Source organism: Nelumbo lutea, chromosome 2 (assembly GCF_056320005.1).
Source record: "Nelumbo lutea isolate HS-2025 chromosome 2, American lotus-T2T, whole genome shotgun sequence".
NCBI classification, from domain to species: Eukaryota; Viridiplantae; Streptophyta; class Magnoliopsida; order Proteales; family Nelumbonaceae; genus Nelumbo; species Nelumbo lutea.
Window position 1 is genome coordinate 41151899 of NC_142685.1, and position 70759 is coordinate 41222657.

A 70759-nucleotide genomic window follows, 5' to 3' on the forward strand; every position below is an offset into this window, starting at 1 on the left:
TGTTTATAATTATCATCATCATCATCCATGTTTTATCCAAATTATATGGGTTTGGCTATGTGAATACCACTAATATATTCTATTTAAAGCCATATCCATTATTAAATTATTAGTGCTTAAATCATTTCTTACTACTTGTACCCATATATTTTTTGATCTACTCCTAGTTTTTTTAGTCCTTTCCACTTGTAATAAATAATTTTTTATGATTTGAATCAAGACCCATTTCATGTCATGAGGGTTTGACAAAAGTTTTAAACTTTTAACATCAATGTCCAACCTAATGCAACCCTCCTTTATCTAAGGTTTGGACTAGTAGTTTAAGGCAAATTCAAGCAAAGTTAATCATCTAAAACTCACCATGACTCGTTAGAATTTCTTTATAACTCACCATGACTTTTCAAAATGTCCAAGAGCCCCATGTCAATAACTTAACCTTAAGGCTTCGTTCGTTTTTTGATAAGTTATTTACTCTGGTAAATGCATTTACTTAGGTAAGTATTTCCCAGGAAAGGCTTACTCGGGTAAGTGCATTTACCCATGTTCTTTTATTTCCCATGTAAATAAGGCAATTATCATTTTGGCCATAAAAATCTAATATTAAAACAGACATTTTTGTCTCATTCAAGTGTTAGCAACTTTTCTCACAAGTGGAAAAGTTATTTAACCACCTAAGAGATGGTATCAGTTATCCGGGTAAGTGATACTCAGGAAAATAAATTTTCCCTGGTCCCTCCCATATATTTGAAAAAAGAACATGGGTTTATTTGTCAATAGGAATCGAAATCCCATTGACCAACTTTCCCCCTCTCAAAATCCCAAAAAAGAAAGTCCCCTAAGAGATTAACAGATGCTGTTAGATACTCATTTTACCCCTCCATTTATGTTTATAACCCTGCACTATTTCAGAAATGTCGCCATTGCCGAACGGGAATCCAGAGGTGGCCATGCCATGCATGGTCCTGATTTCCAGTTTCTCTCTTCCAAATTTGATTACTCCATCCAAAGCTCTCATCGCTGCTGCGACTTCTTTGTCGTTGTCATCATCTGTCCTCCTCCTCCTCATCCTCTCAGCAGCTTCCTCAAGTTCTCTTTCGCCTATGACAACACTTTTCAACTCTCTATTTCAGCAAAATCCAATTTCAATATATCACTAATAGCAGCAAAGGAAGAAACAATCAAGATGGTAACGACAGCAAAACCATCTTATTGACTATGTCTGAAATCATGGAATCCTCAAAGACCCAGAACCTTAGCCTATAGCTCCAAACGTTGGGAGTTGGACTCTTCTTCAGAATTACAACCATCAAATATTAAAAACCAAGAGAGAGCTTGGTAGGGTAGAAGGACTCATAAGACTCCTGTTGGGAGGGGAAATTCTTCATTTGGACTCCACTAGATTGTGCAAAGATGCATTGAACATGGAGAGATCAATATTCGGAATTGGTTTGTTTATTGGAGCTGTAGCAGTCCCCAGTCTGGTATGGCTATGATTGCGATTGCAGAACAGCAGAACTTCTTGCCATCAACGACACGGATCTTCACCATTCCAAGGTTCTTAGATGTGGACAACACCTCAATTCCTTGTCTCTAGCTTATCTTAGATTAATTATTTATTTGTTTTCTTCCAACTCTCAGCTTATTAGATTCTAGAAAAGAATTAGGTTGAGGTTCAAGGTTTTAGACTAAGTATCTGATTGATTCCTCCATGGGAGACCTCACCCACATGATTGGGGGACTTGAAAGGATGCAGATGTCGAAGAGCTTTTTAATAAAGTGGGGTATTCTGATTTAAAGCTTGCAATTGAATTAGATGCTACACCTTGGATTCATACAATTCATTGGCTTTATTGAATGTTGATAGTCATAGTTTTATGTTGTGACTACCTTCTCTTTCTTACCAACGATGAGGAGGCAAGTTGTTCATTCTCCCTCTTTTCTGCCATGTATACTCTAAAGACTAATTAAAGAGTTTGGGGTTCAGTTTGCCATGTCTTCTGACCAAATTTCTTTTCTTTGTAAGAATTGTTAATGAACTGATTTATTTCCATCCAGATTCCACACTTTGACGGAATTAATTCCTAGCTAATTTCATGCTTTGATGTCATTTCTGCAATGAAGCACAACTCAACAAAATGTGGAGTTTTAGCGTAATTGATTAATCCCTAGCCTAGTTAGGGAGCTTTCTTCAAACACCTTCAAGCAGCACATTGAAAGAACTCTTGGCGAGCAACTCGTCGCTCAATGAGTGGGAAATGTTATACACAAGGCCCCCGAGCCCCCAGCAGTTATGGGCACTTTAGTCATAAAAATATGTTCAATAAGACTGTCTGGCCATGGCCATTCAGGGGCAGTTTGATCATGAAAATTATATTAATGTTGATATGGATAACTTCTAGGTCCTGTTTGTTCATTTTTTGTAAATTATTATTTTTGAATAAATGATCATAGAAAGAAAAGTTGCCTTATCTATGTTTTTCTATTTTTCATGTAAAAAAAATAATGACCATTTTAACCATAAAAATCTATTACTAAAAAAGACATTTTTTATCTCGTTCAAATACTGATAACTTTCCTTAGAGATAGGTATCATAATTCCATTAACCAACTTTCCCCCTCTGAAAATACAAAAACGGAATGCCCCCTAAAAGTGATATAACAAAATGTAAGTTTTGGAGAACGAAAACTCATTAACATGGAGTTCACTTGACCTTTTGAAAACCCATGGTGAGTTTAAAAGGAAAATGCTAAAAAGAGATAAGGAGTTTTAGATAATTCCCTTTTCTTATTTATAATATATTTTAATTAATATTTAATTTTATAAATTTATACTAATTTTTAATTATAGATTTACTAAAATTTAATCAAATGGATCTATCCAAACATATAACAATCGAATTCGGATCTATATTGTGCACATCCCATATCCGTCACAGATTGATTAGGATTATAGGATATACTATATCCGAAGTCGATCCGATCCGTTTATTTCCCACACGTGCGACACTAGAGGATTACATAGCTGAATTAGTTCCGCTATTGGAGTGTCAGACACAGCTCCGTTCTTACAGCGTCCAGCTCTTCGATTGCTCTGCGCGATCATGGCACCTCTACCAGACGAGGCCGTCAAACTTGAGGCTATGCGAAAAGAAGACTCGTCTTGGCACCCTAGCGTGGTCTCTTTGAGGTCTGTAATGTTCCTTTTAACTTTAGCTTATCGTTCTTTCCTGAATTCTTTTCCGAGAAGGTAGGGTCCTTTCTCCGAAAATAGTCAGAATACCTTAGTGCATTTTACGTCCAATTTCTGAAATGGTCAATGATAAAATAGGGTCCCTTCTCTGAAAATACCTTGCTGCATTTATGTTCCTTTTACTGAGACTGAATTGTTTATTCGGGGTTCCCTTCTCTTCCGTGTTAAATCTAAAACTAGATATATTTCCCCATGAATATTTTCTAAATTCTAATTCAATTCCTTGCATACCCATACCCTTCCACATCGTTCAGATCAGTTCGATATATATTTTTTTTTAATTTATTTATTTTTCTTTGTCCGATATTGGGTTTGAAAGGAAATGTTCCTGCGTTGCCGTCTGACTTTATTCTTGTCAACTCCAACTGAAGCGGTTGATCGACGCAAGATGCCTCTATGCATTTTTTTTTTTTTTATGATTTGAATATAAAGCGCCTTCTTGATTCAGTAATCTTTAGTTCCTGACCTAACACAGTTCAGATACGTCTACTGGAGTTGGTCTTATTGTAAGCTTTGGAAGTCAAGATCCGGAAGACATCATATTCACTGAGGAAGAAGCTCTGAGACGTATTCGTTTCCGTTCCATTCCTCTTCGAGGTGATGATTGTACTCATATTAAAGAAGGAGAACCTGTTCTTGCTGCTCATAGGACAAGATTCAGGAGTCTCTTCTTTGATGCCAAGGTTGAAAAGGTACGCTTATGGTTGGTTGGAACTTGGAGGGTTTTTATAGTGTTTCACAATATGGTTAAAGTTGGATACCAGGGGATTTCGTTGTGTATCAAAAAGCTAGAAAATTAAAGTGTCCTGAATGCTGGATATTTCCGTGCATGTTAAATATTTATGGAGACAGTTGAAGTTGAGGCCACTCCTGGTCTCCATTGGTAGGGTCGTAGGGATGCAACAATGCCTGGGCTGAACCTGAATTGATTGCTTGGTGTGTAACTTACATTTTAAGACCTCCAATGGTGCTTCGATTGGGATATCTCATCTGCATTAGTGTTACTGCTGATCTTGTTGCTTCTATTTTTTTATTACTTTGTTACTCGTACGGTTATTCTCATTATTTTTGCAAAAAGGTATTACGTACCTTGTTAGAACTTTCATGGCGACTCTATATGGAAAAAAAGGTCATGTTACTTGTATGGGAGCTCCCTACATGACCAACCCTATTTCTGCCACATAGAGGATGATATAACCAATCTGAACTGTCTACCATGCAGTATTCCCTCTCGATTGACTACCAGTGCAACCTTGTAGTCCACATTGCCATGTATCCCACCTTATATTAGTACTTTCTGCAAGTAATTTTGGCTGTTGAAACTTCCAAGATTTTAATACTAAAGTTGCCCCAAAAGCAGGCTTCATTCTGACCATGTGACAAGGGTTCTGGGGCTAAAATTTGGCCAACTAATAGTGGTTGAGGAACATATGGGGCTACCTCTAGCTCATTATTTCTAAGATCCTAGTGTTCCATCAAGCAGATCATATCTTTAGCTCAACGACTACAAGCACAGCAAGTGGAATTTCAGTTGTCTATGCTTGGTGTTATTGTTTTTGAACTTCTTGAGTGCATTTTTCTTATACTTTGCTATATAATTTTTTGTAACCTCTGATTGTAATTTTCAAATGGGTAAATAATAATCAGCTGTTTGACTGAGAGGCATATTCACAAGAAATGCATTTGGGAAGCTACTGCAATTCCTTCAGGAAGGAAAAAGGAGGTAGTTCAGACATTGACTTGGAGACAATCATCATGATGCAGGAGATAAAGAGTCGAATATTTTTGGACAGTAGGGGTATTTTTGTTATTTTATAATTTGTCTGTGGGTGCAGTGATATGGCCCATTATAGTTTGTTTATGTTTAAAGTTTCAGAGTCATTGAATAAGTAGGGTTAGAGTTATCGAGTCTTCTTTGAATTGAAATAGGACGATGGCAGTTCAGTTTGAGTCCTACTATGCTTCATATGAGTCTAACAGTTTGCTCCTAGGCTGTATGTATACGTTTTACACAAAAATCAATGAAGTTTATTGAGCCTTATGCTAAATATGGTGAGTGATTCTCACACCCTAGAGTGATTCTAGACACCCCGTGAGTAGGGCTGTCAATGGACTCTAAGCGTCCAATTTCTGATTTGACTCCAAAACCGATTATCCCAGATTTGGATGTTAGAACTTGCATCCAATTAATAATCAGATCAGAAGCGGATTTAACCCCATCCGATCCGATTAAAATCTGCGTTCAATAAAAGATATTATTTTATGTTTATATGTTGTATAATTACGTATATTTAAATATTATGTATAATTATATAAAGTTTATAATTAATATGTTTAATATTTTAGATTTATTATACATATATAAGTTAAAAATAATTGTTTTTTTTTATGTTTTAATTCTTTGGTCATTTTAAACACAATAAGATGGTTGCAGTTAAATTTGAATCCGACCCGAAACCCAACATGATAATCGGATGCAGATGATGCAGCTAGATCCAATCTGAATCTGATCAGTTTACAACCCTATCCATGAGTGATTCCAGGTGTTCTCTCTCTTCTTTTTTTTTTTTTTCTATTTTCTTTCTTATTCCTTCAAGAAGACATTATAACCATCAACAACCATAAATTTCTGATCATGAAAGTTCATTTAACATCCTCAAAGTGTTGGAATTGAACTGGTCCTACATTACATACTTACATCATCATCATCATCATCTAAGCCTTACCCCAACTATATGGGCTCGGCACATGATCCTTTTTTGCCATTCTGTTCTGTTAGTGCCATCGTAAGTGCTTAATTCATTTATTACTACTTCAGCTCATGTCCTTTTTAGCCTGCTCCTAGCCCTTCTAGCCCCGTTAACTTCCAACTGATTGCTTCTTCTTGTGGGTTCTACAGATGGTCTTCTATGCATGCGACAAAAATATCTTAGTCTTACTTTCTCTCATTTGCTCACTTATTAGATCCACTCCTATGTTCCTTTGAATGGCTTCATTTTTTACCTATCCTTTCTAGTTTTTCCACTCATCCGTCTCAACATACACATTTCTGCCATACTAATTTTTTGGACATGTTGTTTCTTGACTTCCCAACACTTCGCTCCATATGGCATTGCTGGCCTTACAATTATTATTATTTTTTTTCCTTTGAAAAAAAGGTAGAGCATATAGATTTTCTTTCTAACCTAAGTGGTGTTCTACTATCACACAAGACTCTGGATACATCCTCCATTTTTCCCATCTTGCTCTAATTCTGTGGGAAACATCCCCCTCAATCTCCTTGTTATGAGTTATCAAACCAAGTTAACAGAAAAAGGTCGACTTGAGTTATCTCTTGGCCTCCAACACTAAGTGTACTTTGATTTGCACACCACCAGGGAGATGGCATGAATAGTTTCTTTTGGAAAACAATTTGAAACTGACTTCGATGAAATATGGATATGAAATTTCTCATGATTGAAATGATCATGGGAGAGAGCAGGAAATAAATATAAAAGAACAAAGATGCAAGGAAGAACTATAAAGTGAAAGAGGAGGGGATAATTAGCTCAGAAAGTTCTGATCTATTTCTAAAGGAACAGTATTAGAGAAAATAAAAGAGAAGGCAACCTTATTTGTTACGTAAAAAGGGGGAAGGTTGAATATAAATATAACAAGAGAAGAAAAGTGAGGTTCCAATTGTCTTTCAGCAAAAGGTATAAAACTAATTAAAGAGATGATTAGCAGTTTGTGCTAGTGCACCATCTAGCAACTCAACTTACACTTTCTTTGGACTACTTGAACCTTTTGCTTTGCATCCCCTTTGCTTCTGATAGTGGCAACTGCACTTCCAACTCCTTGTGTTCATTATGACCATGCTTAACCAGATTTTATTTACTAATCTGCAGGCATGTAGGGTAAGGCACTCAAAGAAGGTATACTGTAGATGCACTTTTGAGATCAAATGGCTACCTCCTCAGTTTAAAGGAGAAATAGCAACTGTCCCATCTAGTGCAATCATGAGACTGGATAGAAACAGCATTGACACCTATCCAGCAGTTGCTGCATTCTTGAACTCAGTAAAAGCCAAAAATGGTTCAGGTGCATCTACATTTCTGTCCCTTTTTGAAGACATGAATTGTGATATGAACCTTGATGGATTGCTGGAAAAGCAAATGGAGGAGATTAATCATTTAGTTGGTATATCTAGAAAGGGATGTCCGGAAGAGATTCTGTTGGGACATGAAAGAGGTATGCACTATATCTACTACTTAATCGATTTAAATATTGAGTTTCTTCTATTTGCAAGGTACCATAGATATATTTATCATGCCACTTTTTTGAATACAGATTATCCTAGAGGATCAATACAGTGCAAATCTGTTACTGAATCACATCTCAACTTTCAGGATGTTCAAATTCCCCATGACCTAAAAAATTTGAGAAGGTCCACTAGAAGCCAGAGCAAACTAAAGATAGAGATTGAGGGCAGTAATTCATCCCTTGTTCAGTCCATTCCAGTGGATGCTTTTGGGAACAGGTCCCATCTCAGTCCTCTAGCTGCTCGTGCAGCCCTGGCTTCACTAGTATACCAATTGCCCCAAAAGCCATTGTCTGTCAGCTGCATGGAGAAGGAAGACTTCACTAATGTTTCTGAAAAAACTCCTGAGAAGCATGTTAATATGGTGTCTATGAATGTGAATAATGTGGTCATTAATCCTGATGTCTGTATCATAGAAAATGTATCCATGGCGGGTGGGTTTTCAGATGTAAAAGCTCGTGCAGATCGAGTTATTCCAAAACCTGCAAAGAATGTAAGATTACCCAATTCTGGTAGAAGGAATGGTTTGAACAAACCTCAGATGGAGGAATCTCCCGGAATGCTGACAAAGCAAGTGAAGCATCGATATGTGCTGGATGACCTAGAAGAGAGTCTTACTTGTAAAGTAAGTGCACGGAAGCTTAATTTCCATGTCAATATGACTAGGTTGACTCGTTCAGGCATCCATGAAGTTATGGGAGATTCAAATAAAGTTGAGGTGAAGTCCTCTGCAGATGATATGAAGTCAAGTAGCCCAGCAACTACAAAAAGGTTGACTCGTTCAACAATTGAGAAAGAAAAAGGGAATTTAACCATGAAAGTCAAACAAGACTTGCAAAATGGGAAACCTACTCAATATGAACAGTCAGACTCCACTGAGATTCCTGTTAAGCGGAAGATCGGTGAAACCACAAAGAAGAAATCATGCTCTTCCCCCATTGATACTGAAATGGACTTATCCCTGGTCCAAGATAGTAAAAAGCAAAGGCGCTGCAGTGCTATTGTGACTACTAAAAGAGATGAAGGTGATTGTGAACAAACCCAACTACTTGTTTGTGTATATACTTATCAGGGAACATTTGTGATGCGTTACAAACACCAAACATTAGAATTCAAATATGATACTGATTTAGACATTGCCTGTGTCATAAACACCATTACATATTGTGGCGATTTTAACAATGAACCATCCTAAATGTTTTACTTTTTTTTATTTTTTTTTTGAAGATGTATAAGTATATATTAAGACAAAAACAATAGAAGAGCCCCATATACATCAAGAACCTGTATACACTGGGAATGTACAACCTTATACCTCTTGATTATACAAAGAGAGTTTTTTGTAGGTCTGGTTCATTAAATGGTTACAACGATCCACTTGTAGTCATTTATGTGAAGATACCACTGGATCATTCATCCCCCACCTCTTTGTATGGTTCATTTTCATGCATATAATGTTGTAATTTTTAATAGTTTGTGGGTCTCAATTTTTTGAAAGACTCAATATGTAGGTTGATATGGCAGGTAAACTTTCAACTGATACTGGAGGTCAACAAGATGAGAAGAAGAAACCCACATATTCTAAAAAGAAGCCTGACTTGCGGTTCTCCCACCGTCTTAGGTTCCTCCCTCGCACACGTTCACAAGTGAAGAATAGAGCAGATTAAGGATGAACAATGTAGTGAGTATTATTAGATCCTTTTTATAGATGTGTTTACTGTGCATAGCTCAAGTAAGAAGCCGGAGAATTGGATTAAATGAACTCTACAAACTTATGCTTTGGATACAAGTTTGCCTTTAGCTCACAATTTGAATCAGCTTCCTGGAGCTGTGCTATCATACAGACTTATAAACTGCATCTCTGTAAACAAATAGAATATGTAGCTCTGTAAATAGAAAAAGTAATATGAGTTTTGATGGCTCTGGAATTGGCCCTCACAGTTGTTTCTTCTTTCCCAGTGTCACACGGAATATCAGTTTTTAGTAGAGAACATTATCTAATACATTGCTAAAGTATAACAGTTGGGAACTTAAGGTCAACATAATAAATTGAATTTTAATAATTTTATCTTTGTAAAAGATTTGTACCACACTACTTACCTTTAATGCCTTTTATTTTTGGACTTGAGGGTGAAGGTTGCATCATTAAACATAGGTTTAGCGATTGGAGGAGTATAGGTAAGCTTTAGGGAATGGCTATTCCTGGGTAACTTTGTATTTTCTCTTCCTTTGTAGATCGGGATGTTCAACCACATGAACTTTGGTCCTTTTCCTGTGCACAGGTTAGTGCACCTTCACTTACAATTATTAATCAAGGATGAATCCTTTTGACCCTGATACTGATCATAAAAAGGTCATTAATCTGTTGAATCTGACTGTTGACAGAGGTAATTATCAGGAACAACCATTTTTTTTGTTATGTACTGATCCTCCAAGCATGTAAGAATGGCAAGTTTTTGGGAGGCCTTGTATTGCGCTAAGCATCCTGTGTCTCCAGACTCAAAAAATTTTCCATAAAATCGTGTAAGCATTGTTAGGCACATGATTCTTCCTTACTATATCAATAATCGTTATTCTTTGCTTGATTTCCTGCAACATCACATGTAACTTGCAAATCACTGCTTCAGAATTGCTGCCTGACCATCGTACTTGCAAACCTCTGCATGGTAATGACGGAGAAAGTAGAGAAGGATTTCAAAAAGGTTCAGCAGAAGACTTTAACGGAGAAAGTAGAGAAGGGGGAGAGTGAGAGTAATATGGTGAGCAAGGGAGAGCAAATAACTCAGAAGGCAGTGGAGGAACAGAGCATATATATACCAGTTGCTTGCTCTGTAAAATCAAATAAGTTGGTGTTGGAAGTGGATAAACGTAGGTGGAAGAACAGATGTGCTGATAGCTGGAAAAAAAGATAAACGACTGGCAGCTCATTGCAGAGGAAATAGTGAAGAAATTTAGCCTTGAGAAACCTGTTCTGGTAGTGCCTTTTAGTGAAAACAAAGCCATCTTTGATGCAGGGGAGGCGAAGATAGGGCTATCTTCTATCGAAACCCAGGAAGGGTTGATAGTCATTGAAGAATGGTGTATGTCTTGTAATGAGCAAGATATTACAGTAGGAAGTTTCAACATAAAGCTTGTTGGGGTGTCGTTCAATTTCTAGAACAAGTTGACAATAGAGAAAATAGTCCATGCGTTGGGTGGCTTGGTGGAGGATTGCAGCTTCAGAAATATGACAGCGATCAAAGCAAGAATCCGTGGGATCAAGCCAGAGGAGGTACCTCGTCTGGTGACTATATTCTTGGAGTAGCTATGGAGGAAGATATGGATATTGAATGAAGTGGAAGCATCTCTGTGGAGGAGTTGTTCAAAGGAGGAAGGCGAAGGTGATGTGGAGGAAGGAAGAACATGTGGCAGGAATCAAGAAGGTAAGAAAGAGGGCAAACTTTTCTGGGAAGGTGAACAGTCGGGTCCCAAAGAAGTATTGGGCGGCCACCTTGGGAAAGAAAGTAATTCAAAAAATTTTAAGTTTAAAAGGTAGGAGGTCGGACCATCATATGCTGACGTGGTTAGGAGGTCGGAATCGGTGTGGGTCAAGACTAAAAACAAAAAACCAATTTAAACCGGGTCCAGGATTATCGGTTCTTAGGGTCGAACCAGTGTTTTAAAAGGCGTGCTCATGTGCCTCATGCACATCTTATATAAAAAGACAGAAAAAAAAAGAAAAAAAAAAAGGAAAGGAAAGGAAAGGAAAGGGAAGAGAAAGAAAAAGAAAGAGAAGAGAAAAAGAGAAAAGGAAAGAAAAGAAAAGGAAAGGGAAGGGAAGAAAAGATAAGGGGAAAGAAAGTGGTTTGCCCCCTGCCTCATTCAACCAATGTTATGCGTCTTTATTCTTCTTAATATAAAAGATTTTACTAAAAATAAAGAAAAAGTGAGATCCCCCTTCCTCTTCATCCTTCTCCCCTTCCTCCTCCTAACCCCCCTCCTCTTAAGGAGGCTTACACCTCCTTGTGTCTGGGAGGCTTATGCCTCTTGTGTTTTGAACTACGCCTCACACCTCTAGGTAGTGGAACGCCTCAAGTCATGCCTTCGCATTTTAAAACATTGGGTCGAACCAGGGGAGAGCTCATGTGACTCATTTAATAGTCATGTGAGGAGTAAGTTAGGGGAGAAGATTGCAGACGATGCTTGGGGTCTATCATCGTTCCCAAAGAGTACTGGTTCAATACAAGACTCGAAGAAATCGAAAAAGGAAAACTGACAATGGGTGTCTCGACCCTCTTACAATGAACAAGTGGTGGGGAAGCAGAGTACGGATTGCCCTAAATTCGAGATACTCTAGGGAGTAACTAGAAAACATGGATGTGGAAGATGACGGGTGGGTCAACTGCAAATCTTCAAATGGGGAGGAAGGAGACTCGACAAACGCTTCTATTGCGGACAGTTTGGATGACAAGATTGTAGTGGTAGCTAATGAGGAAGACATGCTTGACACTACTATTCTTTTTGATGCTAAGCAAGTCATGGGAAGAGCAACCCCTTGTATGCTCCAATCTGAGGAAGTGAAGGGAGAAAATAATTTGGAGTGTGTTTTGGTTGATGGGGGAGGCAATCTGGAATTGAGTAAAGATAAACATGACCATTTAATGAACAATGGGTGAGAATATGGTGAGTAGGTAGGAGATGCTTATCATGGGCCAACTAGAGGTGACCAAACTAGGGATGAGCTACAAAGTCAAAGGAGTTTATCGTAAGATAAGCATCTGACAGGAATTGTGTCCCAACATTTTGTCTCAATTGTGGAGAATTGCAAACATCAATCTTCAAGTGTAGTCAATTCATGGGCCGGTAGACAATGGATGGGACTCTAGGGTCCTAACAAGGACTACAAGAGCATCTCCTTGGAAAGCTATTCAAGCCATCTTGCCCTTGTTCTCTCCATTGGATCAGGTATGATTTGCACTCAGGTAACCACATTAAATTTTGGGAACATGTTTGGGTTGGGGATTCGTCTTTGAAAGATCAATTTATAGGCCTCTTAGCTATCTCTACCCTTAAAAATGAACCAGTTTCCTCTTTCCTTGTACCTTCTAATTCACCTTCTGGTTTCGGATGGAAGTTTGAGAAGAGATGTCAGGGACATAGCGTTAGCCTGTATTTTATCCTTATTATCCATTCTTGAAGGGATCTTTGTTGAGACATCAAAGATAGATAATCGAATTTGGACACTCACTCCCTCGGGTTCCTACTCTTGTGCCTCTTTCTTTAAGGCCCTTTTACCCCCTTCTCTTGTTGGATTGTCATTCCCTGTTAAAGAAGTGTGGTGTCAACCTATACCTCCAAAGGTTGGGAGTTTTTGTTGGGAAGCCTTTCTGGAAAGAGTTAATACAGGGGATCTACTTCAAAGAAAAAGACCCAATAGTTGTTTGTCTCCTCATTGGTGTGTCCTTTGTAAATCTGATGGTGAGTCTGGATACCATTTACTAATTTCTTGTCAGTTTGTTAAAGTTATTTGGGAATGGTTTACTTCTTTGTTTGGGTGTAGGTGGACTCCCCCTTTGAATGTGCAAAGCCTATTTACTTCCATGCCTAACTGGCCAACCAAAAGGGCCAAGATCATGTGGAGATGTGTTAGGGCTGTAATGTGTTGGACTGTTTAGGAGGAGAGAAACTCAAGAATATTCTCAAAATGAGGAGAGAAGCTTGGAAGTAATCTTGGAGACTATCCACATTAGGGTGATACATTGGTTGAAAACTTTGGAATTGTTTATAGTGTTCTCAGTTGATGAGATGATAAGAAATTGGAAGGAGATTGCAGATTCAGTCCCAATTAAGAAGACTTCAAGTTCCTATTGGACGCCTCCACCTCATGGGTTTACCAAACTGAATTTTGATGGCAGCAGTATGGGCAATCCAGGGCCCTCCAGAGTAGGGGGAGTGATAAGAGATGAAAAAGGGAATTTGTTAGCTATGTATTCTGGTCCAGTTGGGGTGGGAGATTCCTTGAGGGCTGTGTAGGAACTCTTGAAGGGATACAAAGGGTCAAGGAAATGCATATTAAACAATTGATCAAAGAAGGTGATTTTGAAATTGTGGTGAATTGGCTAAAAGAGGACAATTCTATGCTCTGGAAATACAACAATGAAAAGAGGAAGTTCAAGTGGCTCACTAAGGGCATTGAAATTCATTGTACGTGGATAAAGATAAGTGCAAATGCATTGGCAGATGGTCTAGCTAGGCAAGGGGTGAACATAAACTCTATCTTTTGGGTTGTTTTGTAATTGTTTCATGGTTAGGGTATACATCAGGTAGTAGGGAGTTAAGATTCTTTAGCTCCTTCCCTTGTAATTTTGATTTTCTCAATTATTAATAAAATTAATTGTTATTTATAAAAAAAAGTGTAGTCAATGCGATAGGTTCTCCTGGGCCCTCTGTTGATCCTGTCCTAGAGTCAAACCAAGGTATGGCTGTGAATGTTATGTTTAGTACTAATCCTATTCTTTTGTTCGAAGCCTGTGTTCCAGATTCCTATCTAGCCGTGTTGCCACAAGCTCAAGAAAACCCTGGGGTGGAAAGTATGGAGAGAAGGAGATGTGTAGAGGGAGAAGAGGAAGAGGGGGAAAGGATCTGGAAGTCTCTTGGACGAACTGAAAAGAGAAGAAGCTCAAAAAAATAATAGTGGTAGAAGTCTAGGGGGTGGAAACTCATAGGGAAGTAGAGATGGAGATAAAGTAGAGGAAAAGAAAAGTGATGAGTTAATAGAGAAGGTGGTTGCCAAAGGAAATGAATACAATGGGTCAGTTGCAGACTTGGTAGAGCAATTAGGCTATAAAGTGAAGAAGCCGGATGACTTGAAGGTCTTCCTAAGGAAAGGAAAGGAGGATGGCAAAGCTAAAAAGAGGAAATTGAGTGAGGCTAAGAGACTAAGAAGAGATGTTGGGGAAGATAAGGAGTTCAGTGAGAGAAAGGGGAGAAGGAGAGGGAGAAACTAAAGGGGTAGAAGAAAGAGGGAAAATAAGTGGAATGAAGATTTTAAGCTGGAATGTTAGGGGGTAGAAGGAAAATGCCATTAATAAAGGAAGTGATAAGCAGAGAAGACCTGGATATAGTGCTGATTTAGGAGTCGAAATTGATGGTAGATGGGCAAGATCACTATGGAAGGCATGGGGAATAAATTGAGCAATGAGCCCAGCTTGGGGAAGCTCAAGGGGAAGAGTGACAATGTGGAAAGAAGAAATTTTAGAAGGGATGGAAGAGTTGTTTGGGAGGTTTCTATGTCCCTCAAGTTTAGACAAAGGGCAGATGGGTTTGAATGGGTGATGACCAATACATATGGCCCAACTAGATATAGAGAAAGAGAGGAGTTGTGGGAGGAATTGGAAGACATCAAAGGACTTTGGGAAGGACCATGGTGCTTAGGTGGGGACTTCAATGTCATAAGATTTTTAGAGGAGATGAACAGTGTTAGAGGTGGGGGAAATACAAGTATGAGGAGGTTTAATAGTTTCATTAATTGTTTTGAACTAAAGGAGGTTCTACTGATGCATGAGACATTCACTTGGTCCAGCCTACAGGCAAATCCTATATGTTCGAAATTGGATAGATTCTTATTCACAGCAGATTAGGAGGGACATTGGGGGTGGTTAACTCTAGAACCTTGCCTAGGGTAATCTCAGATCATTGACCTATTATTTTAATGAGGGAGAATCTTGTCAATAGAGGGCCATCACCATTTAGATTTGCGAATATGTAGTTGTCCCACCCGGGTATTATGGAGCTAGTTAAGAATTGGTGGAATGGTAGTGCCCCAAGGGCCAATTGGGAGGGTATGAAATTTCATTGGAAATTGAAGGATCTGAAAGCAAAGTTCAAGAAATGGAATATCCTCCACTTTGGTAGAATTGAGGAAAGGAAACAAGATGTGATAAATCAAATTGAGGAGTTGGATGCAAAGGAAAATGAAGGCACATTTGGTGATAAGGATAAATAAGAGAGATGGGTGCTAAGGAAGAAATTAGAGGACATACCGTATAAACAAGAAGTTAGTTGGAGACAAAAGTCTAGTTATAAGTGGGTGAAGGAGGGAGATAGAAATACCAAATTATTTCATGCAATGTCCAACGGGAGGAAAAGGAAAATTTTGATTACAAAGTTGGAGGTTGATGGGGTGCCCATTACTCAGCAAGGTGAGATTGCTAGAGCTTTTGTAGAGCATTTTAAATCTATATATAGAAGGCCCCTAAACCAGAGGATTTGGTTGGAAGGTCTAGATTGGCCAAAACTTTTTGAGGAAGCAAAGGAGTGGCTTGAAAGAAAATTTGAGGTGGAGGAAATAAGGGAGGCAATTTTCTCAATGGATAGATCTAAGGCATCAGGTCCGGATGGTTTCACTATGGCCTTTTACCAGGAATGTTGGAAGATATTGAAGCAGGACATCCTTAAAGTTTTCAATGAGTTTCATCAAAGGGGGGGGGGTGATTAATCTGAGGGTAAATTCAACTTTTATTGCATTGGTTCCAAAGAGAGTTGGAGCAAGTCACCCGAGAGACTATAAACCTATCAGTTTGGTTAATAGTTTGTATAAAATCATTGCTAAGGTCTTGTCTAGAAGAATCAAAGAAGTGCTTCTAGATCTAATTCCATAGAACCAAGGGGCTTTTGTGGGAAATAAACAGATTGTGGATCATATTTTAATTGCTAATGAGTGTGTGAAGGATCTAAGGAGAAGAAAGAAGAAAGGGATTGTGTGTAAGTTAGATCTAGAGAAAGCTTATGACATGGTAGATTGGTCATTCTTAATGCAAGTGAACTACTTTGGCTTTGGGGTAAAATGGTGCAATTGGGTACTGGGATGTATTGAGACCTATCATTACTCAATCCTAGTGAATGGGTTTGTAGTGGATCATTTTCCAGCTACCAGGGGAATTAGACAAGGGGACCCCCTTTCTCTATTTCTCTTTACTTTGATAGTAGAAGTGTTGGGGAAACTAATAGAGAGGGCAAATTCGAATAACTTAGTAAGGGGGTGGAAGGTTGCAAGAGACAGGTTGCCTATCACGCATCTACAGTTTGCTGATGACACAATTCTATTTTGTGAAGGGGAAGATGTGAAGTGGGTCAGAAATTTGAAGAGAGTAGTGCAATTATTTGAAAAAAAATGTCAAATTTGAACGTTAATTTTGATAAGAGTTGTGTGGTAGGGGTGAACATGGAAGAAGGAAAAATGAGGGATAGGGCTGAAATTTTGGGATGTGAGATGTCACAGTGGCCTATGATTTACTTGGGGATGCCTTTAGGGGATAATCCGAAGAATAATAGTTTTTGGAGCCCTGTAATTGATAGGTTCACGAAAAGGTTAGCCTCTTGGAAGAAGAATTATCTATCTTTGGGTGGCAGAGTTACTCTTATTAAGTCTACATTGGCTAGCTTGCAGGTGTATTACTTATCTGTGTTTAGAATCCTCGAAAAAATAAGTAGAGTGCTAGCAAAGTTTAGAGATTTCTTATGGGAGCCAGGGGAGGAAAGGAGAGATCATAGAGTGAATTGGGAGTTAGTTTCCAAGTGCATAGATGAGGGTAGCTTAGGATTAGGCAATATCTGGAAGAAAAATGAAGCCTTGTTGGGTAAATGGTTGTGGAGGTTTGGTAGGGATAGGGATAAGCTGTGGACCAAGGTTATCTTGAGTATTCATGGATAGGCAGATGATGGTTGGGACTCTGGACTCTGGGCTTGTGGCAAGGACTAACCGGGCCTCTCCTTGGAAATCCATACATGCCATTCTTCCATCATTTTTGCAACACATCAGGTATGACCTTTCCTCTGGGAATCAGGTTAAATTTTGGGAACACTTGGTGGGGAATGTACCCTTGAAAGACCAATTTCCCTCTTTATTCTCCCTCTCCCGTTTCAAAGGGAAGTGTGTGTCTGATTTTTTGGTCCCTTTTGAGTCAAATTTTGGGTATGATTGGGATTTGGGTCTTAGAAGAGGCATTAGGGAGTCAGAATTGGGAATGGTTGTGGACTTAATTTAGATCTTGAATGGGGTGGTTTTGGACCCGTCAAAAAGGGACAGTAGAATTTGGACTTTATCCCCCTTCTGGGGTTTTCTCTTGTGCTTCCTTCTTTAAATCCTTAGCATAACAGTCCAACATTTCTATTCAGCCTTTCCCAGTCAAGGAAATATGGGGTGAGCCAATCCCTCCAAGGATTGGAGCTTTTTGTTGGGAGGCATTCCTAGAAAGATGTAACACATGTGATTTACTCCAGAAGAAAAGGCCAAATTGGTGCTTGTCCCCAAATTGGTGCACCCTCTACAAGGTTAATGGTGAAAGCTCCTACTACTTACTAACTTCTTGTCCCTTTGTTTCTGATATATGGGAATGGTTTATCTCTTTATTTGATTGTAGGCAAGGATCAAAATTTCATCACGCATCGGAGCCTTCCTGATACGCCCCTACAGGGGGTGTTTCGGGTCGACGAGTGGTTCAGGGGGTAGATTGGCCTTAAACTGGCCCCTCTGAACCAGTTTAAAAAAAAAAAAAACATAAAAAATCAGTACCGATACAAACCGATACGCCCTACTGGCGTATCGCCTTGTATCGATATTTTGAACCTTGATTGCAGGTAGACCCCTCCACCAGATATATGAAGCTTGCTTGCCACTTCTTTCCTTAAATGGCCTAAGAAAAGGGGTAGGGTTATGTGGAGGTGTGTGTGGGCTGCCATTTGCTGAACTATATGGGAAGAAAGGAACTCTAGGAATTTTTCTGGTAAGGAGAGGAACAAAGAAGGTATCATTGAGGTAATAATGGTTAGGGTGCTGCATTGGCTAAAGTCTTTGGATATGTTTGCTGATGTCTCTACAGATATGCTGCTGAATAGATGGATGGAAGTGGCAAATTCTGCTCCGTTTTAATCAGTTGCCTCTCCTTTGTGGTCCCCACTAGGCCTAGGGTGCATAAAAATGAACTTTGATGGCAGTAGTGAAGGTAATCCTGGGCCCTCGGGTGTTGGTGGGGTGTTTAGAGATGAGAATTGAAAGGTGATTGCATTGTTTTCAGGCCCCATTGGGAATGGTGACTCTCTTAGAGCTGAGATATGTTCCTTAACGGAAGGTTTAAGATAGATAAAGGAGCTGAATATTCATAGACTAATTGTTGGAGACTCAAAGTTGGTTTTAAGCTGGTTACAGAAGGACAATGGATTGTGGAAATACACAAATGAGAGAAGGGAGGCTAAATGGCTAACCTAGGGGGTTGGAGGTTCAAAGTCAATGGGTGAAGAGGACTGCAGATGCTTTTGCAGATACATTGGCGAAACAAGGGGTGGGAAGGAACAGATGTTTTGGGCTGTATTATAATCATATTTTCTTTTTTCTTTCTCGGGAGAGTTAAGCCTATTTACCTCTTCCTAGCGTGTTGTAATATTATTGTCCATTAATAAAATGATTTCTGTTATTGATCAATATATATATATATATATATATATATATATATATATATATATATATTATGTTTAGTTTGACATGAAGTGAGGGAAATTTTGAGTATCTCAAATGTTCTTATCATAGTTGTCAAGGCGACAAGGTGCCCTTGGAGGCTCGCCTTGCCTAATTGCCAAGCAGTTTTATATATTGTGTTATAAAATACTTTTATATTTTTTATTTTTTTGAGATTACAATTATGAAATAAACATTATTAAACTAAAATATTCATTTTGTGTGTTTATATACTATTTACTTTTATTATTTTCTTATTTGTTAGGGTTTAATCAACATAGTGTCTAATCAACACTTTTCCTATAACAAAAATAAGGGTTCAGCCCCTATATTTTTTTATTTTTCTTTTTTTTTTTTCATTTTCTTCTCATGAATATGTTGATTTTCTATACTTTAACATGGAGTTCATATTTTTCTTATGAAAATTATGGATAATTATTAAGGAAATATGGTTATGGAACCTAGGGAACTACCCTAGGATATATGTTTTATTTAAAAAAATCAATCGCCTAGGTGACTAGGTGACAAGGTGCCCCCTGTCACCTATCCTTGTCTTGGCACCTTGAAAACTATGGTTCTTATTTTATCTTATTTGGTTGGAAAGAAATTTATGGAAGCTAGGATTTTAAGTAAATCAATATTTGATATCAAAGTTGGTTTCATCAAATGTAAGTCAATGAATTTTTTCCTTACAAAGAGAATAGAACAAATGATCTGTAAGGATTGCAAGGTTATTCTAGGGAAAAGCTTAATCACACAACATAGATTAGTGCATTTTCAATAAGCACTTGCCGTTTGGGAAAAAACTGAACAAGTGCTTATTCCAGAAAATAAGCCCGTTTTGAAGAAGCCAAAATTTTTGGTTTATTTATAAGTGCATTTTCAATAAGTGCCTATTTCATTTCTAGCTCATATTGGCCTGTTATGGAATTTTCAAAATACATATACTACCCCATTTGAAAGTATTTTTTCTTCAAATACTCATAAGCACTTCCAAATGGGGGCTAAAATGTGTTCATTTTAGTGTTAGTTCTACTTAATTATTTATTGGTAGGCCCACTCACCAACATTATGGCCTCATTTACGTCTCAATTAATGACTTACCTGGGTAAATGCTTCCAGGCAAGTGTTCTTTTATTCCTAAGGTAAAGGTGATTTGCAGCATGCATGCATGGGTAAGTAATTTATCCAAGTTTTGAGGAGAATATCACTTCCCTAGGTAAATAAGTCATTTGGAAATTGTTCTTTTCTGTGGGTCTCACTAATACTGGAAAGCGTACATGGGTTTTTTTCTTTTCTATTGGATTTACCAACTTATCTGCCTCTACTCCCTTGAAAACAAGCAAGGCATATATGGTGTTGGATGGATACTTGGATTGAATGACACCACTCTTGTCAATGAAAGCAGCCCCGTAAGTCGCAATGGAGTTCTCCACTTTTTTTTTTTTTTTAAAGAAAACACAAGAAGAGAAACAAGACCACACAACAAACGCAACTAGCCATTCTATCAAAAGCAATACCATGAGCCACATGACTAATCCAAACAAAGGAAATATTATAAAATCTAATAGCCAAGGTCTGATATAGGGCCAGAGAGAAAAGCAATCAGCTTTTTCGAATCAGATTCAACAATAATATTTTGAATTCCATGACTAACTTCATTGACAAAACTTTTAAAAGAGATAACAGTTAAAGAGAGAACCTTTACATCCCCTACTGAGATCATACCTCCTCTCCTGTTGATGATCCCAAACCACATTTACTGAACGATCCACCACCCTTATGAACGGGAGTTAATGCCTCAAATTGTTCCAAACTCCATCTCTGAGCACAAATGGAGATCTCCATTGTTAGAGTCTGAAGCAATCAAAGGAAGCCCATCCAATCCGTTCGGCTTTGATCCATCCCACCCAATAAAAGAGCCATTCAACTGTGACAAAGGATGATTTCCTGTAATTGTTCAAAGTCCAAACCAAATGCCTCTAGCATAATAATCACAGTCCACGAATGCATGAAGAATTAATTCAGAGGAATTGCCAATATCACTAATTTCAACATGCCCAGCCTTGATCTTAGCCTAACACTGGAAGAGCATCATGACATGCTTGCCACAAAAAAGTATTGAATTTTTGGCACCACCTTATCTAAGCGCTGAACATTTTAGTTATAGTTAATTAATTGTAGCACCTGAATAAACAAAAAAAAAAAAAGGCATTCTACTGTATAACAGGCATATTTGTTGCCATTGTATCTGTGTTGACTTGGTATACCTTGAAAATAAAACCCCTAATCCAATGGTTCTGATCTAAGGAGAACAACCTAATATTGCAATATCTATGGGTTGAATATTACACCTTAGGCTTAGTTTGGGAAGAGTATAGTACAGTACAAATATATGCAAAATAATACAAAATATAAGCTTTTACGCTCTACAAATTTGTATTTATGCTCCTTCCAAACTGAGCCTTACTGCTTGGCTGGTACATAAAATATTTAGAGGTTTCATCGATCAAGTCACTGGCCAACGCTAGAGGACATACTGAATAACAAAATCTCTTGCGACATTGAATTTGGGAGGACCACCGAAGAAAATTGGATGTGGGGTTTTGAATGCCTATTATGATGAAATTGAGAGAATCCTAACAACTTTTCTTCATTCAAAAGAAATTGTGGTTGTGGATAAAATTCATGCATTCAAGGTGGGGAGATCAAAAGCTAAATCGTTATTTGTCCGACTGCCCTAGGATTTTGCATGGGAGGAATGATAAGAGAGACCAAGAAAATTGGAGTTGAACAAACATTCTGTCTATCGATGGAAACTGGCAACATTAAAAAGAACCAGGAAGTAATTAACAAATTTGTGTATAGCATGCGATCTTCGTGTAGATAAAACAAAGGTTTGGAATTGCATAAAACTGAAGAGTTTAGCAAAGTAAGCACACCTCAGAAAAAATGATGACTGTAAATGCAAATCAGATGGATTTCAAGTATTCAGGGCAAGGAATATGATATATTTATCGTTTACCTATTATCTACGTTCTTATGTTTACATAAAATAATCCAAATGTTTCTTCTGAAAATTTTATAGTAAAAAAACACTAATGCAAATATGATATATTTATCTCACATTTTGATGCATGATTAGATGCTAACTATGGCCATGGGAGTATAAGATTTGGACCTTCTATAAATTGTCTCTTCATAATAGAGTTCAAGTAAAATCTTGTTTAAGATTTAGACCTTCCATAGTTAATTGTGAATGTTGAAGTAATAAAAAGCCCCTCATCTTTTGTCTTTTAGGCTTCCACACTTTGTTAAGCAATTTGAATGTGCACTTCTCTAGAATTCCCCTATTACATTAAGAAAATTTTAGCCACTAGTAAGTTTTCGAAGAGAACAGCCTAAGTTTTAAGACTGATTGATTAGTTTGCTCCACTACTTGTTTGGATAAATCAGTACTCAATCTTTTACACTATAGTGAAATGATCTCTAGCACAGGGCTTCTTATCATACTATGAATTCATTGGGTGCAAAGTTATTCATCATTGGGAGATCTAGGTGCCACTTGACAAGTCTTTTTTGAAAGATCTTGCAGAAAATTTGACAACCAAAAGATGATGCGAGCTTTTGCATTAAGACCTGAAAACTGTTTGTTTAAGGTGTATCTTTTTGCACAAAGATGTGATGAAAAAAGTCGAAAAGCTCAATTTGAAGCTTTTCGAAAATAGCCCAAAATGGGCTTTGCACATCTTTTTGGGCATCATCTTTTGACGACTAGATCTTTTCCCAATCAAATAGGAAAAGACCAAAATACAGACTATCGGGCCTCTAAACAACAAACAGCCCGCGCGGAAAGGCACACCAAATGGGGTCTAGTCTTTGGAAAAAATCTATAATAACGGAAAGATATGATATGGAAAAAGCTTTAACCAATCACAATCTCGTAAGTTTTGGTGAAAATCCACCTGATTGGTCCCTACTTCTGCTTAAATATGACCAAATTTTTGCTAGCAATCATGATCAATTTTATGAAAATCAATTGCACTGCTCAAAACGCCTAGGGGGAATGTTTCATCTGGTTTACAAATACAATCGGCATTCTGATGTTCTGTATGCTATTTGTATGCTATTTCCATACTCTGGATCTCCTGCCCACGAAAGCTCTACCCATGCCTACCCACAAAACACTACCTCTATGCATTGGGAATATCTCCCCGTGTGACTGTGATGTGCCCACATGTAAGAAGATGAGATGTTCCCCATGTGTAACTGTGATGTTATGTGAGTAAGTGTGGGTGGGAAATCCAAACTCCTATTTCAATAGTTATATAACCACCAAAATAGCATTTTTTAGTACAACTTTTTATAACCTTTTTTAATTAAAAAGCATGATCTACTTATATAAGCATATGACATGGCAGTTATATGATGTGTTTAATACACCAATATGGCTCCAGTCATAATGTCTCTATATGATAATAACTATCAATGGCAATGGGGTGGGAACCATACTTCCCATCATGGACCTTGACTTTGAATCCTTGTCTCCAATCTCGATCCCCACTAGAGATAAAAATGACCTTCCATCTCCAATTCCCAATCGAGACAGGCTTCTTGTCGGGGACCCAAATCTCCAAAAATTTTGAATTAAAAGTTTTTTAGCAAATACATTTACTTAAAATAAGAAACATTTTTTTTAATATAAAAATACTTTAAATATATTTTGATATATAATATAAGTAATATCATAAATAATATTATATATGCATATATTTAATATATAATTGGGGTTGGGATGGGGTGAGGAATATACTTGCCATCCTTGGTCGGGTATCACTAACAATCTCCATCCCTGTCCTTGTCCTTACCATTAGGTCAGGGAAGCTAGGCACCAAGTAGGAATGGAAAAATTGCCATCCCTAAACTCTATGAGCAAAAGTAGATAGTGAAAATACACATAATACATGGATCATATACACTCAATGCTCACAAATCATGGTTCAAAAAATGAAGTATAGCAAAACAATATCTTTTACATTGTGTAGTTCCAAATTAAAAAAAAAAAAAAAAAGATAGGTATGGTATTAGTACCAAACCACCCTTTATTAAAACTAGGGGTGTTCATGGATTAACCAAACCCATGAGCCTAATTTTCAAACCAAACCAGTAGTATCATTTTTTTTTTGGAAAACCGATAATCAAAATTGAACCAAAGTCAACCGGTTTGGTTAACTGTCGATTCGGTTTGTTGGTTTTTTGGTTTTTATAAAATATATTATAAAGAAATACATAAATATATAAATATATAATAAAAAATTAGAAATGCATATAAAATATTATATTATAAATATATATTCTAATTAATCAAAACTAGAATTTATTGGTTAATCGATTTATTGGTTAATATTAGATAATATTTGGTTATATATATATATATATTCTAGTTAACCAAAACTAGAATTTTTGGTTCGATTTTTCTTGATCACTCCTACCTAGAACCATAAACTGACTTAAGGGAATATTAGATAATATTTGGATAGTGATTGTAATGTGCTGCTATCCAATTCATGTAAACTTGATAATTGTGACTATAATTATGAATAGAAATGATTCCTCTAGGGTGTCTAGAGAGACTAAAGTAGCGGTTCTACCTAGCACATTAAATCGATTTGGTCAGTCAACCGTTGATCCGGGGTCAGACTGTCAAACCATTCAACTCGGGAACGGTTTTGATCATTTTTGGGGTTTTTAAAATTTTTAATTTCTTTTTATTTTTCTGTCAAAACGGGCTGTCCGTTTGGTAGACGGTTGGACCATTCAACCTGGGAACCGGACCACAGAACGGTTCCCCGTCCGGTTTCCCTATTTAGAGATGGAGAAAGCTCACTGGCAAGAAAATAAAAGGAAATGAAAAGCAAAATAGCGTATTATAGAATCATTCGCCGCTTTGGCAAAAGGGCATATCAATGTGGCTGCTGGGATTCGAGCCCAGGTCTCCACGGCCACAACGTGGAATTCTTACCACTAAACTACAGCCACACAGTAGTTAAGGTTTAGACTGTATTCAATTTGAAAGGAAAAATAGGGAAATTTCAACCTTGCCATTCACATGAACAGCATCAATAGCTCTTCTTGAATAAATTCAATATAAAGAGTTAAAGGGGCTTAAAGCTTTGAATGGTCAATAATGTATCGATAAATTACCAAATGCCAGCTTAATTATTGGCTTGGCTACGATCTACGAGGTTCTATATAAGTGGAAAAGGAATTGAAGTTCATTGTGGATGGGTTGAAAGATGATGAAGACCCCCAGGCCCATGGAGATGGAGTGTGGGACCACTTGTTGAGGATTGCCAATAGTATTGCTTTGCTTTGCGGTGGGCCAGTGGCAGTAGTTGCTTCAAGTCAGTTCGAGATGAAATTAAATGATAACCGAGATGTTCCTGATATGTGGCTGTCGTAGTGTCTTGTGAGTGGTGTAAGATCCGCTCGTCCCACGTGACTACGATGAGAAGTGCTCCGCGGCTACACAATACACATGCCTTTCTCTGGTACATCTTCATCTCCTCTTCAAACTCAGATACCAAACCCACGAAAACTGCTTCGCATTTGTGCTCAGTTGATAAAAATTAAATTCCAATTAAAAGAAAGAAGAGACGAAAGAAGGAAGTTGAGGACTATTTGATAAGTTGCGTTTATAATCTATTTCAACACCAACCTTTTTGAGGGTTTCGGAGAGTATCAGAAATCCCAGAAACCTTGGAGGAGCTTCTACTGTCTTTTATTTTTTTAATACTTCTTTCCGATCAAACCTCAGGGTTTGGGGGGATACTAGGGTTTGGTGACAATGTCTGCAGGAGTTTGCGGCAAGCGTCTGGGTTTCGAAGAAATCTTCGGATCTTCGACGCCGTCGTCGTCGGCCAAGAGATCTAGGTATTCTATTCTTGGTTCTCCGATCGTTTCGGCTGATTTCGGGTTCGGATCTGATAATAACATCTTGACCTTGCTCCGTATGTTCCCTGCCATGGATCGTGAGGTACGCTTGCTGATGAATTGGTTCTTTCTGCGTTTCCATGTGCTGAATTTTAAATTTTGTAGTGAATTCCACTAACATGCTTTCTCCTTTTTTGTGATCTTACTCATAATTAATTCAACGAAATTCTATGGTTACTCATGTGTATGTTTGGTTTTGATCGGAATCGAGTTCTTTCTCGTAGAAACAATTTTATTTGGAAGAATTAACCACTAATGTTATTCTGTAGTCTATAGTCATGCAACCTGTGTAATTGCATAGGAATTCATGTGCGGTTTTGTGTTTAATTATTTTAAAATCTTCATACAAGTTTTTTCTTATTTTCACAAAATTTCAGAGCAAAGTTTGTTGCTTAAAAGCATATTTTTCTGTTTTTCTTTTTTGCTTTGGAGGCCTGGGAGGAGGTTGAAGAATAAGTCACGGCGTCTAATGAGGACTAAATCTACTTAGAAACTCCATGATTGGGCATGTAATTCTATTGCTGCACTGTCATTTGACTGTGAATAGCCTTTGAATTTCAGATATTATTCATGCTTGAGTTTGCAATTTATTTCAATGCTTCTAGAGACTTTAGGGAGAATCAAAACTTGCGACCTTGTTGTCTGAAGTTGCATTGGAGTTCAAATTGACTTTACACTTTCTATGCAGATAACTTAGCTAGATTTATAGGGCAAAATTCTGATTTTCTGTTCGAAGATGAACTGAGGTTTTAGTTTTAGTTTATATAATGATCTATGTGATTTCATCCCATCTTTCAGGAACATGAAGGGATGGTTTTATCACTTTTGTTATCAAAACGACTTTGATGCTTTGATCAACTCCTAGCATGACTGCTAATTGTGCTAAGCTTGTCTATCATGGATTAGAATTTTGATGTTAATGCTTTGGTCAACTCCTGCAATTATGTCCATTACGTCTCTCTGCATGATAAAATTTTATTCATTTGTTGCTTTGGGTTCTCTTTTACGTTTGAGGTTGTAAGCTTATAATCTTTCATTCTTGTTACTGTTTAGGTGGTGGAAACTATTCTCAATACTCACAATCATAAAATCGAAGATGCTATTGAGAATCTTCATGCTCTATCCCTGGCTGGTGGTTCTGCCAAAAATGGATCTCAGAGCCTTGGTTCAACAGCAATTGCAAATGGCCCCAATGTTCCAGGTCAGAATGGGTTCTTGGATTCTATATGCTACAGTACCATTTCCTCCAGAGAGTGGGTAATAAAACTAGTTTATCTTCAGCAAATTACTTATATGAGTCTTCTAAATCTCTTTCTTTCCCTGATAATTTTGCATGTCTATATCCAGATAATACAAATGGTCAGACATCAGGGCAGGAAATTGAAGACTTACGGGATGATTATTCAACTAGTGAATCTACAAGCTCTACAGGTACAGATGGATCTAAATGGGTAGATATTTTTGTTCAAGAAATGATGAATGCAACAGACCTCGATGATGCTAGGGGTCGTGCTGCTAGGATCTTAGAGGTTTTTGAAAGGAATGTTGTTGCTCATGCAAGGGCATTAGAAGAGGTACTCAGCAGTTTCCATTCAATTATTAGAGTTATTATGTTTCTTGAAATATTGAAGTGGGAGATGCGTATTTATTCTGTTCTCACCAAGAGCTCTTTTACCTTGGTTTGGTACCCTTTTCATGGAGCAGCAAGAGGTAGCTTCTCTGAGAGAACATCTGCAGAGCTTATTAAAGGACAATCAAATACTAAAGAGAGCTGTTGGCATCCAGCATGAACGAAGTTTGGAGCAAGAGGAGAAGGTTAGGGAAGTACAAGAGTTGAAGCATATGATAAGTCAGTACCAAGAACAATTACGAACATCAGAGGTCTTTCTCTCTCTCTCTCTCTCTCTCTCTCTCTCTCTCTCTCTCTCTCTCTCTCTTTCTCTCTCTGCCTTGCTAGAGATGCCTCTTTGTTAGTATGATCCTATACTACTGTGGGGATTAGGAAATCTGTGATCCTTCTCTTTAGGAAAGTTAGCTAAAAATAAAAGTGAATTATTTCTACTGAATGTGCTCAATATTGGGCAAACTCCATCGATCATTTTGGGTTGATCATAAGTTGGAAACTAGAGATTTTTGGGCCCGGCAATTCTGTGTTCCTAAAGTAGTCATTTGAATTCTTTGGCATTGGGACACAGAAATTGAATTCCTATCCATTTTTGCTCACTTATTCCAACACAGCCCTTTGTTGAAAGTTGGCCAAAGGAGGCTTCCTTATGGAAACTGTTCCTTACCCGTCTGATTTGAGCTGATACCAGGTACAGTAACATGCTACCAGTTAAATTTTCTTGATGAGTGTCGTATAGTTGTTCAAGGTGTTCAATTGGAAAGATCTGAAAAGAATTTTGCTTTTGTACCTGTCTTATGAAACATGACTAGTTTGCAGAAAACGACCAAATTGCCATTTTTTTCTATCAAGTAGATGATAATAAACAAAAATTGATAAGGGTGTTTTCATGTCGATCATCCAAGTTTTTTCTGAATTATCATGTGTATGGTATCACCAGCCATGTTGGTCCTCTAGATCCAACTCTCTCTATTAGAAAAAAGGTTAAAATTAAAAATGAAGGATTGGCTCTTTTTATTTTATTTTTATCATATGAAAGTTGTTTGGGACTGTACTTCCTCCAGCCTTGTTGTGTCCAATCATTTTCAGTTCCTTGGCCAATGTCCTGAACGTTGAAGGTTGAACTAATAAATAACTGGCTGACAAACGTGAGAACAGAATAGCGGGACCAACATTGGGTAATTGCCTTTTTAGAATAATCTGTGCGGATACTGAGAGATGAAACTTATTTTATTTGGTGCAGCTTAACAATTACACACTGAAGCTCCATCTACAGAGGGCACATGAGTATAGTTCCAGTCCAGGGCATTTTCGTCCAGATGTGTTTTAAGCCTGTCACTCTTGAGCGTATTTTCCCTGCATTTGCTCGTGTATTTTACTTCATATTGTTGATACTGCAAAAAATTGTGAGCCGACGTGGAAATCGTAGTTCTGCTTCTGCATGTTAACCAATGCTGACGAGATCATCCATCCACTTTTGCGTCTTTCTACATACAGTTGCGGCAATTTCGGTGTTTGAGTTACTCAGCTGGCTATTTGGCAAGTGTCAAGTTGCTAGTCATTTTAAAATAGAAAATTTATTTTGTTTTAGAGTGCCTGAATCAGTTATACTCGCAGCTTGTTTCGCAGTAATGTAAATTTGAATATTTGATTGACAAAGAGGAACTGCCTGGCCTGTAATAGTTTGTAAGTTATATTTCTTTTAACGGGAGAAAGGATTTTGAGATGAATGTATTCTTTTCCGATAGAAAATTTCGTCTTTTGTTTTGTTTTCTTTTTGAAGGGCTAGGCTACGACCATGGTTTTCAAAACCGGACTGGATGGTTGGATCGAAAAAGCCAGGAACCAGTCCTGACCATTCTGTTTTTCCCCAAAACTGGATTTTTCTTAAAAACTGTTGATTTTGGTTAGTAAACCGCTGATCCGGGTGGTTAATCGTTTGAATTCTTCAAACAGTTTGAACGGTTTTGATTGTTTTTTATTTATTTTTTATTTTTTTGTTAAAATGGCTAACCGTTTGGTTTGAACGATTTAATTTTTTGACCTAGGAACCGGACCCCTTACCGGTTTGTTCTCCGGGACAGTTTTAAAACCTTGGCTTCGACTAGACCAGCAGGAGACCCTTCCAACCCGCTGGTTGGCACCTTTCCTCTGTTGTTTTTTTCATTCTGATTCTTCTAATAGGTTCTATTCAACGTGGTTATATGTGACTATGGGAGTTATGGCTCCAACCACCTAAGAGGCAAAAAGAAAATTGAAAACGATTGTATACACAACCCATTCGAGTCTAAAATTGGAGTGAGGCAAGTTGTTTGCTTGTTGCACTTGTTGCACTTTCGATCGTCTCTGGGTAGAGGTTTGTAACCATTTCTGAAATTCTCATTGTACTAAATCAATTGGCCTTTTGCAGAGCCTCAGCTTGTTTGAGTTGAACTTGGGTTCGTTTCGTTGCCATTTGTGCAGGTAGGTAAGAAAACTATGAACAGGATAAAAACCGGACAACTGCTGTCTGCGGGGTGGGGCAGTATTAATCTGTAGCAGGGGAACCACCCTTTTATATGCTTTGGGGCAGTTTTAATCCGTGGGAAAGCACCTTTCTTTATGGAGAGCCGAATAGGTAGAAAAAAAGGGTAATTTTATTGATAGTTGGACCAACCTTTCCCAAAAAACCTGCAACCGAAGGTTGTGCATTAGACATTTGAATATGATTTTCAATAAAGATGAAAAATGGGGAGGGAGACCATGCAGAAAGTCAGAAGTTGATAGAAACAAGAGCTTGTTAAACCAACTGGGTTTAGAAGAAATAAATAGCGGAGGGCCAAAGTTCACTTGGAGTAACGAGAGGAAGGGTTGGGACTTGTGAAGGAAGTCCTAGACAGGGGCTTATGCGACATAAATTGGAGGAATAAATTTAAGGATGCCTGGATCAATCATTATGTAACAATCAGTTCTGATCACACCCCCATTATTCTGGACCTAGAGGTAAACCTCTCAAAGAAAGGAAGATCTTTCAGATTTGAAGAAATGTGGACAACCCATAGTGACTGCCCAAAACTAGTTGAAGAATCTTGGATTGAGGAAACTGGTGAAGGAGCTCAGGAGAGCATAAATAAGAAAAATGAAACCCTAAGAAAAGTTCTAAGGAAATGGAACAAAGAAATTTTTGGTAATGTCCAGTGCAGGATTTCTGAGATCATAGATAATCTCCATCAAGAGCTCTCTAGAAACACTAACTGGAGGAGAGCTGGAAACTCTGTTAAAAATAGAGGAAATACTTTGGGCCCAAAAATCCAGAGCAAATTGGCTAAAGTGGAGGGATAGCTGGATAGAAACACTAACTATTTTCATAAAGTCACCTTGAATAGGAAGTTGAGGAATAGAGTAATGAAATTAAAAGATAAAAATGGTGATTGGGTTGAAGGTCAGGAAGCAGTTTGTAAAGTTTTTGTTGAACACTTCAGTAAAAATCACTGATTGCGGATTTAATTGAATTTCTTGCGAAGGGAAAGAGGAGGAAGATGAAGATTTCAGCAGTAGAGAAGAAAAGAGTAGGAAGTCAACCAGGATTCTTAGATAAATCTTAACCGCCAACCCCTCATTATAATTTATACTTAACTTAAAGGATAAGATATTACAATGATGGCCTTAATAGGGTGGCTACTAATGTAGCTGAACAGTCACAACTTTAAAGCATAAACTAATGGGCCTAAAGCCCAACAACTTCCTAACTAAATAACTTAAAATAAGAATAAAAACAACTACGCCCAATTCAACAATTTTGGTGAATTATTCAGCACCTCATGCCCAACCTGAATAGAGGAGGCAGTCAACAATTTATCTGTAAAAATTTTTTAGCAAGATGCCTTAGAGCTTGAGAGAGAAGTCTCTGATGAAGAGATCAAGAGTGCTCTTTACCAAATGGAACCTAGGGAAGCTCCTGGGCCAGATGGCTACCCAAATCTGTTTTATCAAAAATATTTGGGAATTGTAGGGAAGGAAGTGAGCAGGGGCAGTTCAAGAAATCTTCAAAGAAGGGATTTTACTTAGGGATTTGAATACCACTTTTATCACTTTAATACCCAAAGTCAAACACCCAAAGGAAGCTCGTCACTTCAGGCCCATTAGCCTGTGTAATACAATTTATAAGATCATTGCTAAGATCTTGGCTAATAGGCTAAAGCCAAAACTGAATACCCTAATATCACCAAATCAAAGCGCCTTTCTTGAAGGCAGATACATTGGAGATAATATCCTTTTTGCTCATGAAATTTTCCATCATATGAAAAAAAAATCCAAGGCAAAAAACGGAATGATGGAAATTAAAATTGATATGAGCAAAGCATATGATAGAATTGAATTGTGCTTCCTTAAACAAGTGTTAGAAAAGTTTGGGTTTGGTGAAAAATGGATAGGGTGGATCATGAAGTGTGTGACCTCAGTATCCTATCAGATTTTGGTTAATGGAACCCCAAGCCAAAGAGTCTATCCAGATAGAGGTCTTAGACAAGGAGATCTGAGTTGCCTTTACCCTTTTCTCCTTTGCTCTGAGGTGTTTTCAACTATCATTTCAAGGAAAGTGGAGGGCAAAGTAACAGGAATAAAGCTAAACAGGGAGTGCCCAACTCTATCCTATTTGTTCTTTGCCGATGATAGTTTCATCTTTGGTAAGTCTTTCGATGGAAGGCAAGGAAATAATGGAACCTATTGAATTGTATGAAGCTACTTCGGGACAAAAAATAAATATGACAAAGTCTAAAGTAAATTCCAGTGTTAAAATGCCCTTGAAGTTAAAAAAAAAAATGATAGCTAAAAGCCTCACTTGAAAAGGGTTGAGAAACCTTCAGTGTATCTAGGCTTGCCCCCCTCAATTGGTAGATCTAAATGTAATCTCTTTGATTACCTAGTGGATAGAGTAGAAAGAAAAACAAATGGATGGAAAGAGAAATTTCTTTCCCAAGCTGGCAAGGAAATCAAGCTCAAGACAGTGGTGGCAGCCATACCCTCCTGCATATCTTGTTTTTTAATCCCAAAGAAAGTTTGTGAAACAATTAAAAATGCACAGAGGGATTTCTGGTGGGGTTCCTCCAATCAGAAAAGGAAAATTCATTGGACCAATTGGGACCAGTTAAGCGAGAACGAACTAAATAGAGGTCTTGGCTTTAGAGATCCCCAGGTCTTCAACAAATCCCTTCTAGATAAGCTAGCTTGGAGACTAATTTCAGACCAAGCCAGCCTATGGGCCAGGGTAATCGAAGGAAACTATCTTAAAGGTAAGAGCATTCTAGATCCAAATCTCCCAACTCAAGGCTCATGGGGATGGAAGAGTGTTTTAGTTGGGAGAGAAGTCTTAATGGGTGGAGTTTGTTGGGGTATTGGAAATGGGGAGAGCATAGATATATGGCAACACCCTTGGATTCCAGGGCTTCCAAACAGAAGAATTATAGGTCCAAGTCCTAACAGGCCAGGGATTCAAAAGGTTAGTGAGTTAATTCTGCCTGCTGGAAGGGGATGGAATAGAAGAGTAATTAAAGAAAATTTTCTTCCTGAAGTAGCTAATCAGACCCTAAATATCAGATTAGCAACACATAATTGGGAAGATAAAATTTTTTGGTGTCCACACTCCCGAGGTAAGTTTATAGTAAGGTCTGCCTATTTCATTACGAAGAGTCAACATAGCAGAGTTTAAGTAGGGCAAGAAGCACTGCCTGAAGATAAATCTCTCTGGAAATCCATATGGTCTCTACCTGTGCAACCAAAAATCAGAACTTTTATTTAGAAAAGCTGTTTAATTGCAGTCCCAATCAAATCCCTTCTGCAAGCCAAGCACATAATAACTGACTCCACCTGTACTATTTGTGGCCAGCAAGAGGAAACCTTGACCCACATTCTTCTTAGCTGTGACCTAGCTCGTTGCATCTGGTATGGTTGTGGTTTAGGAATGAAAATGACTGTCCTAAACTTAAATGTTTCTTTTAAAAGGTGGTATGTGAACTGGCTTAAGATTTGTAACGACACTGGAGACCAGAAAGTTGATTTGTTAATGCTTTCAGCAATTATGCTTTGGACATTATGGCTTACAAGGAATAATTGCAATTTCAATAATGAGAAACCCTCTCCTGCTCATATGTTAACTCTGATTAACAGATTATACTTGGAGCAGAAAGATCATTTCAGGAAGGAGCATCATCAAGCGCTCCGTTCTAATGCAACCAAGCCTTGTCTTTGGAAGCTGCCAAAGCTGAACTGGATCAAGCTAAATGCTAATGGAGCCTGCCTTGGTCCTGGACGTGCAGCTTTTGGTATAATTACTCCCGACTCTAGTGGTGGTTGTGTAGCTGTGCATTATGGGCCCAGTGCAGCTAGTTCATCGTATCTTGCTGAAGCTGTTGCAGTTCTTGAAGCTATAAAATTAGCTAGAAGATTGAATTTTGTTAGAATTGAAGTTGAAAGTGATCGTAAACAGCTGGTCTCCTTTTCGACCAAGTCAAGTGACTCCTGTCCTTTGGAAGTCTTCTTTTGTGCAAAAGATTATATTGCTCGGTATAGTAGTGTTCTGGATATATATATATATATATATATATCTATCCTTTTGCTGGATTAGTAGGCAAGCAAACAAAGCTAAGCTGCACATAGAGTTGCATCTCAAGGGCTGAATGAATCAGCCACTTTTACTGATTACACATCAGACTGGTTTTTTTTTGTCGATGATGCTTCCTCTTCCTCTTGCGTGTCTTGGTTTTCAGTCTTTTTAGTTTGTAGTTGTCTTTTCTTACCTTGTAGTTTCTTCGGCTCCCTAGCCTTTGTATCTGTTTTGGTGTCTGTATTTTATTTCTGTTTTGGCTTTTAATGATGAATCCTGTTTTCCACCAAAAAAAAATTATATATACCATACATCTTTCATCTAGGAATAATTCATAATCGGTTGGTTAAAAAAAAAAATTCATAATCGTTTGGACTCGTTGTTCTGTGGGCATGAAATCATCTTGAAATATGCCATTCCAACGGCTGGGATCATAAATTATTTATTCTCATCTCCCAAGTCCCAATCCATGTCAACTTCTCTTCACGATAGTTTGCCGTCTGCGGATGCAAACGCCAACCCACGTCAGACTTCGAGTAGTGGACGACACTCGACAGTCTACAGTCTACACACTCATCTTCTAATATAAAACAGAGAACCTAGAAACTCTGGAAAGATCATTGCGAGCTGGTAACTTTAATCTCCTGTACACTCCTCTCAGGTCAGTATTTGACACGTTCGATTTAGCGTTCCTCCTGAATATGAGTTATATGTATCTGAAATTCTGAATATCTGATAAAGCTCAGAATTTTATTTATTTATTTTGGATTGTTTGCTTTCATTTTGCAGGATACGGTTCAATAGAATGGCTTTTGTAAAATAGATAATATAAGGTTCTTTTTTTGCTTGATTTTCAGCCTTTTTCTATTTTATTTCTGTATTTTTCTTTTCAGGTTTATCACTTCTTGGTAAAACCGTAGGCAAGTTAAGTTAGCGCTGAGAACCAGTTGCAAAGGTCTGGAATCAGGAAAAATGGGGAGTCTAAATGAGGAAAAGTTCAGGTTTTGTATTGACAGAGGGGGGACGTTCACGGACGTGTATGCTGAAATTCCAGGTCGATCAGATTGTCGGGTGATGAAGCTCTTGTCTGTCGATCCCTCCAATTACGACGATGCTCCGGTCGAAGGGATACGGAGAATTCTGGAAGAATTTACTGGGGAGAAAATACCACGGAATTCCAAGATTCCCACGGATAAGATAGAGTGGATTCGAATGGGCACAACTGTGGCTACCAATGCTCTTTTGGAGAGGAAAGGGGAGAAGATTGCTCTCTGCGTCACTCGGGGCTTCAGGGATCTGCTTCAGATTGGCAACCAGGCTCGGCCCAATATTTTTGACCTCACTGTTACCAAGCCCTCCAATCTTTACGAGGAGGTTATAGAGGTTGATGAGAGAGTCGTTCTCGCTCTTGACAAGGAAAAGGAGAATCCGGATTCCAGTCTTAATTCATCGTCATTCGTTAAGGGGATCTCGGGTGAGTTCATCAGGGTTGAGAAGCCTCTCGATGAGGAAGCCCTAAAGCCTTTGTTGAAAGGGTTATTGGAGAAGGGGATAAGCTGTTTAGCAGTCGTACTAATGCACTCATACACCTATCCTCAGCATGAACGTTTGGTCGAACGACTGGCTCTGAGCATGGGCTTCAGGCACGTTTCCTTGTCTTCGGCTTTATCTCCTATGGTTCGAGCAGTGCCTCGCGGTCTAACGGCCAGTGTGGATGCTTATTTGACCCCTGTTATTAAAGAATACTTATCAGGGTTCATATCCAAATTTGACGACGGTCTTGGAAGGATCAATGTTTTATTTATGCAATCCGACGGAGGGCTCGCTCCGGAGAGTAGGTTCTCTGGTCACAAAGCTGTCTTGTCGGGCCCTGCTGGTGGGGTTGTGGGTTACTCACAGACTCTTTTTGGGCTTGAAACAACGAAGCCCCTTATTGGTTTCGACATGGGTGGCACGTCTACGGATGTTAGCCGCTATGCTGGGAGCTATGAACAAGTTCTAGAGACCCAGATTGCGGGTGCCATAATTCAGGCACCTCAGCTTGACATTAACACTGTTGCTGCAGGTGGTGGCTCAAAACTTAAGCTCCAATTTGGAGCTTTTCGGGTAGGACCTGAATCAGTTGGTGCACACCCAGGTCCGGTTTGTTACCGAAAGGGAGGAGAACTGGCAGTAACAGATGCGAATCTGGTTCTTGGAAGAGTCATTCCTGATTATTTTCCATCTATCTTTGGGCCCAATGAGGATCAACCATTAGATGTGCAGGCTACCAGAGACGAATTCAAGAAGCTTGCAAATGCGATTAATTCATACAGAAAGAGCCAGGATCCGTCGACGAAGGACATGACGGTGGAGGAGATAGCTCTTGGATTTGTGGATGTAGCTAATGAAGCAATGTGCCGCCCAATACGGCAGTTGACGGAGATGAAGGGCCATGAGACAAGGAACCATGCGCTTGCATGCTTCGGAGGTGCTGGACCACAACATGCCTGTTCAATTGCTAAGTCCCTGGGCATGAACGAAGTGCTGATTCATAGACTCTGTGGGATTTTAAGTGCATATGGGATGGGTTTGGCTGATGTTGTTGAAGAGTCGCAAGAGCCATATTCTGCCGTTTATGGACCTGAGTCTGTCCAGGAGGCCTCTCGTAGAGAAGCTGTTCTTTTGAAGCAAGTACGGCAGAAACTTAGAGAGCAAGGTTTTAGAGATGAAGACATTACTACAGAGACATATCTCAACTTGAGGTACGAGGGTACTGACTCTGAAATCATGGTGAAGAGACCAAAAAGTAGTGAGGGTTCTGAAGATGATTATGCCACTGAATTTATTAAGCTTTTCAAACAGGAATACGGATTTAAACTACAGAATCGGAATATCCTTATCTGTGATGTGAGAGTTCGTGGTACAGGAGTAACTAATATTTTGAAGCCTTGTGCATTAGAACCTGCTTCAGGTAGTCCTCAAGCTCAAGGCCATTACAATGTTTATTTTGGAAAAGGATGGCACAAGACCTCATTATTCAAACTCGAGAATCTTGGTTATGGGCATATCTTGCTAGGCCCTACAATCATCATGAATGGTAATAGTACTGTGATTGTAGAACCTGGGTGTAAAGCCATTGTCACCAAATACGGGAACATCAAAATTGAGATCCAATCAGTTCCAACCACTGTTAAAGTAGCGGAAAAGGTGGCTGATGTTGTCCAGCTTTCAATCTTCAATCACAGGTTTATGGGCATAGCTGAGCAGATGGGACGAACCCTACAGAGAACTTCCATTTCAACAAACATCAAGGAGAGGCTTGATTTCTCTTGTGCTCTGTTTGGTCCAGATGGAGGATTGGTTGCTAATGCACCCCATGTCCCTGTCCATTTGGGAGCTATGTCCAGCAGTGTTAGATGGCAGATCAATTACTGGGGTGATAATTTGCACGAGGGAGATGTTTTGGTCACTAATCATCCCCGCGCAGGAGGAAGCCACCTTCCTGATATAACTGTTATTACTCCTGCTTTCGATGATGGGAACCTGGTATTTTTTGTGGCAAGCAGAGGGCATCATGCAGAAATTGGGGGTATAACTCCAGGGAGTATGCCACCCTTCTCAAAGTCCATATGGGAAGAAGGTGCTGCAATAAAAGCATTCAAGCTTGTAGAAAAGGGAATTTTCCAAGAAGAAGGAATTGCCAAACTTCTTCAGTTCCCCTGTTCTGATGAATCAGATTGTAAGATCCCAGGAACCCGTAGGCTTCAAGATAACTTATCTGACCTGCAAGCGCAAGTGGCTGCAAACCAGAGGGGAATATCACTTATCAAAGAACTTATTGAACAGTATGGTTTGGATACAGTTCAGGCATACATGAATCATGTGCAGGCAAATGCAGAAGAGGCTGTGAGGGTAATGCTCAAGTCAGTGTTTGCTAGAATTGCAGGTCAGTCAGCTGATGTTGGGCAGAAAGATTCTGTAGCTATTGAAGAAGAAGATTATATGGATGATGGGTCTATCATACACTTAAAGCTTATGATTGATTCTAACAAGGGTGAAGCTACTTTTGATTTTGGTGGGACAAGCCCTGAAGTGTATGGGAATTGGAATGCACCAGAAGCAGTAACAGCTGCAGCAATCATATACTGCCTACGCTGTTTGGTTGCTGTGGATATTCCTCTAAATCAAGGTTGTCTGGCTCCGGTTAAAATCCATGTCCCTACGGGTTCATTTCTGTCTCCAAGTGATAAAGCTGCTGTTGTGGGAGGCAATGTTCTAACATCTCAGAGAATTACTGATGTTGTGCTTACTGCATTTCAGGCCTGTGCATGTTCTGAGGGTTGTATGAATAACCTAACTTTTGGGGATGATTCTTTTGGTTATTATGAAACAATCGGAGGTGGGTGTGGGGCTGGTCCAAGCTGGGATGGAACTAGTGGTGTCCAATGTCATATGACCAACACCCGCATGACTGATCCAGAGATTTTTGAGCAGCGTTACCCAGCTATATTGCATAAATTCGGTCTTCGAGAAAACAGTGGAGGTGCTGGATTTCATAGAGGAGGAGATGGGCTTGTAAGGGAGATAGAGTTCCGGCGACCAGTTGTGGTAAGTGTGCTTTCAGAAAGGCGTGTTCATGCACCAAGAGGGATGAATGGAGGCAAAGATGGGGCTCGTGGGGTTAATTACCTTATTAGAAATGACAAACGCAAGGTTAACCTTGGAGGTAAGAACGCAATCAAGGTGCAGGCAGGGGAAATACTTCAAATTTTAACCCCAGGTGGTGGTGGCTGGGGTTCTTGTCCTTGATTCTCTTTTATGTGAGACTTTTAAATTGTCAGTCCCTTCTGATCTTGGCAATGGTTTGTTTTTGCAGAGAGCTTCCTGCTGAACTTTAGAAATATATGATAAGTTCGTATTAATGATTTAGAAATTATGGCCTTATTTGTATTGCTTGTAACTTGGTATGCTAGTTATATGATGTTGACTTGGCTTTAGAAAAAAATTCAGCAAAATAATGGCTTTCTGCAACCCTACTGAAGATAATCTCTAATCTCTCATTCTCTCTTGTATTGATGTTATTACTGATTTTCTCCATATTTTTGCAATTCTTTTTCTCTTTGCCATCCCTCAAATCCCAAGCAGGAAACCATTTATTTCTCTTACCTAGAGTCTGCATCAAGTTGGCTCAAGCTGAATCGCTATTTGTCTAAGCAATACCCAAAATATGAAAAAAAAAAACAATAAATTGCAATAAATAACATCTTATAATTCAAAATGCAAGTATCAAAATTGAAAATTCATAAATTAATAAAGGAGGTTAAAGGGATATTCACTACAGGGAGACGAAGTTTTTCCGGGCAGTTTCTTAGCAGCATTCATAAGAAAATTCTGGTACAAATGTGTTCAAAACGTGATGACTATTATTTAATAAAAATAATATTTTTACCAGCAATCAGTCATATCTATTGGTAAGGTCAAAGAATGACAGCCTCAAACTAACACACCTAAAAATAAAAAAATACTACCTGCAGGCCCACTGAGATTGAGCTAATTGATTGGCTATTACAAAACCCTTTTCTTCTTTTCCCTCTTATCTTCCCATTTTCCACCAAACCCTAACCAGTATTGCCACCACACTAAAACACTGTTAGAGGAGATTTATCACCACTGCTGCTGGTATTCCATCTTGCGTTCACTGGACCTACCTAGAGGAGATTCACTGCCAGTAGGTTTTGCTGCATAGGTATTTTCATTGTTATCTCATTTTAATTATTTTATTTTATAGTTCTATTTATACAGCTTAGAAGTTCTAATCTTTTCAATAGCTGACTGCTTATAGCTATAAAAAGCATTGCTCTTACATATCTTTCCATTGATTGTTGATGGATGCTTCTTATTCTTCTATTAGTTTGCTGCTTTTAGAAATTTCTGGTTGCATTAGAACTGCATTGATCCTGAGTAATGAAAAAGAAATGAGAACCATCTTTTCACTTCTTTAATTTTTCTTTTCCAGTGGAACTCTTCTCATGGCTAGTGTATTGGCAGACTTAATAACCCACTTGAATGGGTTATTCAGGCTGGTAGCTAGTGATTTGGCCTCAGAATATAAGCCTCGTATATAACCCACTTGAATGTGTTATACCAAGGCCTTTTGCATATAGATCACCTCACCACTTTTCTCTTTTTTCTTAATTCCCTACACATTAGAAACTCCAGGTTATGTATTTATGCCCATTACATGCAGATAGGAGGCCATAAACATGGAAATCCCTGATTTTTTACATTTTTCATATCCAAGGCTTATATTCTGCATGTGAATGAGGTTCTACTTTTTCCATCTATAATGCATAAGTTATTTACTTTGCAAGTAGATAAAAAATAAGTAAATTTCTTCAAGTTTGGTTTATTCCAGTACCATTCTGTTTACCAAAATCCCTTTGTACAGTAGATCATCACCTTAATATCAAGTGGAACCTTGTTTAAATTATTTATTATTTTATATTTGTCATTAATGTTCTTTCTATTAAAATAAAATATGTGAAAAAGTAAAATATATGGGTCTCATTTGTGCGAGTGGCATTCAAATGTCCCCCCCCCCCCCCAAAAAAAAAAGTTCTTGTTTTTCTCCATTAATAGAATGCAGAAATAGTGAAACACAAACATGGCCTCTTACCTCTGCATAGGTAAACTGCTCCAAAGCCACTTTGTTCAATTTTTTTTTTTTTTGGATCAGTAACTCAGGAAAAAAAAATTCATTAAGCAAATTAAGGCAGCACAACAAGAAGTTGTGAAGGATACAATTAAATACCAAGTGTCTAAATCCCCAAAATATCACAAGAGAGCCCAAAACATAGACCGTTTTTGTACCCCTTGTTTAGCTAAACTATGTGCCAAACTGTTGGCAGATCTTCTAACCCGGTTAACTTGAATAAACATGTCCCTGGAGAGCCATTTGAACCTCCTAAGGTCATTCCTTAGGTGCCAAGAAATTCCTTCCCCCTTCTTTAACCAGTCCACAACTGTTTTGGCAGTCATCTGTAGACTTGGGCGAGTTCTTCATACGAGAATTCCACTGATTTTTCCACAGTGATACTTGCGAGCCACAGGGAATCATCTCTCTCTCCAACAAGATGAACAGATTCAGTCTCTTTATCTGAGGCACTTTATGACCTAGACCCAACAAAATCAATTGTGCCTTTTTCTGGTAGTATGCATATACATTAAGAAATATATGAACAGAACAAAAGATGCATGAACATAATGAACTTTAGAAAGAAAATGAAAAAAAAAAAGATCTTAGTGTAATCATTCATGGAGAGTGGGAGATGAGAGAGAGAGAGAAAGAGAAGGAGAGGAAGATACGATTGAGAGAAAAAGAACTAACATCTGTGGCGGCTTCTAATTCACTATTTATATTAACTTAATAAAAAGAATAGAAATTATAAGCATGCCCTTGGCGGCACACCCTAAAGACAAACTAATAAAAAAGAAGGAAAAGTAAATAACTGACAATATCTTAACAGGACAACCTACTAACAACAACTATAAAGTAACAATTAAATAAGCTTTACATCACTCCCCTTCAAGTTGGGCTGAATATGTCTATCATGCCCAGCTTGTCACATAACTCATTGTGTCACGAGTATGGAAGCCTTTTTGTGAGAACATCAGCGAGTTGTTCCTTGGAGTTGACATAAGGGATGCAAATTTCTCTTTTTTCCAATTTTTCCCTTATGAAGTGTTTGTCCATCTCAATGTGTTTGGTCTTCTCATGTAGGACAGGGTTGCTGGCAATGTTTATGGTTGCCTTGTTGTTATAGTAAAGAGACATAAGATTATGAACAACTCCAAGCTCCCCTAGAAGATTCTTTAGCTAAAGGACTTCAACCACTCCATGTGCCATAGCTCTATATTCAGTTTCAGCACTTGACCTTGTTACCACACTTTGTTTCTTGTTTTTTTAGGTCACTAGGTTTCCTCCCACAAATGTGCAATATCCACTCGTGGACTTTCTGTCATACACAGTACCTGCCCAATCAACATCTGTAAAGGCTTACTAAATAGTAGACCTGCTCCAGGATATTTTTTCAAGTATCTAAGAACTCTCTCTATCGCCTCCATGTGTGGTTTCTTAGGAGAGTGCATGAATTGGCTTAGAACCCCAACTGAATAGGCAATGTCTAGACGGGTCATGGACAAATAAATTAGCTTTCCCACCAACCTTTGGAACTGTTTCACATCTTTCAGAGGTTCACCATCCCAGTCACCCAACTTGTGGTCAACATCCATGGGAGTATCTGTTGGCCTTGCACCTAATTTTCTTGTGTCCTATAATAGATCAAGGGTGTATTTCCTTTGAGAGATAAATATACAATTTTTCTAAGCAGGCAACTTCACTTCCAAGAAAATACTTCAAGGGACCTAGATCTTTCACTTCAAATTTAGAGACAATGAATTGTTTCAATTTTTGTATTTCTGAACTCCAACTTCCTGTAATGATGATATTATCCACATACACTATCAATACAGCAACTTGTTCTTGACATCTCTTCACAAAGAATGTATGATCAGACTGACATTGTTTGAAGCCCATATGTTGAACTGCCATGTGAAACTTACTGAACCAAGCTATGTGAGATTGTTTTAAACCATAAAGAGACTTTTACAATTTGCACACCTTATTTTCACTTCCCTTGGCACAGAATCCAGGGGGTTGAACTATGTATACTTCTTCCTCTAAGTCACCATTTAGAAAAGCATTATTTATGTCTAGTTGATGCAATTCCCATTCAAGATTAACAGCTAATGATAGGAGAACCCTAATTGAGTTCATCTTATATACTGGAGCAAAAGTCTCATCATAGTCAATCTCGTACACTTGAGTGTACCCTTTGGCTACTAATCTTGCTTTGTACATTTCAATTGTTCTGTTTGCCTTGTATTTAACAGTAAACATCCACTTACACCCCATGGGGTCTTTCCCCTTTGGAAGATCCACCAATTCCCAAGTTTGATTTTTGTGAAGAGCAATAATCTCATCTTTCATAGCATCTATCCATTCGGGGCATTTTAAGGCTTCTGCAACGTTTCTGGGAATATGGATGCAATCAACTGTAGATAGAAAGGCTCGATATGAGGGAGAAAGGTGATCATAAGAGACAAAATGGGTAATGGGGTGTCTAGTAGTGCATGACTTGACTCCCTTTCGTTGAGTAATAGGAATGTCAAGGTCATCCACAGCATGTGTAGGGGGGTATCAACAGGTGCAACAAGGATTGGACTTACCTCCTGGGAGTCTAACGGTGTCAATTGCTCAATATTTGGTTGTTCCACATCTCTATCACATTGATGATCTCTATGACGTGTCCGTTGGAAGACACAAAATGGAGCAAGGTCCGGAATAGATGGAAGAGAGACTTTGCGGACCTGAACTTGCTTCTCCTCTTCCACACTACTACTCGCCCCTTGAGTAGAAGTAGGGAAGAATGACTCAGACTCAAAGAATGACAAATCCATAGACACAAAAAACTTGTGACTAACGGGATCAAAGCACCGATATTCTTTTTGAGATGAGGGATCAAAGCACCGATATCCTTCATTCTTATTGCCTAAGCAATGTGGGGCTTAGAAAAACATTCAATGGTAGCACTCATTATTTAGTGTTGTTCCAAGATCTACATTATTAAAGAATGAGAATAGAGGGTTTGCCTTCACTATGAAAGGATAGGCAAGCCAAGCCAAACTAACTCTAATAATTAAATGAGGCCTATGCCTTTTTTTTTTTTTTTTTGTGCATAGGCTTTAGCCAAGCTTTGTGCCATATTTTTTTTACATATATTACATTACATTTAATTTAATTTAAAAATAAAGTTTAAGTAATTAATTTTTATTATTGGATGTTATAGGCTCAGTAAGCCCATAAACCCAACCCAGGCTCGTGCAAGGCCAGGCTTGGGCTTGCAAACTATGTCTGGGGTGTGGAGTGGGCCAGGCATGGGCCTAGTCCATGACCACCCCTACCAGAAAGTACACACACAAGAAATGCATTTTAATATTTATATAAAGTGTGAAGTACCACTTACGAGGATATATTTAAAAAAATCAGGTGGTGGTAAAAATTGAAGAATTAAAACTTAAAAGGTCAACCAATTTCATCTAGATATATTCTTGTTTGATATCATAGTGGTAAGGATGCCTACTTTCAAATGAATTTAACTATAAAAGTTTATATGAATTAATACAATATAAATTAGGCAATATTTGGAACCTTGGGAGGGGATTGCATATATCATCCATGACTTATCGCAACTATATGGGGTCAACTACATGAATCTTGTTTCAATAATCCATTCTATTTAAAGCTATATCTATTGTTAAATTATTAGGGCTTAAATCATTTCTTACTTCCTCCACCTATACCCTTTTTGGTATATTCCAAGTTCTTTCTAGACCCCTAATATATAACAAGTCACTTCTAATTGGTGTAGTTGCACGAGTGTGTTTAAAAAGAATGATTTAGGCCATGTTTGGGAATGCCTAAAAATAAGTGTTTATTTGGGCTAGGACCATACCGGTAAAAATTTATTGGTGTTTGGGAAATAAGTGCTTATTTTAAAAATAAGTGTTTATTTTTTAAGCCCAAATTTTCAGATTTTTTTAAGTGTTTATACAATAAGCACTTGTTCAATTTTTTCCTTCCAAAATTATCCTTGGTTGAATTTTAAAATACCACTTATAAAATTATTCCTATAAAAGTGTTTATGTAATGGTACTTTTATAAAAATGCTTTTGTGTAAAAGTACATTTCATAAAATTACTTTTATAAAAAGCACTTTCATAGGGGTATATTTAAAAAAAATTAAAAGAAAATGAAAGATAAAATTGTCACAAATGCTTATTTAAGTGTTTATCGGAGGAAAAGACCACCAAACGCTCAATATGAAACAAGTACTTAATTTTTAAAATAAATACTTGAAGAAGTTGGATGCCAAATACAAATAAGTGCTTATTCGAATAAACACTTGTTGTTAATTATTTATGTTTAACATAAGCACTCCCAAATATGAGTTAGTGCTAATTGTTTTGTTTTGTTTTCTCTTTTTCTTCCTGTTTTTGTTTCTTGTCCATTGTATCATAAACAAATAAAATAAAATAAAATAAAAAGGTTTGGTGTTTGGGGTTAACTGGGGTAAGCTATTCTGGGCAAGTCCTATTAGTGATCAAATGAGGCATGCACATCCCCAGTTTGTGGTGTCAGCAATCATGTGGGATTCCAACGACATGGGGAACCATTTTTGCGTGAGGTCCTATGCATACAACACGTGACAAAAGCAAGAGAATCCGGTGGAAGATTTTTTTTTATTTTTTTCTCTCCAAATAATCAAAGACAACAAAACAAGAACTGATCATCACTGTGATTGGGCAACATAGTAAGTTGCTTCTTCTTCAAGTCTATCTTTCATCCAATCCGGATTCCGGAGGAGAAAAAGAGGACCAAGAGTTGCAAGGTCGCCACTGACCACACCAGCTAACGAACAGTTCCAAAATGCCCTTTAGAAATAGAATAAATCAAACCTCAGCTGGACATACAAGAATCTCACTAATACCAAGGCAAGAGATTATCACTTTACAATCGGAAAAACAAAAAGCATTAATTGTTCAAGCCCAGGTGAAGATGAAGCCAAATTTAAACCTTGGATCTTAGCAAATTAAATGTAATGTTGTCCTCAAGGTTCATGTGTAAAGTTTAAGCATTTCAAGTTGTAAATGCTGTAATTTGGGGTTTTCCCTAAGACCCCTAAAATATTTTATCAATATATAACACCGAACGTACTGAAAGACCTCGACTATTACTTATTCCAATCAAAAGGCCACTTCAGCTATTACCAACCAACTGTCCCTTAATATCATCAAATTCATTCTTAATTTATTTTAATCCCGATGGATAACATCTGATTCAAATATATAAATAGGAGTGCTCGTTCTGTGCTGGACGCGTGAATCCGCCAATCACAGGCGACTACGTTAGCGTATTAAATAATGCTTAATGTTAACCGGCCTTTATACGTTGAATAGGAGTGTCCATGAAAAATCGAAAAATCAAGAAAATCGAATCATAAAATGCGGTTAATCGACCGAATATATATATATATATATATTTTAATATATGTTATAAATATAAAAGACCGAAGAACTGAATTGGTCAAAAACTGAAACCAACGGATCAGTTAACTGGTGTTACCGATCTAATTTCGATTTGGCAAAATGAAAAAATTGATACCACCGGTTCAATTTACAAAAAAAAGGGCCATGGTTCGGTAAGGTGTCCGGTTGAACGGGACACGGAAGGACAAAAAACTTAAAACACGTTTTTAATTAACCTATTGGATGTTCGATCTCTCTCACCCAAAAGCATCCACTAGCGATCTCATTCCACACTGGCAACGGTGACTTACCGGAGGAGTCCAGGGAGCTTCATTGATCGAAGTGATTCGGAACATCCGAAGCCAGCCGGGATGCGATCGCCAAGTGGTACATGATGTCGTGGCAGTTGTCAGTCTCCATTGTCATCATCTGGAGCTGTTACGCCTTCTCTTGCGTGAAGCAACCTGGAGCGAATCAAGGCCTCGGTCGTGCCATCGTTGATGCAGAATTAGATTTTTCCCTTGTCTTAACACATACTCTGCAAAAACACCTGGATTGAAATCCCTCTCAACTATCCTCTCCCGAAATATTTCCAACACCTTAGACCTTGCTGCTCCACCCCTTATTGATTCCAAGAATAGCCTCAAATTGAGCATTGCTTGTTCAGTTAACACCAATCCTTCTCTCAATCCGAGTAACATCAAACTAACCTTTATCTAGTTTGCAAGCTTACAGCTTCGCCCACATGCGTTGGCCTTCCCACAATTCCAAGCAATGGGGACAACCACTTCACCACTTTGTCATCCCCACTGGCGAATATGGCCAGTTTCTCCTTCCACCTTTTCTTTTTCTCTTCCCTCTCCAATCTCCACTCAAACTCCATTCGCTTTCTTCAGTTAGAACAATAGGAGCGAGTTTCTGATATGGTCTCCTCATCTCTCTCTCTCTCTCTCACTATTATTGTTTTCTGATTTTGTTGTGTTTGTTCTGTAATTTCAAGTATTTGATTTTCTTGTATTCGTCAATGCCCTCCGGTTCCCAAATCTATTCTTCAATCAATGGTTATTGATTAGTTTAACATTAGATCTTGTTCTCTGTTTTTCTTCATTTTGAAGTTTTTCTATTTAAGTTGTTATTAGATCACTTATTGATCTACGTTTTGATACCAGTTTTTTCCTCAATCTCTGGCTTGCCTTACATTCAGTGGTGCATTTGTAGATAAAACGTGTCACTAGTATCATTGTGATCCTTTGTTTTAAAGTTGTCACACCTAACTTTCTCAGTTTCTCCGGTGTTGTCTCACTTTATTTCCTCCGGTTTCATCACTTCTCTTCTACCTGTTTTTCCCTTATCTTTTTATTGTTTTGTCTTTTAGTGGCCGGTTCAACTAATTGGACCACCGTTAACACTACAACCCCATTAAATCCCTGTTAAATTTATTAAAATGATGTATTCAAGGTTCACATGTCCAATGCACCCATGGGTGCACAGAATGCAAGCTCTATAAACATATAAAGTTCGAATCTAGGTATATCTGATTCAATCTTATGCCATTCTTTTTATCAGGCAAGTGCCACTCACTTCTTACTTGAGTAATCAATTTTATTGGCAATCCGCCTGTTATGTCCAAAAATTTTTTATTGAAAAGACTGATCACCCCATAAAATGAGATTCTTCTTTTAAAAGGCCTAAATTAAGGATGTGTTTGGCTTGAAAGAAAAGTAGGAAAAGATAGAGAAACCAAACACAAAGGGTCTTGAATATGCCAAAGAGGTGAATGGGGTAGCACAAGCTAAATAAGGTTATTATGTAATTCATTTCCTGCACAAGCTAAATAACATTTGTAATCTTATCCAATATACTGCTTCAGCCTCTTATCGGCAAATTGGATTCATATCTTAAATTTTCTTGCAGATAAATAAGGTTATTATGTAATTCATTTCCTGCAAGTTTTTTTTTTTTTTTAAATAAATAACAGACTTGGATTCTAAGTTCTGAACGCTAACCTGCATCATCAAGAAGCTCCTTTGACATAAGAGTAGCATTGTTCATAGCCCGGATCTCCTACCAACAAAAAACGGTTCCAACACGATGAGATATGTCATATGTGGACAGATACTGTTGGAAACATGTTGGGACAGTTTTTCTTGGGAGGAGATTCCAGCATTGTTCATGTATTTATTAAAACTTACTCTATGGTTTGTGTTTTATTAAAACATCCCCTATGATTTGCAACTGATTTTTAGTTGAGCTTTCATTGATAATAATTTGTATTAATTGTTGATCCACCTAAACCGAGAAAAAAATGTTTAATGAAATGGACCTATGGTTGTTTATCCCACTAGTACCCCTATCAAAAAAAAACTTTGACATAATATATAGAACTTGGTTGAAGAAGACACAAAGAGAAGAAAATCAACTAACTAATTATTTAACTCTTTTTTTGATAAAAAAGGAGTTGTATGAAAAAAGCAAACAACAAGATATAAGATACAGACACAAGAACAACAGGAAAAAAAACAACCACCCGACTAAACTAATTCAATTCAGGTCATGACTCATGATAGAAGTGGGGAAATTCTTTAATAATTCTACTTCAAGTATATATATTTTTTGGTTAGATTCCCGGGGAAGGCAATCACCAACCGTCTGACCCGTTTTTCCTGTCTTCAATCAATATCGCCATTTAAGCCTTGTACTTGCAGGCTGCAGCTATATGAGGTCGGCTCCAAGAATCTACTTTTGAAATCTCCTGCTATGCCTATTCAACGTAATATTTATTGTTAAATTATGAGTATTCTTAATTAATTTTATGTGTTTTTTGTGGCCCCTTTATCTCTGTAATAGATCATTTTATTTGTTGAATTCTTGTACAAGAAAAGAAAAAAAAAAAAAAGAAAAGCAAAATCCTTGCTTAACTTAGAAGTTTGAAGTTTGAAGGAGCGTCCAATTAATTTGATGATTGTAGATGAAGAGTGAAGAGAAAGAAGAACGTTTCATCATAACGAAAAACAAAAGCTGTAAAGAGGGAGACTTGTGACCTACTTTGTTTTGCACTTGAGCCGTTATCACACTATTTATGTTATGGGAAAACAAAAGAAAACCCGACGAGAGAGAGCTTAGCTTCTCACTTCTCACTTCCCACTTCCCACTTCCCAAAGGCGTGAAAGATCAGCAACCTGCAACCAACCAAATATTATTAAATTTCCCCTCTCCCTCCTCTACTTTCAAAGACGGTATTGTAGAGGAGACTGGAGTATGGGACCATGGGTAATTGGGTAGCGGTAGTTGTAAGTTGTTGCCCAACAATTTCCGCCCATCTTTCAAATAACATGTTTGACTGAGCACCAGTCATCACTCACCAGTCTGGATTTCTTAATTTTTACTACCTTCACTCTACTCTCCATTCTGCTGACTACTAACCCAATAACATAATAATACAGCTCTCTATAAGCTGCTAAACAACAGTTCTAAGTTCTCTGTTAAACAGACCAAAACAAAAAAGAAATCTATTATACTTCTCTGCGTCTGTTCATGGCAAACTGATGTTACTTTTCTGCAGTTGTTGTTAATATATTTTAGAACCTCGAACCAACATCACTCAAAATCTCAAAATAAAAAACCAAGACTCAAAAAGTTAGAAAGCAGAGCAAGACTAACGGACGATCAAAGTGAATGGGAAACGGGGGTGTGGTCAAGGTACAGAGCACGCAGAGAGAGAGAGAGAGAGAGAGAGAGGGGGGGGGGACTGTTTTCTTTCCGTCATTGGTGCATATCATGTTGCATGTCTATTGGGGAATTGATGATAGTAGGAAATCCGGACTGTTTATGTTTGACTGGGCCATCAGCTTATCCACGTCAGAGACCTCCACGAGCATCAATTCACACCCGCGGGTGACGTAAAGTCGTAAACAACTGAAAACTTTGCTCGTAACTCGTAAGCCAGTAGGGAAAGAATTCACATCTGAGGGAGCCCCACGGCATATCCCAACCGTGTAACCGTGTATTGGAGCATCTCCCACTGACAACTTCGGAAGATGTTCTCAATACACGCTGAGATGTGTATTATTCTCAGCAACTCAAAGGTGAGCTACAGCTACGTAAAGATTACGGACAGTGGGTCCTACATAACTTATTTACCGGCCAACTTATCAAATCCGCCCCCCCCCCTCCGGCCACGAGGTTCTCGCTTCTGCGTGCTGTTTCGGTGTTTCCTTCCTTTCTTCACCCTCTCTCTCTCTCTCTCTCTCTCTCTCTCTCTCTCTCTCTCTCTCTCTCTCTCTCTCTATATATATATATATATATAACCCCTATGTATAGATACTGACACGATACCTGCATTGGTATTCAAAAGCTTCGACATTAGTTTCTTTATTGATTCTTCAGTGTAAGGTAAAAGATTGATTTTTTCCCTTAAAATTTGTTTGTTCGGTGAGATTCAGATCTGAAATCGTTTGGTGAACACTCCCTCTTAGATATGGAGGAGTTTTCAATCGTTTTAGTTTGCTTGATGTTGAAGGTTTTGTCATCTCTTTTTTTTTTTTTTTTCTTTTCTAGTTGGTATCGTTTTGGTGGTAAAAGGTCTCGTTTTTTGCACAGTTTCCATCTCGTTATATATAGTTCTTAGGTCCTAGTGTTTTCTTAGGATTTCAGCGATCAGAAAGAGGGAACAGAAAGTAGGGCTTTTCAGTGTAGTTCTTCTGAAGCCAGTAATCAGGTCTGTAGTTCGTGATCTGAGGATCGTGAATTTGATTTTTCTGTTATATATGGAGATTTTTATCCTTTTGACTGTTGTATCGGAAACTTGTTTAAGTTATTCTTATGAGGGCTAATCTGAAGTATCTGTTGTTTATTTTAGTTGGTTTTATGGAAAGAAGGCTGTTCAACAGAGTGTCTTTATTTGTAAATTCGATGCTTAGCAATTTCCTTTTTGTTTTCTTCCGGAAGTTGATTATCTAGATCTAACAGTCATCTTTTGTGGAATATGGAGATACTCTTTTTATATTTCTTCCGGTTAATCACTTAATTGTACTTCCCTGACACCCCCAAGCCAAAAATAATAATATATTAATTATATTTGGGAGTCTAATTGGTTACAAATTTGATCCTTGGCAGGTAGAAGCTATCCTCTGAGCAATGGCGAAGGATTCTTCCAATGGAGAGAACAAAACAGTGACAAAGTCGCCTCCAACCCCATCTCCGTTGAGAAATTCTAAGTTTTTCCAGGTAGATATGTATTGTCTTATGGATTTTATAGAGAATCTTTCCAGGTGGAAATTTCCCCCGTTCAGTTGACTTATACCTTTTTTATGTTTAGTGATTTTTTTTTCTGTGTCAAGTAGTTTTTTTCCTCTTATTCCCTTAACAATTATTGGTTACTGCTTCGTATTTGAATGTATATTCTTATATCTACATATATAAAATTAATATTAGTGAAGTTGATTTGAATGTTATGCGTTTGCATTAGGTTCAAGTCTCATAGAAGTTGCCTATCAATAAAAATACATTTTTAAATCTATCAAAAAAAAATCAAGTTGTTTTATTTATGAAATGTGGTATCACCATCATCTTTAGTTTTTTTTTTTTATTATTAACATATAATGTTCTGATAAAATTTAGTTTGCTTAAGCAGTGGTGTTCAATATCCTAATGTCACCTCAGTCTGATCTACTCAAATCCGAATATTAACAAATCAGAATTGAACCGAAGTATTTCTGATTCGATCCACTCAATTTGCAGCCATATAGGCAGTATGCATCTCTTGCAATATGCAGCGCCATCTTTGCCATAATATTCTTTCCATGCACTTTTGGATACAGAACCATGATATTGTAACTGGCAGTATGTTGAACTGGAATATTAAATGATTCTAGTTATTCAACTTCTCTGCCAATTAATTGAGACTACCCTTTTTATTGGATTATTTGTTTATTTTTTCAGCATCCAAAATGCCACTTAGAGTCAGATGGACAGTTTCAATGTTATGTTCTGTAATTCCCACGACATATCACCATATAGTTTAATGACTTGAGAAGCTCCATTGCTACCAAGTGGTAAATATTTTGCTACTAACTGGACCAATCTGCCTATAATGTGGCAAATCCAGACACCTAATCAGATAGAGACCTTCATATTAGTAATGTGTTTACTTCCCTACTTATACATAAGCCTTACATGCTACCTCCAATGTACTGGATCCATTGGAAATTTCAAATCTTTAATTGAAAGGCCACAAAGGGCTTTGTTTTGCCATATTGCTGGGGCTTTAGAGCTCAAGATTGTCCTATGAATAGGATAGAGAGAGGATTCTGAAAGTCTTATTTCTCCCTGATTATGCTTGCCTTATACAAGAGTTTCAGGCTTTTTTTTTGGATCTCTCTAAATAATTGATGTAGTTACAGCCACCAGTATGCAAGCTTCTGGTATTTGCATATTCACCCGATATCTCATTCTTAAGCTTTTGAAAGATTATAGTTGACATGTTTCTTGGACCAAAACTTTTGATAATTTCGTTCTTCATTTGAGATAGGTATCATTCTTTACCTGGTTATTGTTTTTCATATTATCGTTTTTTATCTTAAGTGGTTCTTTCAATGTTGAATGCAGTCCAATATGAGAATTTTGGTTAGTGGAGGAGCTGGATTCATTGGTTCTCACTTAGTGGACAAACTGATGGAAAATGAAAAGAATGAGGTACATAGATTTTTCTCTTTCCTACATGCATATCCATGGTGTTGCTTGACAGGCATGTCTCTGATTCTGGTCTAATGGATGTGCCCCTGTTCCATAAAGAATACCTGAAAAAGTGCATAATCCAGTTCCAGAAATGGACGCAACTATTTTATTTTTGGTCATAGTCATTGGGTAAATGCATCGATCATTTTCTTTAGGTAATTATATGTCTGCTACTGGCTTTGTTGCTCAGGTGATAGTTGCTGATAACTACTTTACTGGTTCAAAGGACAACCTAAGAAAATGGATTGGTCATCCAAGATTTGAGCTTATTCGCCATGGTATTTCTCATCTTTTCATTTTGTGGTAATAATTGCACATTTTATGTCTGCGGGGAGAAAATTCCAGTAGAGAGTAGAGAGTATAATAGTAAAAACAGAATACAACAAAAGACAATTATTTGCTTAGTGGTTCAGCAGGATGTCTGTGTCTATGGGTGAAGGCAATCAGAATTGCCCACTACGGAGCCTAGAGATTATGTGAATCAAGACCACAAAGGCATTTTCTTCCCAAGAGAAACACCCTTCCTTTAAACCAATAAGCAATTTCCCTCTTCCCAAGAAAGACACTTCTCTAAGAATATACAATAAAATTCTTTTATATATTTCCTTTGTTTTCAAGGATTTAACAGATGATTTCCCCATTTGACATCTTCCTTCAAAATTTTCTGTGTTGTTTATGCAGATGTCACAGAACCATTATTGATTGAAGTTGATCAGATATATCATTTGGCTTGCCCAGCCTCTCCAATTTTTTATAAATACAACCCTGTAAAGGTGCGCATCTCCTGCCTTTGTTAATCCCTGTTCCTTTCTCAAGATAGACACAGAACCTGTTCTATTTGTATTCCTCTGTGTTTTATTTGCACTGCTTGTTTTTTAAAGCATCTCACCAGATGCTTGTAGAAGGCATGTTCTGACTCTACCAACTTCTATATATAAAACTAAAGTATTCATTCTAAACAATAACACAATAAAATATGTGCATATGATGCAAGTCACTAGGTGATGAAATCGAGCTTAGCATTTTATGTATTAATTAATTGATATTGTGCAATTGTATCGGTTGTATCACCTGTCCTGCTGATAGACATCTGAAACTGCGTAGGTGTTTCCTGTCATTAGCTTAGGCATTGCAGAATTTCCATGCCATTGACAAAATTAGACACATCTATACTTTTTATCATGAGGTTACACCTGGGAGTTCCAGGAACTGAAGAGCCCTGAGCTCTTCTTTGACCTACCCAGCCCCATTCAACCCACTTTCAAAAAAGATTGCTTGCCTGTTTTCTATTAATGTGGCATATGTTAAATAAACTATTAATATCATTCTTACTTGTCTGCATTTTCCTCACATTTTTCTTTTTCATTTCGAAGTTCTTAGTAATTGTTTGGTTCCACATGTAATGGTTTATTAGACTTCAAAAGATGGTCTGATTGGGGTGCATATCATTGTTCAATAGACAATAAAAACAAATGTAATTGGCACGCTGAACATGTTGGGACTTGCCAAGCGAGTTGGAGCAAGGTTTAGTTCTGATCCCTTGCAATTATTTTGATTTATGCCATAGTTACAGTGCATATTTTCACACCATGTCTGACAATCTTCCAACAGGATTTTGCTGACCTCAACTTCAGAGGTTTATGGGGATCCCCTTGAACATCCTCAGACGGAGACATATTGGGGCAACGTGAACCCTATTGGTATATTCACTTATTATTTGTACCAAATAGTACTTCAATATTATATACATAGACGACTTTACATGATAACCACTTCAAGGTTAATTTGGGATATATCTGCCTGTTCAAAACGAAAGCAGAAGAAAATATTTTAATTCCATTATTTGATTCCTCTGAGCAAAACACAGTAATCTTTCAGCATTTCTTTTATAAAGTTTTTTTTTTATGAGGGGGAAAATTACTACTACATTCTTCTTTTTAATTTTTGTTTACTTTATTTTCTTAAATTAAGAAATATCATTTTGCATTCATGTTATTTCTATTTTTTTACCTCCCTAAGCTTACCTCTGGGACAAGATTTTATATTAGATGATATAACATTGACAATATCTATACAATCTTAGACACAGCAAAAGACTCAGTTCTGTAGCACAAATAGGCTAAAAGTATGTCAAATGATATTGTTATATGTATTGCAGGAGTCAGGAGTTGCTATGATGAGGGGAAGCGTGTAGCTGAGACTTTAATGTATGATTACCACAGGCAGCATGGATTAGGTAAAATATGGGATTATATTCCCAACCACGAATATGGTTTTGAGAACTGTATATCAGCTTAACAAAGTTTTCTTGAAGGTAGTGCATCACTTCTCATTGTTGATGGCTTTTGTAACAGAAATACGCATTGCTAGGATCTTCAATACCTATGGACCACGCATGAATATTGATGATGGGCGTGTTGTCAGCAATTTCATAGCTCAAGCTCTTAGGTAGACCAAATTTGATTCTACCTTTTTTTTATCCTTTTTTTCCCATGGGGGGATAGGCTGTATAGGACAATCAGCTACATGCATATTTTTCTTATAATACATGGTTTTAGTACAACTCTTAATTGTATTACCTTCATATATTCTCTCATAAAATACTGGTTTGGCTACGCTAATACCCATATTCCTACTTTCGACTCATGCAGAGGCAAGCCCTTGACGGTTCAAGCTCCTGGAACACAAACAAGGAGTTTTTGTTATGTCTCTGATATGGTATGCAATTCTCATTACGTTACAAAGTGGATGGAAAAACAGAATTCATGTAGCCAATCCTTGGGAAGGCTTTGCTAAGTTATGGATTTTAAGACTAGTTTCTTATCCCTTGATTGTATTTTATTTCTTTTAAAATGTTGAAGGTGGATGGTCTTATTCGACTCATGGAAGGAAATCACATTGGGCCAATAAACCTTGGGAACCCAGGTTATTTTAGAGACTATTGTTGTGCATAATCATGAGGATTGTTATGAAATTACAAGTAACTCATAGTGTAGAATGTTAATTTTTGCTTTGCTATGATAACAAAATTGCTTGTGCATCAGGTGAATTTACAATGATGGAACTTGCTGAGACAGTGAAGGAGGTCAGTTTTATATTTACTCTTGTTTACTTCTGCATAAATAACATTATACGTTTCTTGTTAATACCTATGAACCAATTGAAAAAGAATTTAATTTGTTTGTTACTAATTGAGTGGCACATGTGGTTGAATGTACAAGATGGGAGAGAAAGCAAGAGATATGAGTATAGTGGGAAGTAGGGGTGCTCACAGTTTGGTTAACTGAACCGTGGGCCTATTTTTGAAACCGAACCATAGCTGTTGGTTAACTGGTTGACCGGTTTGGTTGACTATTGGTTTTTTATATTTATAGTATATATTATAAAATATATGTAAATAAATATATAATAAAAAAATAGAAATATATATATAATATTATATTTTAAATAATAAAGAATATATTATAAATATATTTATATATATAATGCATATTTGTTAACTTATAATATATAGAAAATATAAAATATATATAATATACATAAATATACATATAATATATAGAAATATATGTATACTGGTCGGTTCAATTATCTGCTGATTTTCTATATTGGTTAACCGAGACCAAAATGGTACCTTTGGTTTTTTAAAAATACTGAACCAACCGGTTTGGTGAACCAGAACTTTCGGTCCAATCTCATCAATTCAGTTAGGTTTTTTCAGTTTTTTGGTTTTTCTTGCTCACCCCTATTGGAAAGAGAGGGTGAAAATGGACTAAAATTATGATGGTGGTTGTATTAATGTGAAGCCAAGGCAAGCATCTGAATTATATGTAAAGATGGTGAGCCTAGAATACCATAATACTCATGGTTAAATATGGAAAGAGCAAAGAAACAATATAGAGAAAAATGAGGGTCTTATACAATCTTGTTTGAAAAATGGTCAAATGACTGAAAAAAAAAGCATCAATTCATGTAAATATATGGTTACATTTTTTCTCAGTATGGCATATTGGTCCAGTGAAAATATATGTTGAGATGAACAAGTACTAATAAGCAATATAAGTAGTATTCTTTATAAGTAAAACTAATATTTAAGATAACAAGGAGTTGGTACTAAACATTGGCCTGGAGTCCTCCGGGAACTCTCTCAAGATACTTTCTTAGTTCACCCCAGCATTGAAACACATTGGCCTTCCCCATGAACACAGTGAAGGATCTCAGAGGATTGTGGCTACCAAATGAATGTCACCACTACAGCCATAGCAGGTGCCCACTATTTTTAATATGTCAATTGAGAATGAAGCCAAAATCTTCTGATTTATAGATATCACTAAATTGCAAAGAAATGCTTCCTTTTATGTTTCCATGAAAAGAAAAGGTGAATCTCAACTGTCAGTTTTAATATAGACTTACCTTCAATGTATCTTGTCAAACAAGTAAATAGTGACTTGTACAGTCCATATCACCCTGCTGAAAATTTTCTGGTTCAGGTACTAGTTTTATCAATTAAAGTGTGTATGTTTATTGGGGGGGGGGGGGGGATTTGAAATCTCCATAGATCAAACTAGGGACCAAGTAGCGCCCCTATACATGTTCATTTGGTGCATTCATTGGTTCAAGATGCACCACCAGTGGCTGTTCTAACACTCAATTTGTTGATTTGTTCAAATGGGATTATATTTCTAGTTTAAACACTCAACAATGAAGCAGAAGGGGAAGAAAACCACTGATTGTTAGGGGCCTTGAATGCTGTATGACTAAAGTACCCCATGTGCCTTGGCAGCTGATCGATCCTGACGTGAAGATAACAACGGTAGAGAACACACCAGATGATCCACGCCAGAGAAAGCCAAACATCACAAGGGCAAAGGAATTGCTGGGGTGGGAACCAAAGATCAAATTGCGTGAGGGCCTGCCTCTCATGGAGGAAGATTTCCGTCAGAGGCTTGGAATCCAGAAGAAGTGAGAATTACTACACAAAAACTGTGGGCAGCAACTGAATTTTGCAGTCAGATAGATAGATTCTGTTGAATTTCTTCAGAGATGCATGGTATCCAATTTTCTACAGTATGGAGTTGGATGTTTCTTTTATTTTATTGTGTTATCAATATCAAGTAAATAAACTGTGGTGGGTATTTCTCTCGTGCATTCGTTTATCTGATATAATGATTAGTAGAGAATAGGCTTTTTCTAGGCCAGAAGCTATGGCTTCATGTTGCCCTTTTCTCATTTTATTATTTTTGAAATAAATGTAATAAGATTTTTTTTTCTTTTTAAATTTTTAGCCAACTCCGTAGGAGATATAATGGTTTCATTGCCAAGATGGCCCTGTTTGAGGTATTAGGAATGGGCAGATCAACGGCATACAACACGGATTCTTTTTATTGTAAAAGCCCTATAGTTAACCCTTAAAAAATAAGGTATTTTTTAAATAGGGCCAAGGGGTAAGTTAAGGGACAGCGGATTTGATCATCACAGAACCTTCCTGGCCGTGAGAACAGTTCTGTGAAAACCAAATCCGAAATCAGGTTAAGCAAAATCATGGATTAACATATAAACCAAATGATTTGGGGAATAGCCTTAAGAAAGATGTATTGGCATCCTGTCAATACGATACTATACGCTCGACTGCATATTCTGTTGATACTTTCGAACTTGCTTTCACGTATCAGCTTCTGGTTTTGTCGGGGGAGTTCCACCCATACAAAGCCAAAAACATGGGAGTTCATATATCCCCGCCGTGTATTGAGAGCATCTCTGGATGATGACATTATCGATTCTAATACTATTATCAGGAGATGTTTCACTGAAGCTTCGTGCCCATTTGGGAATGAGAGCGCTTTTGAGACACGACTTCACACATTTGGAGCTGGGTTCCACAGAGAACTCATAAACGTTGCATTTGCTGAAAATCAACAAAGCTAGTATTAACCTTCCAAACTCAAGAAATATGATTATAAAGTATAAACTGAAGCTACTCGAGGTAGCTTGTATGGAACACGAGCTCTCAATGACCATGGCTCAATCAATGCAACTCACCTCCAACACAAAACCCTTCCAAATGGGTTCTTTTAGACTTTTAGTGATTCTTTCAAAGTAACTCAACTAGTATTTCAGGCTTTTCAGCCATTCTAAACCATGGTTTTCAAAACTGGATCGGACCAGAAAATCAGGAACCAGTCAGATGGCTGGTTTCAGTTTTCCCCAAAACTGCAATTTCTTCAAAAACCGTTGATTTTAGTCAGCAAACCATTGACCTGGTCAGTAAACCGTTTGAACAGTTTTGACCTTTTTTTTTGTTAGAATGGGGCCGGTCGACCCGGTAACCAGGCCCCTGATCGGTTTGGTCTCTGGATCGGTTTTAAAAACCATATTCTAAACAGCAAAGGGGGCCAACATCTTGGACTGTTGGGCATTACATGTCTTGGCCTTCTGGGTAAAAATGAATAGTTTGGGCAATTACTTTTTTACCACACATTCATGGTAACATGTTATTTTTAAGAGCATCCTCAACCAAGGTTTTTAAAACCGAATCGGACAACGAACCGGTCAGGGGTTCGGTTTTTGGGTCGAATGATCTGACTGTTTGAATTGAATGGACAGCCCATTCTGACAAAAAAAATTAAAAATTAAAAAAAAAAAAAAACCGGCCAAACCATTGAACGGTTCGACCACCCGGGTCGGTGATTTGCTGATCAAATCAATGGTTTTTAGGAAAATAACGGTTCTGGGGTAAAACGGCACCAGTCACCTGACCGATTCCTGGTATTCCGATCCAACCATCCGGTCTGGTCCAGTTTTAAAAACCATGTCCTCAAGAGCCTCCTTAACAAAGCTCTTAGGTTTTGTGCTTTGAACTTTGAAGCTTAAAAATGTATTGGATTCTTATGTTTTTAAAAATAACTCTTACCAAGTTCTCAAAACACTTCACACAACCCAAAACTCGAAAACAAAAGCTTATCCAAATGATAGGGTAAATTTGCTAAATCATCCCTTTTAGGTATTTGGATAAGTTTCAGGATTTGTTCTTTTAAAACACAAAGCCCCATTTTCAGTGTGCCCATTTGGTAGGGCTTTCATGCAATGGCTTATGGCTTTGCAAGGTAAACCCCACCCAAATAGCCTCCAACGTTGATGGCAATGAGCATCCCCATCCCCTTGCAAAGAAAACCTCTCCTAGTTATAGTTGTGAGTTTTGTCACTGAACGCGAGGGATGCCCTCCCAAATAGTACCCTTAACTTTTCTATGCTGACAGGAGCATTTTTAGTCCTATCCAGTTTGGCCAATTCCCTCCTTTATAGGTAACTAATTTATCTACTTACAAGGTGGGATAAAACTTTTAAGGTAAATTACCAAAAACTTACCAAAGAGAAAATTTTGGATTGGTTTTGGACTGGACCCCATCCAGTCTAAAATCTATTTGGACAGATTGGATGGACCAAAAAGATATGGTGGACTGAATCAATTCGGTCTAAAATATTTATTAGATTGGATTGGACCTGGTCCGTCCGTAATAAATTTATATTGGATTTGGTTGAATTAAGCTAATATCCGATCCATTGATATAAGATAAGAATATAGGTGTCAATGGATCGGGTTTGGGTTGAAATCAATCTAAATTAAAATGAATTTGAACAAATTGGATGGTCCAAACGTTGAATTGGACCGATCCAAAATGGACCAAATTATTCATTGGATTGGATTGGGCCTGGTCCATTTGCAATGGACTCACATTGGACTGGATCGAATTGGACAAAATCCAGTCCAATCGACACCCCTATATACCAGATCCAAATTTCTTATCACGTGCTTTTAAAACATAAAAGAATGGATATTCCTCAAACCTTCACTCTAAACCGATTATTTATTCTTTTTCTTGAGCAATTCTAAGCATATTTTTTATATTGACATTTCAAGTTGGTTCCGCAACCATCAGTAGTAGTGTGTGGTATAAGACTATATGACTTGTAAGGCATACAAGATATATATAAGAGAGTTAAAGAGGGTCATATTGCTTGTATTCACAACATCCCACAGCACATTCCTGCCATGTATTGGGAATATCTCCTGATGATAAGACCAGAAATGATGAAGCATCATTGAGAGATGTTCCCAATACACAGTGGGAATGTGCTGTGGGATGTTGTGAGACACCCCCTTGTGGGGGTCTATTTTGAACTCCTTTTTATGAGCATATTAGATAGGAACCAACGATACAAAGTCCGTTTACCAACTCATATTCTGCATTAACCAACTGATTGTGGATCAATTAGCAGGATCTCTGATTCATTGGAAGTAGAGACCTAGGATCAAATCCCACTGCCACTAGAGTTGGGGGTTAAGGGGAGAGCATGGACTAACCCCACCCCCAAGAAAAAAAAAAACGCTTACCATTTACGTTGCAGATGACATGACATAACATATTAATGGCTTCAGCCTTGCAAGTGAGTCGCATTGGTGAAAAACTTCTTAACGTTCCACTGCATAAAAGATGCAAACTGGATTTCCTGCCCACTACTCTTTACCAGCCTTAAATTGCAGCCATGCCATCTTGGAGTTTACATCAGCCCCCAACAAGAAGGCACCCCACAACGTCGTACAGCACATCCCAGCCCTGTATTAAGAACATATCCCAATGAAGTCATGTATTGAGAACATCTGATGATAACCCCTTGTGGGGGGGCTGATGTGAACTTGCCACCTTGTATTATGAGATGTGTGATTGCAGTCTACTATGTGTAGGAAGAAGACCGGATCTGCTACTCACACCTGGCGCCTCACAGGTTCCTCACACTCACAGGTTCCAGTATTTATTAGTGATTATTCACAGGAGAGGTTCCAAATGCACGGGGATGTACCTGTGAGGCGCCCATTTTCGAGGGGCAGATCCCGCTTCGGTGGGAGAGGGTAGAGAAAGTGAATAGGAAATTTGAGTTCTACAAGATGTGACAGCCGCATCAGACATGAGACAGGGTACCATAGACATGATTGGGATTTGCTCCTCACAATCACATCCCACCGTGTGTATGTCATTAATCTCGACTCTAGTGTACTGAACATTGAAGGCAAATTGTGCACTTTACCTCCTTTCACATGTTATGCCTACCAAATACCACGGCCTAAACTAAGAACCAAGAGTCTGGATCGGATCCTCACAGCGTCGTCTATCATGGAACAGCCATGCAGGGCTAACATAGATGTCGTGAGCTAATAATCCACCATCCTTCCACCGATAGAAGGGTAAAGAACTAGCAGGATAGGATTGCAGGAGAGAGATCACATTAACCATCTTCAGAAGACTTGAATTTTTTTTCTTTCTTTTGTTTCCTTTTTGACAAGAGTTTGACCACACCGGCTTCCAGTTGAGTTCATTTGGAATTTGGACAGGTCCCCGCTCCACCCCCAGCCAATCCATTCACTAATTAGTGAGATTATTTTTATCAATACTTGATTAACTGTTTTGTGGGATAACACTAATTAATTAGTGGTTATTCAATTGCTAACCATGTTGATTAAGCCTATTCAGTACTTGGGACATGGTGAGACATTACAAACACGCTGAATAAATCCATAATTGTTTATCTCCATATCAGGATTCAGTGCTAGTCTGGTACAGAGGCAGAATGTTTCAACCAATCAATCAAGGTTTTCCTTTTATTTAATTCAAATATAAAGTACAGACAAACAGAAATCCAAAGACAAGATAAAACAATGCTTTTAAATCATCTGTCTGCTCGTCTGTTTGTTTCAGGAAACCCAAAAAATAAAAAATAAAAGAGCAAAACAGCTTACCCTCCCCCTTGCCATGGAAAGAAACCAAGTGTGCTGCTAGCAACTACATCAAGAAGTCAAAAGTTCACCTACAAAAGACAGGAAGCATCAAACGATAGATTGCTGCAAAAATAACAATAATAATAATCACAACAGAAATTACAGATAATTATAATTGGTAGACCAAACAAGTATGCCATCCACCTTCATTCACTATTGATGGAAATTAGATTTTTTGACAGGCAGTAAAATACATCAGCTATTAGAAAAGCTATACCAAATTAAATTGTTTGGCCAATAGGCATTTCAGAAGAATTTCTTCCATTTTTTTTGGGGGGGGGAGGGGAGGGAAGGTAAGAATTTCTTCCATAAATATGTACAAGTGTGTTCCATGTACAGTGAGAGGCCTATACATGAGACAAAGCATTTCCTCCCTTCTTGACAAATTAGGAATGACCCCATACTAAGTACGGGACCATTAATCTGAATTATTTCAAAATTTCAAATTATTTATATTGGACATTTAGGTTAGGCTTTTTATTTGATTTAAGAGACTTACCATGTTTTATCTAGAGAATGACCCCATACTAAGGGGCAACTACAGTATCATTTAACTTGAAATTTACCCCACCCACACCTGAGTGAGAGAGAGAGAGAGAGAGAGAGAGAGAGAGAGAGAGAATGATCCACAATCGATCCAAAAAAACAACAAAAGTATGTAACACCAGTTCTTGAAGGTGAAGGGCAACATTATATTGTGGAGGAGGGTGATTGTGGTTGATGTGGTATATGAGTTTTATTTGTTTCTATTTTTTTATTGTATTAGTTATTAAGGGAGATGTATGTTCTTATTGGATGGTGGATCATTTACTTGAGGTGGGTTGATAGGCAATACTTGACGGGATTTCATTTCTTAGCACCAGTTCTTGTACCCTCTTCTATTTGTTTTTTTATTTTTTTTCATTTTTTCTTTTACTATCAAATATGTATACGCATGTGTGTATCTGTCTGTCTGTGCATAAGCAAAGCATTATCCTCAACTATGACAGGAAGAAATACAGTATATAACTTATGGAACAAAACAGCCAAATATGAAATGCTCCAGCAAGGACACACTCTTTTCTATTAATAAGAATTAGAATACCACAATAAATCTTACTTGGTTGGGTGTATCACTTGCACCAGGTGTTAAACTACTGAACTGACAATTTGATTAGTTTGCCTAAATAAACTTCTTTTGGATATTATATTTCCATGGGTTTATGGCCCTCCAACAAGACTTGTGTTTTTAAACTTAATTAATTCAGTGGACATATTTTATTTTCTTGCACACAACGTTTTAATACGTAATGCAACCAAGATGAATTTGTCATTATAAGTCAATGCATTGCAGAGAAATGATCCACCAAAAAGGATGAGGAAATATCTAACCCCATGCATTATTATAGCGCAAACTGAGACGTTTGATGTGAATGGGCATATAAAGGTATCTATGAAGGACAAACTGATGCATTCTCTAACAACTCCTTGCTAGTTGTTACTGTGACCAAAATCAAGCATAAACTCAAAAAGATAATACGCTCGCATTTATATTCCACGGCCCTAGATGAAATTTCTATAAACCCTAAAATATGGAGGACTTTCAATAAAACCCAGAAAACTCTAGATCTGACATCGCAAACAAACACAGTGAAGCTAGAAGGACTTCAGACATCATCAAATGTCGGGGCTTACAGGTAAAGCAATACCCTTGAAAAGATCTGGAAACGCGGAACTCCAAAAAGCAATTATGAAAAAACATAAAAAATAATACAAAATAAAAGAAAAACGTAAAGAATATATGTATCAGACTCTAAGGTTTGCGGTTAGTATAAAATTAGCAGCAACTTGTAGATGTACCTCTTGTGCCTCTGCACGAAAGGAGAGTTCTTCGCATCCTCCTCTGCGGAAATGGTTTCATTGCAAAGATGATCGTATTAGGTTTTGACGAAATTTGACGAGGAGTAAAATATAAATGAAAGAAGAACGAAAAATAGTACCGGTGAGTCCAAGAGAAAACTTGGTGAGGATAGTGCCAGTGATGGCGAATCCGACCAAGAACGGCCAGTTCCGGTTCCATTCGCGCCTGAAAAATACGGGCCACGGATCGAATTTCGGCATCCTGCTTGCTGCTTTCTTCCCTCGTTCATTTCTCCCACGCTCTCCCAATGTCAGTCTTTATGGCCGCACCGCAAATCCGCAATCCTCTACAAGAGAATTTTACCGCGTTTTCAAGATGAAGCCCGAAGGATCTACAGTCTACTACTACGCTTTTGTGGCCGAAACGATCTAATTCTACCACGCTTTGGCGCAACTGTGTCAAGTCTTTAAGTGGACCATGATTAGCCCAGTTTTGTTGGCTACTTGTCTAGGAGCGATTAGGGCCGGGCCGGGCTGGTCTTAAGGGGCATAGCCCGTGCTTGAGTCCGGCCTGGCTCTTGTGCTGTAAGTGGACCATGATTAGCCCAGGTTAGCTAGCTAGAGACCTAGAGTGGTCATGGCCGGGCCAGGTTTAGCATCTAAAATAAGGGGCATAGGCCGGTCCCTGGGTCTGGCCTGGCCCTCGGGGTGGGGTGGACAAATACCACCTCTGCCCGCCCGCCCCATCCTTTGATCACCAAAGTTTTAGATTTTCTCAAAAGTCAAAACGTGTTCCGTATCCAATTACTGTAGGGTGATCATGGGCTGGGCCGGCCTTTGCACTTATGATAAACACTATAGCTTAGGGCCAGTCTGGCCTAAGGTTCTGGGCCTAAAACATAAGCCCTAGCCTAGGCTTACATGGGCCTGGGGTGGGTCGGGTCTAATTTTGGGCCAATGTCTTTCATATATAAAACATTATATATCTATAACATTTTATATTAAATGAAATAACATGCATATAAACTTATTTTATACATTATATAATATAAACTATGCATGTCATGTTATAATATTTTTATATAAAATATATAATCTAATGTAAAATAACATGTATACATATGTATACATTATACACAAAATGTGTAAGTTTAAATATATATGGGTCAGGTCGGGCTTGAAGTATTAAGTCCAAGCCTGGCCCAGAATTTCCGGGCCGAGCTTGTGCAGGGTGGGTCGGGCTGGGCTGAAATGGTCACCCCTAATTAGCTGTCAAAAATCCCACCCCAACCATGATGAAAGAGTCCGACAAGTGAATAAGGGCATGTTTGTACATCTGAAAGTGCAATAATTACATTAAGAGGTATATTGGTATTTGTGAAATTTTCTTTCCTCTAAACTCTGAATGGAGAGAATGCTATTCTGAATTCAGAATTCTAAAAATTATTAAATATCCATTTTGACCTCATATATGAGAGTTTTTGTTATCTTTTTGAGGGCATCATTAGAAAATAGAAAGTTGTATGATTGCACTTTAAGAGATAAGAGGAAACAAACAACCATTTTGCTCTTAAAGTTAAAAAAATCCTCTTAAGAGATAAGAGTTAAGAGGAAACAAATAGGCCCTAAGAGTGTAACTTAGCCAACCCAACCCAAGTTCAGACAATCCAAAATTTTACACAAGTTAGATTTGGATTTTCAGTCCTCAAGTTGTGTTTGGGCTTAAGGATTCAAGGTTTTTTATTTTTCAGGTTGGACATGAGCCTAACCTTTTTGTAACCCAAATCCGATTCATGCTGGCTCAATTATATATAGGGCAAATTTCTTAAATTACCCTTATAATTTAGCTAATTGACTAAGTGTACCCATACTATTTGAAAATTGACTAACACTACCCCTATTGTTTTGACAATTGACTAACTCTACCCTTACCGTTAGCATCCGTTAACTTTCCGTTACATGTGGCATCACGTGACTAATATATTTATTAAAAGTTCATAAAATACCCTTTTCACATTCATTCCTAAATCCTTTTTCACATCCCTTTGACTTTTGTTCCTAAAATAACATCCCTAAAACCTTTCTTATTTCATTACTTTTTTATCTGTTTCAAACAAAAACCCAGGAGCAAAGATGTTGATCTCAGTTCTTGCAAAGAAATCCTAGTTCCAACATCTTCAGTTCCGGCAAAAGCCAAGGAACTAAGTTCCTGTTTCAAAATAAAACCCGATAAAAATTTCAAATCTGGGGTGCAACCAATAATGGTGGTATGAGCATTGAATTATCCTCCAAGGGCTCAGAAATTACCAATAAAAGCTATGGGCACAAAATCAGTCTGGTTGGACCATTGAAGAAGATAATACCACTTACAAAAAGGTGAGTAAGAAAATTCTCCCTCACAAACCTATTTTTTCTACTCACTACTCTCACCTAGTGGTATTTGGTTTCATCCAGCACATGTTAACGTTGCATTTTGTGAGTGATCGATACTAGTTTGCACTGGTTGGTTGTAGAGCCTAGGGTGTGTCTTTTTTGTCTTGATTTTATGAACTTCCAACTCTGAAACAGAATAGAAGTCTACTCTTTGCTTGAACACTCTCTACGTAAGTGATTTCATAACTGATTTCTTAAACATACTAGTTTGTGTTGGTTGGTTGTAGAGAAGATCTGCTTAGGATGTGTCTTTTTTGTCTTCATTTTATGAACTTCCAACTCTGAAACAGAATTTAGGTCCATTTTTTGTCTTTTTTTGTCTTGATTTTACCTCGGAGCCCGTTCCTGAACCCCAAACTACTTCCCCAACACCCTTTACAGATGCTTCCACTTGAACACATCTTGAAGGCTTCATTCTTCACATAAGGATCTACCTACAGTTCTGGTGGTTCCGAAGAAAGAACTGGTGGGAGAGGGAGAGATACACTTTTTTTCAAAATTTAAAGAAAAGTAGAGGGTAAAATAGTCTTTTTCATATTTTTTTTGACACACGTTATTGACAAAGAAGGATTAGTCAATTGCCAAAAACAATAGGGGTAGTGTTAGTCAACCTACCACACTTGGACAATTGGACCCCTATGAGGGAAGGTCATATTATAGGAGATTTATACCAAGAAGGGCCTCGAAGGGAGGAAGACAAAACCAATTATTTTTAGTATAGGATCTAGCACATAGAGCACAATGGTTGGTGTTTTGGTGGTCTAAGAGATCAAGTGAAAGGGAAAGACTCGCTTAGATGCATATGCACCTGATACCGTCGCATATGCGCCTCCTAATGCATAGTCCATGGTAGCTCCCTTAATCAACGGAGAGATGAAATCATGATTTTTGAAATGTTCTCATCTGCAAAGGTAATCTTAGCGTCTGATCGGGCCAGCGATAGATTATGACCAATCACAATCCAAAGGCTGGTATAAATATGGTCCACGTTTCCTATCAATGAAAGCCAATAATGGTAGTGGACATTGAAACTGAGTTGAGCAAAGGTTCCCATTGTTGCTGTCAAATATGGAGCCAAGGGAAACAATGTAATTTTTATTGCTCGAGGCTGACAGGTCCAACTTGCTGAGAGAAAGAAAGAAGATGTCAGAGGCCTCGGGAGTTATCCCAGGGGCAAAGGTTCCGATGGTCAAGTTAGCAGAGAGTTCTTAGGGATCAAACCAAGTAAGAGAGGAGACTTAGAGCTTGAGTTTCAATGTGTTTACCTCAATGTGGGAGCCCCTTTTATAATCGGAGTTGCCTGAGAGAAGGAGTGGTTGGGAGCAAGTGGCGGCGGTTGGTAGTGGTTGGTGATGGATGGTCAAGGTGTGTCCAATCGATGTGACATGTTAGGATCCGTGAGATGGCCAGGATGGATCCTGCTGACGCCACATGTCAAGATCTGTAGGTCAGCGAAAAAGAGAGTATAGTATATTTGCATGGAGGTGTCGACCTTGGCTGCAAAGCTCTTCTCAACTGCTATGCAGCAATTGCTCCTCCATTTACCCTTTGTGTCAGTAAAGGACCATCCTAGGCCAAGGGGACATGATCGTGCGGGCATAGGCCATCCGCATCCGTTGTTCATGCCTCACACGGGCGTTGATGTCACCCATCGTATGGTTCGTACGTAGGATGAGCGTCGTATGTCCGTACCCAGGACAGACGTCGGGGTCGACCGAATGAAGCCATGTATGAGATGCCATGGGGGGTCCAGTTTGACATACCACGTGGAGCCTGCCGGTTCGGGTTGTCAGGCTGGCAGGTCCACGGTAGTTGGATTTGAGCTATACATTTTTCTTTAAATAAGGAGGTTGGTTGAGAAACTCTCCACCATTTGCTCGAAACATTCTACTACTGTGGATACCTCGACTATCAACAAACAATCCCTTATACCTTCTTTGGTTTACATCTTTAGATAAAGAACTCCTGCCTCCAACATGTCAGCCTTGGATTCTAGTTGTGAGGCTTATAACCTTCCTAACTGGAGTACTCCTAGCAACACTCCTAATAGTGATAGGAGTGATAGTAGTGACTTTGAGAGCTCCTCTCTGACGTCTAATGTCCAAGTGTTGAGGGAGAGGATCATGTCTCATGAGGCTAAGCATAATTAGTAGAGTGTGGGCTTTCCCAATGAAAGTATTGGTTCCATGCAACTGATGGTCGACACCCCAGGGAATGTTCTTGGGCACCCTGATGTGGTGGATGTGGAAGAGGTCGAGAACCCCCACCTGAGGAGCAGGCCAAGGATAAGTGTCGAGGCATGACGCTAGAGCATTATCCTCGCTCTGACTTAGATGGCATTCTCGATAAGGGGGTTAGCGCGTTGGCCAAGATGTACTACATTCAAGGGGACTATAGGGCTAGAGTCCCATGCATGGGTGATAGGTTGTGGCTTGCTCCTGAAGGGGAGGTGTATGTCCACAAGCATTACCTTCACTTCAGGTTGCGATTTCCCTTGTACCCCCTCATTCTCGAGATCCTGAACCATTATAACCTCACCCTTAGCCAATTCGCTCCCAATGTCGTTATGATGATAGTGGCCATATTGGTGATGACCCATCTCCAAGAGGTGTCAGTGATGTTGAACATATTTTGGTGTCTGTTCGTGCTGAGGAAGCATCCTGATGGGGACAGCTTGTGGTACTTCCAAGACAACCCGTTGTCTATCCACAATTGGAAGAAGAAAATTATCTTCGTTAGTTGCCCCCAAGATTGCTCCTTTCAGTCTGGTTGGGGGAACACAGACATGCTGGCCCAAAGGATTATGCCACATAGCAGGGATGAGGAGAAGGTTGTGATGTATCAACTTCAGCTGAGTGGGATGATTCATACTAGACCCTCGGTGAAGGAGGAGGCCTTGGTGATGGCCGACCTTAGTCCTGCCCCCCTTGGTATGGGCAATTCCGTTGTCTTCCAGTTGTGAAATTCATTAAGTTTTGTTGGCGCTCTTCTAATCCATTTGCTTCTCTTGTTCGTAGAAATTGAGGGCAATAAGAAGGCGAAGTTGTGGGAGGCAGCGTCTAAGAGAGACACTAGAAAGGGAGTTGTTGGAAGCATGCCTTAGCATCCATCGGAGGAGGGGGCTGCAAGACAACGGGCCAAGACCAAGGCAGCCCTTAAGAAGATACAAGCATAGAAGCACCCTACAGAAATGAATCGAGACCCTCAGGCCAAAAGACTTCAACTACGCGAGTAGCGCCAGCCCGAGGGGACCTCAGGTGGGTCACATTAAGCGAAGCCTTGGTTGTTTGATGACCACCAATCTTGGACGTAGTATTTGGTGGATTCGGTCTAGGACACACTTTGGATAAGGCTGCTGAGGTATGAGTACACTTCTTCGGGTCCATTGTGTCGTTGATGTCTTCTTGGTGATATGTCACTGATGATTTTGTTTTTTCATGTGCATAATATCTCTTGCACGGTCGGCCTTTGCAATAAGATTGAGATGTTGATCCAGTAGTTTTGGTGGGTGCAAGAGGAGATTGAGTACCTAAAGTAGAAAGCGGCCGAGGCG

The 70759-nt window shown here is 38.3% G+C and overlaps 5 protein-coding genes and 1 non-coding gene across 11 annotated transcripts; 4 read left to right on the forward strand and 2 right to left on the reverse strand.

Annotated features, from left to right (window-relative positions):
* Window positions 1-3033: 3033 nt before the first annotated feature.
* On the forward strand, window positions 3034-9488 carry LOC148870077 (uncharacterized). Its single transcript, XM_088971908.1, has 5 exons — window positions 3034-3187; window positions 3726-3942; window positions 7138-7480; window positions 7580-8575; window positions 9075-9488. Exons 1-5 carry the CDS (start codon window positions 3102-3104, stop codon window positions 9215-9217), a joined length of 1785 nt encoding a protein of 594 aa, XP_088828034.1. The 5' UTR covers window positions 3034-3101; the 3' UTR covers window positions 9218-9488.
* Window positions 9489-25008: 15520 nt separating this feature from the next.
* On the reverse strand, window positions 25009-25080 carry TRNAH-GUG (transfer RNA histidin (anticodon GUG)). The gene has a single exon. It is a non-coding gene; the product is annotated as a tRNA-His (tRNA).
* A 241-nt stretch (window positions 25081-25321) lies between these two features.
* On the forward strand, window positions 25322-29388 carry LOC148870079 (uncharacterized). Its single transcript, XM_088972727.1, has 5 exons — window positions 25322-26077; window positions 27088-27235; window positions 27382-27608; window positions 27739-27915; window positions 28902-29388. Exons 1-5 carry the CDS (start codon window positions 25889-25891, stop codon window positions 28986-28988), a joined length of 828 nt encoding a protein of 275 aa, XP_088828853.1. The 5' UTR covers window positions 25322-25888; the 3' UTR covers window positions 28989-29388.
* A 5355-nt stretch (window positions 29389-34743) lies between these two features.
* OXP1 (oxoprolinase 1) lies at window positions 34744-39266 on the forward strand. Of its 2 annotated transcripts, XM_088971910.1 has the most exons (3): window positions 34744-34899; window positions 35028-35071; window positions 35159-39266. In XM_088971910.1, exon 3 carries the CDS (start codon window positions 35211-35213, stop codon window positions 39027-39029), a length of 3819 nt encoding a protein of 1272 aa, XP_088828036.1. In that variant the 5' UTR covers window positions 34744-34899; window positions 35028-35071; window positions 35159-35210; the 3' UTR covers window positions 39030-39266. The 2 variants fall into 2 exon arrangements, with proteins under 2 accessions (XP_088828036.1, XP_088828035.1); XM_088971909.1 differs by lacking the exon at window positions 35028-35071 and having other exon boundaries at window positions 34746-34899; window positions 35132-39266.
* An 11008-nt stretch (window positions 39267-50274) lies between these two features.
* On the forward strand, window positions 50275-58380 carry LOC148870081 (UDP-glucuronic acid decarboxylase 6-like). Of its 4 annotated transcripts, none has more exons than XM_088971913.1 (13): window positions 50275-50452; window positions 51483-51593; window positions 52974-53060; window positions 53293-53380; window positions 53784-53875; window positions 54562-54626; window positions 54714-54802; window positions 55261-55338; window positions 55457-55550; window positions 55754-55820; window positions 55964-56027; window positions 56147-56187; window positions 57886-58380. In XM_088971913.1, the coding sequence occupies exons 2-13, from the start codon at window positions 51504-51506 to the stop codon at window positions 58066-58068; spliced, it is 1038 nt and encodes a 345-aa protein (XP_088828039.1). In that variant the 5' UTR covers window positions 50275-50452; window positions 51483-51503; the 3' UTR covers window positions 58069-58380. The 4 variants fall into 4 exon arrangements, with proteins under 4 accessions (XP_088828039.1, XP_088828037.1, XP_088828040.1 ...); XM_088971911.1 differs by lacking the exon at window positions 50275-50452 and adding an exon at window positions 50530-50759; XM_088971914.1 differs by lacking the exon at window positions 50275-50452 and adding an exon at window positions 50752-50886.
* Window positions 58381-62729: 4349 nt separating this feature from the next.
* LOC148870082 (ATP synthase small subunit 6, mitochondrial-like) lies at window positions 62730-65210 on the reverse strand. 2 transcript variants are annotated; one of them, XM_088971915.1, is made up of 3 exons: window positions 64914-65210; window positions 64774-64816; window positions 62730-62938 (listed from the first exon to the last, which is right to left on the reverse strand). In XM_088971915.1, exons 1-3 carry the CDS (start codon window positions 65032-65034, stop codon window positions 62932-62934), a joined length of 171 nt encoding a protein of 56 aa, XP_088828041.1. In that variant the 5' UTR covers window positions 65035-65210; the 3' UTR covers window positions 62730-62931. The 2 variants fall into 2 exon arrangements, with proteins under 2 accessions (XP_088828041.1, XP_088828042.1); XM_088971916.1 differs by having other exon boundaries at window positions 62730-62963.
* Window positions 65211-70759: the final 5549 nt, after the last annotated feature.

What these genes read in the sequence shown, in the direction of transcription:
- LOC148870081 (XM_088971913.1), top strand. Translation starts at nt 51,504, where the DNA reads ATGGCGAAGGATTCTTCCAATGGAGAGAACAAAACAGTGACAAAGTCG. An exon ending in TTTGTTATGTCTCTGATATG is followed by an intron (nt 55,821 to 55,963) that starts GTATGCAATTCT and finishes AAAATGTTGAAG; the next exon opens with GTGGATGGTCTTATTCGACT. An exon ending in AATAAACCTTGGGAACCCAG is followed by an intron (nt 56,028 to 56,146) that starts GTTATTTTAGAG and finishes CTTGTGCATCAG; the next exon opens with GTGAATTTACAATGATGGAA.
- LOC148870082 (XM_088971915.1), bottom strand. Translation starts at nt 65,034, where the DNA reads ATGCCGAAATTCGATCCGTGGCCCGTATTTTTCAGGCGCGAATGGAAC. An exon ending in GTTTTCTCTTGGACTCACCG is followed by an intron (nt 64,817 to 64,913) that starts GTACTATTTTTC and finishes CCATTTCCGCAG; the next exon opens with AGGAGGATGCGAAGAACTCT.
- OXP1 (XM_088971910.1), top strand. Translation starts at nt 35,211, where the DNA reads ATGGGGAGTCTAAATGAGGAAAAGTTCAGGTTTTGTATTGACAGAGGG.
- LOC148870077 (XM_088971908.1), top strand. Translation starts at nt 3,102, where the DNA reads ATGGCACCTCTACCAGACGAGGCCGTCAAACTTGAGGCTATGCGAAAA. An exon ending in CCTAGCGTGGTCTCTTTGAG is followed by an intron (nt 3,188 to 3,725) that starts GTCTGTAATGTT and finishes GACCTAACACAG; the next exon opens with TTCAGATACGTCTACTGGAG. An exon ending in TCTGTTGGGACATGAAAGAG is followed by an intron (nt 7,481 to 7,579) that starts GTATGCACTATA and finishes TTTTGAATACAG; the next exon opens with ATTATCCTAGAGGATCAATA.
- LOC148870079 (XM_088972727.1), top strand. Translation starts at nt 25,889, where the DNA reads ATGTCTGCAGGAGTTTGCGGCAAGCGTCTGGGTTTCGAAGAAATCTTC. An exon ending in TCCCTGCCATGGATCGTGAG is followed by an intron (nt 26,078 to 27,087) that starts GTACGCTTGCTG and finishes GTTACTGTTTAG; the next exon opens with GTGGTGGAAACTATTCTCAA. An exon ending in ATGCAAGGGCATTAGAAGAG is followed by an intron (nt 27,609 to 27,738) that starts GTACTCAGCAGT and finishes TTCATGGAGCAG; the next exon opens with CAAGAGGTAGCTTCTCTGAG.